At 37.2% G+C, this 72,089-nt stretch overlaps 2 protein-coding genes and 1 pseudogene across 2 annotated transcripts; 2 read left to right on the top strand and 1 right to left on the bottom strand.

Annotated features, from left to right (window-relative positions):
- The first annotated feature begins 24,144 nt into the window (after positions 1 to 24,144).
- LOC149252783 (peroxidase 57-like) lies at positions 24,145 to 26,820 on the top strand. Its single transcript, XM_089456720.1, has 4 exons — positions 24,145 to 24,414; positions 24,540 to 24,728; positions 25,824 to 25,983; positions 26,246 to 26,820. Exons 1-4 carry the CDS (start codon positions 24,184 to 24,186, stop codon positions 26,659 to 26,661), a joined length of 996 nt encoding a protein of 331 aa, XP_089312846.1. The 5' UTR covers positions 24,145 to 24,183; the 3' UTR covers positions 26,662 to 26,820.
- Positions 26,821 to 30,789: 3,969 nt separating this feature from the next.
- On the top strand, positions 30,790 to 35,869 carry LOC149252784 (potassium transporter 26-like; annotated as a pseudogene).
- Positions 35,870 to 37,605: 1,736 nt separating this feature from the next.
- LOC149252785 (putative protein phosphatase 2C 44) lies at positions 37,606 to 39,788 on the bottom strand. Its single transcript, XM_089454273.1, has 2 exons — positions 39,509 to 39,788; positions 37,606 to 37,808 (listed from the first exon to the last, which is right to left on the bottom strand). Exons 1-2 carry the CDS (start codon positions 39,786 to 39,788, stop codon positions 37,606 to 37,608), a joined length of 483 nt encoding a protein of 160 aa, XP_089310399.1.
- Between the last annotated feature and the right edge of the window lie 32,301 nt (positions 39,789 to 72,089).

Below are 72,089 nucleotides of genomic sequence, written 5' to 3' on the forward strand. Positions count from 1 at the left end.
AAAGCCACTCTAGAGGCTAAATTGGCACATCCACATGATCCTTCTCCAACCTTATGGCCAGCTCAGCAGAATGCCCATCCTGCTCTCTACTTGGTTGCCCATATGTCAATGGAGAGACATGTAACATCATTACTACCTGATACAAAGAAAAATCTTGTGAACTTCGCTGAGGGGGACCTTCCAATTGTCTCACATGAAAAACTCCCTCAATTTGTGAAACACCATGACTCCACTAGCACTCCTAAGACCAGATATCGATGTCACGTGATCGAGACATCTCCTCATATGCAATTGTTGATATTTGGATATAATGATCTCCTTGACTGGGTGATCAGCCTACAAAAAAGAGCACTTGTGGGACAATGGTACTACTCAGACTTACAGGAAGAAGAGATGCGTACATGGATTTCAACACAGTGGAAAGCACTCCTTGGTTACACTCCTACAGTCAGCATACTCATGAACTCTTGGTTCAATTTCCACTTCTCAAATTGTTGTGGGTTCAAGGATGTGGTTTTTTGTCACTTCACCCTTGGTATGTTGGTTTTAATCCACTCAAAGACACCTCTCGCAGTAATCTTATTTGGGTGAAGCTTTCGGGACTTCCCATTGAATTCTAGACCAGAAGGGTGTTTACAAACATTTGAAATGCAATTGGTAAATTCATATATGTGGATATGAAGTGCTTGGGGGCCACAGACAAAAGGGTAGCCTGGATTTTGATAGAATGCAACTTCACTAGAGGCCTTCATGCACACATATATATGGTTTGGTACAAAATCCGCATTCATTAGAGGTTGGATTTTTGGCGTATACCATTCCGGTGTTTGATATGCCACCACATAGGTCATCTTATGGCATAATACCCTTAGAGACATAGGAGTAAGGGCGTTGTGGGTGGTGGGGCTTGGGTTTTCAGTGGCACTGGACATGACACTATAAAACATCGTGGTTGAGGTATTAATGGACCTAGTCAAATATTTCACACAAATTGACAACATTTTTCAGGTAACTCACCTTGTACCCTCCCCTCATCTCCTGGTTTGATGTCTAAGGAACATCCATCATCCATTTACCCCAATGATGGACCGTCCCCTCCTCGCACCTCCCCTATTATTTCAACAGATTCGGGTACTGTGAATTTGGTTACCTCACCTCTACTGCCTGAACATCCCCACATACCCCATCACACTTCTCCTCCTTCGATTCTCAAGAATTCACCTCCACCGCCCTCTGCCTCCTTGATTACTGTTGAGAATTTTGCATTCCTACCTCATCCTTACCTATTGAGGAATCCTAAGAATCCCTCACATCCTACCACCTCGCCTCTCCGCAACTCCCACCATCCCCCCGGTTTCCTGTATCATCCCCCAGGAACTCGGTGGACAACGACATAGAATTTCTTCTTGTGAACCCAACACTTGACCTAAAAACCTTGTCTATACATCGAGAACTTCCTCAGACCTCATCAACCATAAGCCCTAACTTGGCTCTTAATATCACTATTCGACATCAACAAAAGAGGGTTAGAGGATATTTTCTAGGGCTTCCCAAATTTAAATCGATCTCTTTTGATGATTCCTCCTCCCTCATTGATATCCCTATTGGTACCTCCTATGAACCTCAGGCCCTTAGAGCAATGTCGCCCGACCTCCATGCATCATGACCCTCTTCCTTTCCCTCAATATGCAGGGTCTAGGGGACTCGCAAAAATTCCTCTCCCTTGCACAACACTTTTCATCTGTCAACCCCCATATTATCCTTCTACAAGAATCCATGAAAATTTCTCACCGAGTACTTGAATACTTCAGAAAAATGTTTCTAGATTGGCACATGGTGGTTGTTGACTCCCTGGGTCTTTTTCGAGGATTAGTGGCAATGTGGAATCCGTGATGGGTGGATTTCCAAGTTTACAAATGTTTTGTTAGTATTTTACTCACTGGATGACTTATGGGGTTGGCTGGTCATTTGCACATTCGAAATCTATATGCTCCATATAAGGATCGAGCAACTTTCTAGGACAAATTGGAGTCATCAGATATACTAAAAATTTGATCTCTCATTGTGGCAGGAGATTTTAATGCCACTGTAACACTGGATGAATGTTGGGGTTTTGTTCGAAGGATGGATCCACTTGCGGACAAACTTAAAGTGATTTTCAACGATAACAATCTGATATAGACATTTGACCTCATACAACTGTGCCCACCCTGGCACAATGACAGAGTAAGCACACAACATATTTCCAAGCATCTGGATCAATACTTGGTCCATGAAGATTTGATTGAGAGAATGGGTTTCCTACAAACTGAGGTCCTGAAATCATATATATCTGATCACCTGCCCATCACACTGCTATGGAGAAGAGAAGAGATGCAACTCGACATGCCTTTCAAGTTCAATCGTATTTGTCTTGAGGATCTAGATTTTAATACTCTGATTAGGGATTTCTGGATACATTACAAGTTAGCATATTATTCCCCCATGTAGGCCATACATGGGAAACTACATGCCTTAAAATCAGAAGTAAGAAAATGGGAGCGCAAGAAGAAAATGAACATGATAAAGGATTTAGCTGACATCAAAAAGGAGTTGGAAAAACTTGGTATGATCTTGGATGTTGGGAATCCTTCCCCAGAACTCATAAAGAACATTAAGGAGATGGAGGAAAAGAAACAAAGGATCCTACATATTCAGGAGGTCACATGGTGATTAAAAAGTAGGGCATTATGGCTGAAAGAGGGGGATAGGGAATACTAAATTTTTCCACATGTACACAAATTATAGGAGGAATGTCAACACCATCTGGAGTACAAAATATTCAAGTGGTAACATGGTGCATACCTTCTCATAGATTTAGAAGGTGACAATTAATTTTTTTGAAGAGGCATACAGGGCACAGGGGGGATCACGTCTTGAGGACCAGATTTGGGGGGTGAAATCCTATCCTACTATGTTCGACTAGGCAAAAAATGAGGAATTATACAAGCTAGAAAATCTGGAGGAAGTACACTCTGTCCTAAAATAATTTGCGAAAGATAAATGCCCTAGACCAGATGGATGGATGATCGAATTCTTCTTGCATTTTATTGATCTAATCGGATCGGAATTGGTGCATATGGTTGAAGAATCTAGGATTGGAGGACATATTACGGGAGCTATCAATTCCACATTCATAGCTCTTATCCCATAACACAGTGAAGTTGGATCCTTCACAGACTATAGATCTATTTCACTTTGTAATCTAGTATACAAACTTATTTCTAAGATCATTGCACTTATAATTAAGTCTACCCTATCCACCTACATTACTCCAGAGCAATATGGTTTTTTACAGGACAGACTGATCCATGATGTGATTGCCACAGTGCAGGAATGCCTACATTCTATTCACACTAAGAAATTGGAAGTTGTTGTCATGAAGGTGGATCTACAAAAGGCATATTATTGTGTAGGCTAGACTTTTCTACGCATCATTCTACATAGGATTGGATTGAAAATGCAAAACATTGAATGGATAATGACATGCTATTCATTTGTTCAATATGCAATTATTATAAATAGTTATCCCACAAAGTTTTTTGGTGTTGGAAGGGGACTTTGCCAGGGATGCTCACTATCACATTTGCTTTTTATTCTAATCATGGATGGCCTCAGCCATAAAATCAACATTGCATGTTTAGAGGATAGTTTCCATGGACTCATAGTGGGCTGCGACATTCAGGTCTCACACAGTTTTTTTGTGGACAACATTTTGTTATTTGGTATGCTATCCAAGATGAAGTGGGATACACTCCAACACATCTTCTGTAGGATTGACAATGCATCAGGTCTCATTACTAATAAAGCTAAATCCTTGTTATTATTTGCAGAGGGGCAACAAGAAGACATAGAATATATTGCAAAACTTTTTGGAGTGGAAACATGACCAATCTTCTCTGGTTTAAAATACTTGGGGTTCAACATTAAGCTGAATGATTATAAAGTCAATGATTGGATGTGGATTGCTGACATATTTCACAAAAATATTACTGGGTGGGAACATCGGTGTCTCACTCTTGGTGGCAGAGCTAATCTCACACAGTCGGTCCTGCAACAATTAGCAGTATATTGGGCACATCTTTTCTATCTACCTACAACAATTATTAGGAAAATAAATGGTATTATAGAAAAGTTTATATGGGTTGGCTCTGGTAAAAATTTCAAATTCCACCTCATTAAATTAGATAAGCTCAAAATACCAAAGCGATTAGGAGGATGGGGGATTCTGAACGTGAAGTTCTTTGGTTGGGCTCTCCTAACTAAATCTTTATGGAGGGGTTTATTTGGCAAGTTCCTGTGGGGAGACATCATCATATCAAAATATTTAAGTGACTTAAAGGTTGGACACTGGATGAGGGACAACTTAATTGAGAAATCAAAAGGATCCACCATTTGGAACCACTTTAACAAGATTAAGATTTGGCTCACGAAGACAACATGTTGGACCTTTGGCTCGATGAAGGAGATCATTATTGGCAGAGATTGTATCCTAAACGCCATGATTGATTTACATTACTCAGAAGATTTAATTGACAGTCTAAATTCTAGGGGAATTTTCTACGTTGCACAAGTGATCAAAACATGGGATGTAATCACCCCAATATGGAAAAGGGAAAGGAAGATTGGATTAAATGGGGAAGCTGCTTGGATTTGGGATAGATTGATCGATGTGCTATGCAGATCAGGGATTTGCAAAGTTGAAGAAGGGTATCATATCACATGGGACGTGCTTATACATCAGGGATCTATATTTCTGGCTGACACATACCTATACATTTGTAGCAACGAACACAACATCTAGAGTACATGCTAATTCAATAGATTCTGAAAGGTGCATGTCCCATATTATATTATACTATATATTGGTTAACATGGAGAAATAAGACTCTGACTTGGGAAAAATTGAGGAAAATAGGCATAAATGGACCTAGGCAATGTGTCCTATGCAGAATTATGGAGGAGAACAATCTACACATCCTATTGACCTACCCAATTGCTGAACATGTATGGTCTAGGATCTCTTACCTATTTTTTTTATACATATGGCACATGAATCTATTGATGCTTACTTGTTATGGTGGAGCCAGAGACCCAAAAGAAAGATGGTTATTCTCCTAGTGATTTTTTGGGAAATATGGAAGGCTAGGAACTCCATTATATTTGAAGGTAGCACACTCAATTTTGAACATATTATCAACAATATTGTTTCCTATTTGAGGCCCTTGATGCAGATTAATGCAATGGATAATGAAATCATACATAAAAGATCTGCCTCGCATATATCCTTCCCTATTGGGTATTTCGATGGTGCAGAACAGGGTGGATCATGTGGATGTGGTGTTTGGATTCGCATCAATCAAGATCAAAAATATAATATCCATTGGTCTGTAGGGATGGGCACTAATATGAGAGCTGAAACCATTGCACTCTGGGGGTTATTATGGTTCGCCAGACTCCTGGACATACCAAGCCTTCAGATCTTTGGGGACTCACAAGCACTAATCAATCATGTGTTGGGATTATCCTTTATCTCCCATCCTCATTTACAAAGTTGGCTTAGGAACATTGATTACCTTAAAAGATCTTTTCAAAATATATATTTTCAGTGCATTCACCGAGAATTTAACACTACTGCAGATGACATGTCAAAGTTAGGCATATCAGATTTGGCTAGTAGCTTGCATATCTCTCTGGGGATGGCCAATTCCACTATGGATGTTGGGCCTACGCCACTTCCTAGTTGATGTCTACTGAACGTACATACATAGTCCAGGCACAATGGACACCGTGCTTGGCTTATGATTTTTTTTCTACATGTTTTTCAATTCTCCTGTCCTTAATGAAGACTTAATGGCTTCAAATTTTGGCTTGGCTTATATTCGCTGAAAGTTATTGCGTTTACTTGATTGAGGTTAATCTCCACCCATGCCACATCCTGATTCATGCCTGCTTTTAGTATTTTCTCATAAATGCATATGGTCTTTATCCTATGGACTATTTTGATGATTATATCTTGATATGCATTTGGTATTTTCATATACAAATGGACTGTTTGGATAATTATATCTTAATATAATGTACTAATTCTTATACATACTAATAATAACCAACCTTTTTTCCTTCTATATTTTTTATTATTATAACATATATCCCTCTACCATAATTTATTACCCTCATGTACAGAGTATAAAAAGCTGAGCATATTAAACGCTTAGTATTAGAACATTCAAACCGTCACATCTTAGCATATAAAAATCAGAATAAACATTTAATCATGTTAAAGTTTTAAATCATTAAATTTGAGCATATATACGTATGAGTAAACATTCTCGAGTAGTAAAATCAGAGTATATGATCAAAATCTATTATTAAAATATAAATATCTACATTATCAAAGTCGACCCATTACCGTACTGAATCAAGCATAAAAATCTGAGCATAATAGACGCTGATTATTAACCATAATCTATAACCATAATGCATAATGTATTAAATCTCAGTAGATTATATGTTCATTATATTAAAAAAATTAACTTTTTCAGCGATTAAATGCGCGCCTATAAAAATCCGACGATATTAAACATTTAGTTCCATGGCCGCATGTGAACATAAAAATCTGATCATATTAAAATCTAACCATATTAATATCTGAGTATTAAAATATGACTATATTAAAATCTAAATTCCATGGTCTCATATTAATCGTACTCGAGCATAATCTGAGCATCTTAAACACCAAGTATAAAATTTGGCGTTGCGCACCGAGGTCACAATTTTGGGTTAAACAAGTATAAAGTTTGGGGTTGCTCACTGAGGTGACAATTTTTGCAGGTTCGCAATTTTTTTTTGTATAATTCAGTGAAATTTAAAAAAAATAAAATAAGATTTAATAATTTTTTTATAGGGGAAATAGATTTAATATTATCAAAGACTTTTCAAGTCCTCAAAATTTGAGAATTATAATTAAGATTTTTAAAATGTAAAAGTTTTTATTCTTTTTTTATCTAAATTGTAATCTCTTTAATTTCTAAAATTTGAACATTCTTTTTTTATCTAAATTGTAATCTCTTTAATTTCTAAAATTTGAACATAAGTAGAGTTTCACTAAATGACAAAAGAATTACATAGTTGGATATATTTATTTTTTTTATTTTTTTAGAGGTGGTTTATGGGCAGATCAATCCATCCAATATTATCAAAAAAAATTTGCCCTCAAAATCTTAAAATTTGACAATTATAATTAGGATTTCCAAAATTTAAAAATTTCCACTCTTTTCTTAGCTAAATTGTAATCTCCTTAATCTCTAAAATTTGAACATAAAAGAAGAGTTTCACTAAATGACAAAAGAATTACATGGTTGGATACATTCAATTTTTTTATTTTTTTTTAGAGATGGTTCAGGCGCAGACCAACCTTGAAGGGAATCTTTGGCTAGACTAGCAAGGCCTAACCCCAAACCCCGAAGGAATCTTTGGCCAAACTAGCAAGGCCTAACCAGATTAACCAGATCAACCTGAATCTTTGGCCAGATTAGCAAGGCCTAACCCCAAACCTCGAAGGGAATCTTTGGCCAGACTAGCAAGGCCTAACCAGATTAACCATATCAACCTGAATCTTTGGCCATACTAGCAAGGCCTAACCAGATCAAAGGGAATCTTTGGCCAGACTAGCAATTGGCCATACTAGCAAGGCCTAACCAGATCAAAGGGAATCTTTGGCCAGACTAGCAAGGCCTAACCCCAAACCCCAAAGGGAATCTTTGGCTAGACTAGCAAGGCCTAACCAGAGGAACCAAATCAACCAGAATCTTTGGCCACACTAGCAAAGGCCTAACCCCAAACCCCGAAGGGAATCTTTGGCCAGACTAGCAAGGCCTAACCAAATTAACCTGATCAACCTGAATCTTTGTCCAGACTAGCAAGGCCTAACCAGATCAACCCTTTGGCTAGATAGCAAGGCCTAACCCCAAGGGTGTCAAGGAGAATTGACCCTATGACCTCCCGATCGGTGAGATACTTAACAAGGGGGACTTGACCAGTTGAGCTAACCCTTGGGGCTGGTTGGATACATTCACTCATACACAAGTATAGCCATTTTTATTAACAAAACTTATATTTTTTGGTGACATCTTGAGTGAGCCTAATGGTCTAAGAGGTCATAGGTTCAAAACCAAAGGTGGTAGAGTATGTATGCGTTCGTAGACTTAGCAGTCAAACTGCGGAGGTGGGTGGGCCCCTTGCCCCACAAACAAGGGGTCAAATCGTAGAGATGAATCCCTTGTCGCACAAATAAGAAAACCTAATACACCAATAAGTCAAATCACGGAAGTGGGTCCCTTCTCTCGCAAACAAAAAAATCTCATATACCATTGACCTTGACCTTCATTATTCCAATATGGTTATCCATCAAATTTGAAAGGTATGTTTATTGAAATGGTCAGGTCCGGAATGTCGTAATCCTCTGAACCGAATAAAAGTTGTTATACATACCGTAAAGAGTATTGCATATGAAAATGATATTAAATTTGGAAGCTGGAGACCGTATCAAACACTGTTTATATTTAAAAATGACAACCATACCAGCAGATCACGGCCAGCACAATGTGTATGACAGTTGAATTTTGTTGTTCACTGAATCATTAAAATACTAACAATGGCAGCCACAATAATATTATCAATGCATTTCCACCGCTGGCAGATTGAGGCCACAAGGAACACAATAATGAATTCATCATCCTATGCATTGTCGATAGCGAATAAATCGTATGAATTTTACGGAAAACGTTGAACTCTTAATTTTGCTTCGATATAAAATTTCTTAGACCTCACATTAACACGGTAGTTCCATTAATAACGAAGAGAGTGGACCTACGGGGCAATGGTGGATTCTTAACATGTCCTTATGCAGCCCGCATATATATAGCTGCTCATGTTCTAATCTTATTTTATAAATAAATATTATAATTTTAATAGGTTTAATTATAAGAATATATTTTTCTTGAAAGGCTCTATATAAAAATTTCAATGACCGAGTCACTATTTTTTAATAATATTGACTCTCACTAGCTACACACTTTAAAGAGAGTGGAAGCATCAAGAATCTATTGACTTTCTTGCTGTAAATACTAGCTACAAACTTTAAAGAAAGTGGAAGCATAAAAAATATATATACACAATGATTTGAAACATCGAGAATATATACACAAAGATATCACTTTCTTGCTGTAAATACTAGCTACAAACTTTAAAGAGAGTGGACGCATCAGGAATGTATACATAATGATTTGAAGCATCAAGAATATATACACAAAGAGATTTTCTTGCTGTAAATACTAGCTACAAACTTTAAAGAGAGTGGTAGTATCAAGTATATATACACAATGATTTGAAGCATCAAGAATATATACATAAAGATTTGAACTAATGATGAGATAGGCAAAACTCCGTTTTAAACAAATGTCCTACGAGTATCAATGTGCCCATTAACTCCCGCTTCGCTGTAATAACAGGTGTCTTAATCTCAAACTACAGCAATGCAATGACCTTTAAAAATTTCTTTGCAATGTTACTCAGAATCTTTATTCTTCCCTATTTTGGGAGGAGTGTTTTACCTTCATAATCTTAAAATTTATTTATAGGAGTATTTTTTTAATATGAAGTTTTTTTGGAATTCACTTTCAGAATAATCACAATATTCACTAGTAGAAGTTTCGAACCTTTTAATGTGGTTCCGAACATCAACTTGTGAATATTGATAATGTGATTATTTGGAAAGTCAATTTCAAAGAAATATTTTTGTTGGTTGGTTAAAACCTAGATATTTTGCATCAAGTGAATTATTTTTCATATATATATATTTTATAGTGGTTATAAATATACTAGTTATTTTTAACTTATTTCTGAAGGATATATACCATATTGAAATAATGTTAAATATTAACATGGTCTTGAGAATTTTTATGATGAGAAAATTATATTATTAATAAAAAGATTCCAAAGCTTAAATTTAGATATTTTATTAAACATATGGATGTATTCAAGAAAGTATTTCTTTTATTGTTTAGTATCACAAATAATTGACCAAATCTCAAGAATGTGACAATACTATTATCAATACCGATCATAAAAGCCTAAGATATAAAATTAAAATGTTGTTTTTGTTTTCAAAATGAGTTTATTATTTCAAGTTGAGTGTAGAAATATTCTAAATCTAGAGTTCATTGAAAAATATGCTTTATTTCAAAAATATTTGTAGATTTTAAAGTAAATTTATAAATCTATTGCAAATCTACAAAATTTTACTTCTATACACACAACTTCATGAAGTGTAGATTTGGTTGGATTTTATGGGGCTTAGTCCCTGTTTCGAATCTCATAGGGAGGGGTTGATAGTAGGAGCCATCTCTGTGGGTTAAAATCATCTCATGTAGCATTTAGGCTGGACTTGACAACAACATCCTAGTGGACAACATCTAGTTGATGTATCATTCCTCCATTCAAAAATGGGTTTGGCCCCAAAATATGCTAAGCTAGCTAAGAATCACATATGTGTATAAATTTTTCAAAGTGTTCATATAAAATAAACAATTCTTTTGAGCCATAAATTCAAAATTTTTGGATAATTGTTATTCAGTAGTAGCAATATGTTAGGTTATTTAAACACTTGGGAATTAGTTAATATCAACATGGTCTAATGTGACTTTAGATAAACTTGTGTTTCTTAGTGCTCTTTTTAGTATGCATTAGTTTCATCATAAAAACACTTGGGAATTAGTTAATATCAACATGGTCTAATGTGACTTTAGATAAAATTGTGTTTCTTAGTGCTCTTTTCACTATGCATTAGTTTTATTATAATCCTATGATCTTGATACATTATAGACATAGAGTGACCCAACAACTCAATTTGTTTTGGATACTAATGATAATTTATTGATAGTTGAATGCTTGATGGGTCCATGATCTTTATTTAAGGGGCATGAAGGTAATTAATGGTGATAAAATGTGAGAAAATCTCTTTATGTACAATTTTTCTTTTCCATTAATACAATTTCCTCAAATGGCCACATTGGCCACGGTAGTGGAGTATTTCCCTCTTACATGGTTTTTACCATAAAAATACTAGTGGTATGCTCTTTGATCTAGTTGTGTTAGTGGTTAATAAATGTATTCACATAATATAAAAATAATATATCTTCCCAAACATCTTATTACAACTCATTTGAAGAGATACTCTCATTATTGATTGAGATCATGAACCCATGTTGTTTTATTTCTTAGATTTTCTATTTTCATACATTTCTAGTTTGAGTAGATCACCTGTTACATCATCTAGAATGATACCTTTAGTTAATAATTCCTTTTTATTCATCTAAAAAGGTGTTCACTTTTCCAAAATAAGACTTATTTTATTAGATATGAAGATACATAATCCAAATAGGCCCTTTTCAATTTTTCTCTTCTACAAATCTAATATTTTGCTTTTCTATTATTTTTTTGTATTTTGATTCTCTTTTTAGTATTCATATGCCCTTTTGCAAGCACTTAGTGTAAGTGGAAATTTTTTATTTTCTACGTATTCTCTTTTTTTTTTTATGTTCTTTTTGTGATGTCAGCAAATTAGAAACAAAGAGAAAACTTGCATTTTCAAGGCAATCTAACTGAAACCTAACCTCACTATTGTTGAGTTTGGTGATTTTTTTCTCAAGTTATTGTTTGTTTATGGATGATCAAGATTGTTTTCATAAGCATGTACTACTTAGAGATCAAACTACTATACTTTCTTTATTAAGAAGTTATAAGTTCAAGAAATCTTTTCTTTTTTTAAGTTACTTTTTGAAAATGTCATAAAAAATTCAATTATTTCATAACCTTATTGTAAAGTGTATTTCACTTGCATTATAAAAGTGAATCACTATATAGAACTGTTAATATTCATTTTCTCAATTACTCTTTTCATGTAACTCTCACTTACAAAGTAAGTCGATTGTAAAAATCATTATCAATTGTTTAATAGATGTGAGTCATTTCATAAACTAATTTATTTGTAAAAGTATGCTTATAGACAAAGCTAATGTAGGAATATAAACTTTTAGCTTATTGACAACATCCTTTCCCACATGGATCAACATCTACTTGTCACATGGCTATTTGTTACCATCTATATATTTTCTTAAAATTGTATAACTATCATAACTATAGTATGTTTTCAAAACCCTTTATTTTAAATAGACTACTTTTTTATAGCTTTCTATCTAGATAGTCATTTTCAACTTTTGAATACATCATATCTACATATTTTAATATTTTCACTCTAAGTGAACTTTTCTTACTAATACCAACTACTTCTCATGGAAATACATGGTCGGTGTACTAAGAAATACAAAAATTGTATTGAATTACCTTGGGAAAAGAAAAAAACCCCACTGGTGATGGTAAGAAAGACAAATTGAATAATAGAAATGATGAAGCATGTAAAGGAATCAATAAACCAAATTAATCTTGAGTAAAGCTGAAAAATATTTTGGCGAACCTGACATAATTAGATCACATCATCTTGAAAATTAGATTATGACTATAACTCTTAATAATTTATCTTGCACTAAACATTATTTATCTAAGTTAAAAACAATTAGAATTTTACTTACATATTGTTAATTCGATCTAAATAATGATTCATGCATATATGTTATTCTTTACAAGCTCAATCCTACATATTACATTTTCTACCTTTTGTGTCACTAGAGGAGTTATAGGGTTTGTATATAAAGTTCCAAATCTTAATTTTTTTTACTCTTTGATTAGAAAGAAAGATTAGTTCTTGCATATTGGAGTGAATAGAACTGTAGGTAAATCTAGAAATCCCTTAGTGCTCCAATTGAAAGATAAAACCAAGAATCCAAGAAAGCAACATCCTCACAACAAAAAGAAAAGAAAGGTTCCCAAACCTTCTCAATTGCCTTGTACTTGTGATGGTGACAAAGGAACAAAATCCAAGAGCACTAACACTAATAGGCATTGCAATTTTTGTGGGAAATGTGGTCATCTAGGGTATAAATGTTTTGAAAATATAGAGGCCTTAGAAGCAACAATGAAGAAACAAAATATCAATCTTGATTCTTCTTCTTATAACACTTCTTCCCATAGGCATGCACCTTTTGCATTTGCTTTCTCATTTACTACAATATATACTTCTTCTTCTTATGAGTGGCCTATTGATTCTAGAACATATTATAATATGGGAAAGGAAAACGACATTTTCTATAGTCAATGATTTTAATACCAAATAAATATTTGTTGTTGATGATAGGTCTCTTAGTGTTTTAAGGGCTAGAAGAATTCAAGTATATAATGGAAATTTCCATGATGTATTGCATGTTTCAACTCTTTCTTGCAACTTTTTGTCAGTGCATCATTTATGTGAAGGAAAAACAATAGAGCTTTCACATCACCAAGTTGTAATCAAGCATTTGGAAGATCCTTAGCATGTTCTACCTATATGAATAGTTGACAATATTATCAGGTTGTTCAAATATGACAACAATGTGTCATCATCTTTTCTATTCATTTTTATTTCTCACAATAATTACTTGATTAAACTTTGGAATGAGATGTTTTTTCATATTAATTATTCCTCATTACAAAAAATATGTAATCATAATGTTGTGACTAATCTCATTTCTTATGGGGAAACCAGACCATCTGCAGTGAAATATAGTCTTGAACATGATTGAAGGAGGCGCGAAGACGAACAACAAGTGTTTCAGCGAGTTGCAGGTGGGTTTCGCATGGAGGGTCGCAGAGGAGGGAGTGCCACTCCCTCCTACAAGGAGGCCGTTGCTAGTAGAGGGAAAAAACCTCTAGAAAATGCAAAAGAGACTTCAGAGGAAGGGAAACGAAATAGGGAAGAGGAGACAACAGGAGACAAAATTAAGGAAAATAATGGCACAGAGAACAAGGAGGAAGAAGACAAAAAACAGGGGACTAAAGACAAAAAGCAAAAGGGACCCTGCAAACCCAAAGCTGAGATCACACCCAGAGTTATTTTAAATGATCCTGCCCTACAAGTGCACAGGGATCACATGCGGACATATGCTATTATCTGTAAGTTCATGGGACTATGGCCCACTAAAAAAGAATTACAGACATGGATCAAATATCACTAGAAACCTAAAGGGAGCATTGACCTACATCTTGGGTCAAAGGGATTTTTCACTGTGGTGTTCACGAACATTGAAGACAAGGACAGAGTATTTGAAGGAGGACCCTACTTCTATGCAGCAGCTGGACTCTACATGAGACCATGGATGATGAATTTTGTCTCGGAATGGGAGACTTTTACTTCGGTACTGGTATGGGTAAGACTCTATTCTTTACCTCTGGACTACTGGCAAAATGAATCGTTAACAACCATAGGCAATAAATTAGGTCATTTTGTCAAAGCTTTTGAAGCCACCAGAAGAGGGAAATACACTTCCTTTGCTAGGATATGTGTGGAAATGGATCTTTCAGGAGCTCTACCAGATGAAGTGATCTTGGAGGTTTTTGATGAAGAATGGGTGCAAACAGTAGACTATGAGCATATTCCATTCAGATGCCGCAGATGTCATGAACATGGACATCTATTTAGAGACTGTCCACTCGGTAAAGTGGTAAATAACAACAAAACAAACACAATGAAGGAAACAGACAGCTTCTAGAAAGTGGGAAAGCGAGGAAAAGGCGGCAAAGTAGGACCAAAGCATTATCAAGATGAAGGGCTACAAGTCAGCCAAAATAAATTCCGAGTTCTTGAGGAAAACGAAGAGATTCCTAAAGAAGATCAAGCTAGGGAAGAAAATTCTGAGGAAAAGAAAAAAGAAAAAGACAGTGAACAAACACAGGAAACTGATTATCAGAAAGAAACTATGATGAGTGACACAAAACTTGAGATGGATCAGGAAATGACCCAGAGTGAAATGGACCTTGAGGAAAATGAGCTGCAGGAGATTCTGGACAAAGAAAACCTGGATCTGGAAGGGTTCTTGATTCAGGGAAATACAGAAGGAGTAGATTCTGTACCTCAAGAAGAGCTAAACAGAATACAACAACTGTTCTTATGGAAAACGCAAGCAAATACGTTGGAGAAAGGAAAAAACATAAACAAGCAGGACAACAGAGGGGTAAAGACGATGAAAATGACTCCGGGACTAGCAACAAGAAACCCAGGTAAGAAAAGAGGTAGGAAAAAGCAAAATGAACTCTTGATGGAGTGTGGAAAGCTTATGATAGATTCAGGTAAGATGAAAGATCTAGCTAGCTACTCCTTCACAAATATTTAATTATGAAGTTTACATCTTGGAATATCAGAGGTCTAGGGAGTAGGAGAAAGCAGAGAATGCTTAGTAATAGAATGAAACAAGAAATGTTGGATATAATATTTATCCAAGAAACGAAATGTTCCATTCAAAAATTAAGACAAATTCATAGCAAATGGCTCAGTAGATTTGAATTTCTAGAAGTCAAAGCAGAGAATACAGCAGGGGGAATTCTCACTCTTTGGAACCCTAAAAAAATAAGCATACTAGATGCTGAGGCAACCAAGAACTACTTATCAGTAGTGGTTCAACCTGTAGGAGACAGGTTCACCTATCTGGTCACAAATGTATATGGCCCTCAAAGAATAGATGACAAACAAAGGTTTCTAGATTCCCTGGTGGAGCTCAGAAACAGACAGGCAGGAATACCTTGGATCTTGGATGGGGACTTCAACATGATTAAATCTCTTTCAGAGAAAAAAGGAGGAATCAGAACTCTTAGTAAAGACTCTTTATAATTTCAAACTTTCATAGACAATATGAACCTTATAGATACTGAAACGAAGTCTTGTCTCTTTACTTGGAATAACAAAAGAGGAGGCGAGTTTTAGGTAGCCTCAAAGCTAGATAGATTCATTATCTCAGAGGATCTTATGCTGACAAATAAGGAAGTAATAGCAAGAGTTCTCCCCTTTGGAGGCTTAGATCACTGGCCGGTTCAGCTGGAGATCAAAGGAATAGGTACTTTCAATAATGGACCTTTCAGATTTGAAAATATCTGGCTTTCTCACCCAGATTTTGTCAACAATATTAAAAAATGGTGGTTAGAAGATCTAAAGATTCAGGGAACAAGAATGTTTCTTCTCCACAAAAGATTAAAGCATATCAAACTCAAACTAAAGGATTGGAACAGAAATGAGTTCGACAATATTTTTGTGGAAAAAAAGCTATTGAAAACAAAATGAAGGTTCTCAACCAAACTCTGATCATGGATGGATTTGATAGAGATAAAAGTAACCAAGTGGATAAATATCATCAAGAATGGGATAATATGTGCAAACAAGAGGAAATTTTTTGGAGACAAAAGTCTCGAGTTCAATGGCTAAAAGAGGGAGAGCGAAACACGAAATTTTTTCACAGATCCACTATGGCAAACAGAACTCACAACAGAATATCTTCAATCAAGAACGAAGATGGGATTCTTCTCACCACCCATGAGAATATTGAAGCTGAGTTTGTTCAGCATTTCCGAAGAATCACTCAGGAAAATATTTCAGACAGGGAGCAGTCTATCAGTGAGGTAACTAGAAACATACCAAAGCTGGTAACCAAAGAGGACAATTTCAATCTAAACAGGCCAGTTTCTGAAGAGGAGGTAGGGGATGTCCTCAAAGAAATGTAGAATGGAAAAGCACCAGGCCCGGATGGTTTCAATGTGGACTTTTTTAAAGCATGCTGGAATATTGTCAAACATGATGTTTTGAATGTAGTGGAGGATTCCACGCTGAACAAAACTATTTTGAAAGTGCTCAATACCTCCCTCATCTCCCTTATCCCAAAGTAGGATATGGTGCAAACTTTGGATAAGTTGAGACCCATAGCTCTCTGTAATGTGGTCTATAAGATAATATCCAAAGTAGTGGCCAATAGACTTAAACCTCTCCTTCCTACCCTAGTTTGAGGGGAAGAATCAGGTTATGTGGAAGGCAGACAAATTTTAGACAACATCATTCAAGCCCAAGAGGTGGTGCACTCGTTAAGCAACAAAAGGTAGGCTGGAATGATCATGCAATTAGATATAGCCAAAGCTTATGATAAGGTCAACTGGACCTATATGAAGAGGGTCCTTATTGCTTTTGGATTTGATCATAATTGGGTCAGGTGGGTTATGGCCTTAGTGACCTCCTCCAGCTTTTCAATTTTGGTGAATGGCTCTCCCTCAGAGATCTTTTGTCCTTCCAGAGGCCTCAGACAGGGAGACCCACTCTCTCCTTTTCTTTTCATTCTCATGATGGAAGGACTTGGTAGATCTATCAAGCATGCTAAAGTTACAGGTAAGATTAAAGGTCTTCAACTATCTAAGAATGGGCAAGCTCTAACTCATCAACAATTTGTAGATGATACCATGCTATAGGGAATCCCTACAGTCAAAGAAGCTACAGCCTATAAACAGTTATTGAACGTCTTTGCCATGGCCACAGGTATGGAAGTCAATCTGTCAAAATCAAAAATCTTTTTCTTTAATACCAATATTGTGATTCAGAGAAATATCTCCAGAATTCTAGGCTTTCAAAGGGACTCCCTTCCCTCAAAATATTTAGGTATCCCTCTTACTTCTAAACCATTTCTCAAAAGCATCTAGGAACCATTAATCAATAAGCTACAAGATAAAGTTAAAATATGGACCATCAGATCTTAAAACCTAGCTAGTAGGTTGGTTCTCACTAAGGCAGTTCTGCAAGCTATTCTAGTTTTCATGCTATCAACCCTCCCAGCTCCTAAAGGGGTCCTACAGCAGTTTAGAAACATCCAAAGAGATTTCCTGTGGGGTAAGGAGGAAACAAGGAAAAAGTGGGCCTTAGTTTCTTGGGATAAAATCTGCGGGCCCAAGAACTATGGAGGCCTAGGATTGGATGATCAAGAAATCCTTAAAAATGTTCTAGGGGCCAAACTTTGGTGGCATTGGGTACAAAATCCAAAGGCCCAATGGGAAAATATCTGGAAGGAAAAATATGCTAGCTCATGGCACACTAGTGATCTCATAAGAATGTCTAGAAACATAAAAGGCTCACACATCTGGAACAAAGCCTGGGAGAACAGGAGCCTCGTACAAGAAAATAGTTTCTGGGAGATCAGAGAGGGAAACTTAGCTCTTTTCTGGGAGGACAAGTGGCAACAAGAACCAATACTGCTAAATGAGGAATTTTTAGACCTTAAGCACGAGACAGATATGCAAGGACTAATTAAGGTAAAGGACTTCTGGGAGCATACACAGCATACAGAAAAGTGGAGAATCTGGAAGAACATCATTGGCAGAGAGGGGAGCCCCTTGAATAGAAAAGCAGAGATACTAAGGAAAATGCTGGAGCAAAGGAAAATCTTAGTAACAGGAGGGCAAGATCAGCTAAGATGGGGCAATAATAATGAGGGCACCTTCAATCTTAAGGAAGCAAAAGGAATTCTACTTAAGTTGAATTCTCTTATACTAGACAAGACTTGGCCAAACCTATGGAGGCACCATGGGTGGATGAAGATCAAACTCTTCATGTGGTTAGTTCATCACAAAAAAATCTTGACTTGGGATAATATTAGGAGGAGGGGGGTTCTGGGGCCTTCTAGATGCCAGCTCTGTGAGGCTCAAGAGGAATCAATGGAACATTTACTAAATAGCTGCAGCTTTACCTCCTGGCTATGGGATTCTTTTGCCATCATTTTTCGTCAATCAGATAGAGACAAAGGGAGTATAATTAACACCCTCAATAATTGGAGAAGGAACTTTTCTGATTATGAATGGCTTAACTCGGCCTGGGCCCTAACACCAAGTTTTATTATATGGAATGTTTGGAAAGAAAGGAACAAGAGAATATTTAAAGAAGAAAAGAAACCCTCTCATCTCCTGTTTGACATGATTTTAAAACAGCTGAAGGAAACAGTAGGATCCACAGTGAAGAATTATCCTAAAAATCCTCCTTTAGAGGCAGATTTGAAAATTCTCAGGCAGTTGGGTATTCAGGGAATCATTCCTCAAAGCCTGGATAGGCAAGTGATTTCTTCAAATATGGAGAAAAATGACTGGTATACCCCCCTGACAGGGTATTTGAAATACAATATTGACGGAGCTTCTAAAGGCAACCCAGGGACAACTGGCTATGGAGGGGTTTTAAGGGATGAAAGAGGAAGTATTATCTCCATTTTCCATGGTCATTTAGGTAAAGCTACCAATAACATGACAGAACTAATGGCTATGGAGCAATGCTTAGAGTTTTTGAAGCAGGACAACCGCTCGAATGTGATTATAGAAGCGGACTCAGATTTAATTATTAACTTGGTTAAAAGAATCAACTGTGGAACAGGGCCGGAGAAAGTTTCAAAACACTGGAGGCTTATCCGGGTTTTCCAGAGAATTCAGGGTCATCTCCAAGGTCTTCCTACTATCAGTTTCAACCATGTGTGCAGAACTGCCAGCAAGCTGGCAAATCTACTGGCCAACGAAGGGGTGAATTGTCCTGACAATAGGGTTACAATGAATTGGCAGGATCGGCCCCAGTGCAGAGTGAAAATTTTGTGTCATGAGCAAGCAAAAGAGGACAGGGACTTAGCAGCTAGGTCTTAATCTCGGTGTTTTGCATGGGTAGCCTTTTTCGGCATGGCTCGTCCGGGTATGGGTGGCAAACCTTGTTCGATCCCCGCAGACAAGGAAAGAATTTGCTCAGAGAGCCAGGGGAAACAAAAGGGGAGAGCCAGTTTTTTAGCAGAAAGGTTAAATGGTGGTGATAGTTTCGGTTACGGGTTTAGGCATAGACGAGGAGAGAAAGGGATGATCCATCCGTCTCGGGTATTGATTTTGGGCCGTAATACTCCCTGTTTTCCACTGGTGATCGTCTTACCATGTTAGGGAAGGTTTTCTGGCGATCGCATGTGGTGTAAGTGGGAAGCGGTTTTGAGAATTTGGAAGCGAACCCACTCATCGGATAACACGTGGCAGTGGGGCCTGAGGCATTACTGCCCTTCTCGCACAGTAATGTTTGGTAGGGTTGCACCGCACGATATGATCCTTAGCCATCGGATCAGGGATAGCAGATCGACGGTCAGCATGGAGCGAGCAAGTCAGTGGGACCTCATGGTTAACAGTCGGGCTTCTTCACAGTGCGAAATCCTATACAATTGTTGGATTGAGCAGGAGGATCCAACAGTGGAGATTAAGAAAGCGAGGTGGGTGACACAAGACAAGGAACTATTGACGACTTTCCGGGTTAAGGATCTTTATGGCTTCTGATGCTCTTAGCTTTGAAGGTTTCCTGGCTACCTGGAAAGTTAGCGGTTAATGTTTTAGTTGTTTGGAGGCCTGACATTCCTTTTAAGAGGTAGTAGTGTGGTGTGTAAGGGGCAGGACTTCAGCCTTGGGCTGGGTTTTGGGAGTCTTGGGTTTTTTCCACTTTGTTCACAAGTTCCTAGTGAACAGTTGTACATTATGTAATGGAATTTACACTTTAATGAATTAGAAGGTTGGACTGTTGCTTAAGAAAAAAAAAATTCTCTTTTCTTATGGAGATGGTGTTATTTTCATTTGTGTTATTGGTAATAAAATCAAAACATTTTTGAAAAACATGCCTCCTAGCATGCCTCATCTCCTTTATAGCTTGTTCAATGATTTATGTGGTCCACTTATGTTTCCAAAATCAATTCCATCCACTCCATTCTAGCCCTTACTACCTCACTTAAATGGGAGGTTCATTAAATGGATGTCAAATATGCCTTCTTATATGGGGTCTACAAGATTTAATATACATGTTAAAACCTCCTAAATATTTCTAGAGTGACTCCATCCTTACATGTAAGAAATATCTCAATGATTGTAAATAAGCTCATTACACTTAGTATGCAAAAATTGATATCTTTATTCTTGACACTAGCTTCTCCAAATGTTGTTATCAATCTAATGTCAACATTAAGAACATAGGAAGTCATGTCATAATACATTTTATTTATGTTTATTACCTTATCCTCACTTGTACTAACCCTAAACATTTAACCAAAGTGAAATCAATCCTTAAGAAGAAGTTTGAAATGATAAACTTAAGTTATTTGTATTATTTCCTTGGCCTCCAAGTAGCGAAAACCAAGGAATGAATGGATGTATATGATCCTATTGAAATTCCTATGGTGTTTATATACATGCATGAAATGGGAATCCTTGGCCTATGCCTAGTATATGGCACTACATGATGTAACCTATAACATAGTATCTCACTTTGAACATATGTATTTTATTGTTTGGTGTGTGATGTGAGTGTTTTTTATTTTTGTGAGTGGGTTGATTAGGTTCACCACCTATAATTCTTGGTGCTTGAATTGCATTTTTCAATAGGATCCTATACCTCCATTCATTCCATTCATATATATACATGCATGAGTAGTGATATTCCCCATATAGAATGAATGGATATTATAGGTTTAAAGGTGGAAATACCCAACCCACTAAATAGTAGCAAAGAGGTGGCCATTATGACTCCTCCTATCACAACAAAAACGTTAAATTACTATATATCTATCTCAATTCTAGATTTATCAAGAGTTTATATTAATTGATTTCCCAGAATTACAAATATTTTTAAAAGTTTTACATTTTTTTTTAAATTGCATTTTAAAAATTTGATTTATTAAGTTGAGTGATGACAATTTTACTGTAATTAAAATATTTTACAAATTTTGTAATTTATAATCAATTTAAATTATTCTCGATGATTATAAAGTTATCAAATTTCTAAAAATGCATTTTTTTAAATTTAAATGTGAAGGAATACTTGTATTTGATCCATCTCTATGTAACATGTATACGATTTTATCCATCTCCATGTATAAAGGATATGTGCTGATTTGTTATTATTAACCCTTAAAAGACATGCAAGAATGTAATTTTCATTTCCAAAATGTTGTTAAATTGCTCTGCTGGTTGTTTTCTGTCTGTTAACTGAATATTAATCTATTACGCAATTCTCAAAAACTTATGCAGCAGCTCTAGCTGAGTTAAATTACTTCTTTTAGCTTCCACGGCTATGCATTATCCACTTATGAACTATACATTAATCAGTTATCCCGTTTTGTACAACCCAACTCATGCACTAGTTATTATGCGAAGAAACCCTATTTAAAAAAAAAAAAAAACATTTCCACTAAACAACAGCGTCCAATTTATAGTAAATAGAGCATGGAGAATCACTGTGTAAATGTCTGTGAAGATACCACTGGTCAACTTAATGATAAGTCATCTACGCGGAGCCTTTTCACGAGGTGCGATTGCGATGTTTCCGTTTAGATAACTCTCAGCTTGCTTTTAGATCTTGGATAAGCAACAGCGATATGGTTATGGTCAAAATACTTTTTGCAGTTATCTGCTCTATCTTATTTACTCTCTGTTATCCATGGACCGAGTGATCGAGTGACCGGCAAGTGACCAAGTGACTCACAATGTTCTACACCTTTAAAATCAAATGGCTGATTAGAAATTTTTGGCCCTTTTAATATTCCAAAGATAAAGCGTTCTTAGCATTAGCAGAGTTGTCAGGGCCCATATTATGCACTTCGTATAATTTCAGACCGTAAATATTCAAATGCGTAACCCGTAAAACATAGGTTTTCGTTGGTTTGACTGGTGCACTGTGCCATGTGCATGTCCTGATATCATGTATGGAACATTAGACTTTTTTTTAAAGAAAACCCTAAAAGAAGTAACACGGGTTCCAAAAAATTAGGGTTAGGAAATTTCCACGACAATGTGGAGGGCACGCCATTCGATTCAGTGCCATCTACTTGCACATGTCCCAAGGAATATTGATGATTTAGTGCAACACCATCAGGGATATTTTAAATCAATCAAACGTCAACTGCCGAGATCCATCGGGGAATAATCTGAGATCGTGGCAAACAATGTGGTGTTATCAACATACATCGTGGAACAATGCGAGATCGTGGCAAACATCGTGGTGTGAGTTGATATTTTCCGATAGTACTATGACAAATAACAACATAATTTTAAGAGATTTGAGATTTTTACAGTTATTTATATGGTTAGAAATTTTAGGATGAGCACTGTTTAATGGACTTATAATCAGTCTAACGTTTCTCATAGTTATTTTATCTTTGATGAGGGACAAGAGATTAACTCTCCATAATTTTGGAAGGATTATAAGATTTATAATAATATTTTTATTTTTTTAATCTTCTAGATTTAACATTAATTTTGTGGTTATACAACTTGAATGAGCTTAATGGTTAAGAGCATGTGTTTTTATTAAGAAATTACAAGTTGAAAACAAGAAGGAGCAAAGTTTGTATGCCTTACTAAACTTAATAGTCAAATCCCAAAAAAGAAATAGTCTTATACACCAATTTAATATATAACTTGACTATGACTTTAAAATTAAATAATAATAATAAAACATTTACTAATCAAATATATTAAAAATATATAACATAACCTAATAATGAGGTAGCCTACCATTGAATAAAAGAGAACATGGTATTGTGTCATCCATATAACAAACAAATATCAAATCGCATTGCAGCTGGCACATTGAAGCGGCTAGACCGAACACAATGAATAGGGAATCGAATACATTTGCTCTCAATAGGTAATGAAATTTAGAATTTCAGTTTTAAAAATCAAGCTGTGTTTAGGTTTAGACTAGTTACTAAAATTTAGAATTTCAGTTTTAAAAATTAATCTGTGTTTAGGTTTAGACTAGTTACTGGTTTTAATGTTGGATGAAAAATAATTTATAATGAGAGGCTATCATCAAAATCGTGCCTAGCTCAAACACGTCCTAGATAATCATAAAAGTATAAAGTTTAAGAAAAGCTTATCTCTTGGTATTGAAGCAACATCAAGTTTCTTACGATCTGACCTCGTCACAATCACGGCGGACCCCAATACAGCCGTGCAAAAGAATCTGGGAGTTGTTATATGTTCGTATGCACAGGTCTGGTATAGATAAACAACACATGCTCGAATCCCAAGTCACCTCCATTGTCTCGATTGCTATAAAAGGCGTTGTAAGCGTTCTCATCTCACAGCAGTGAGCTTTTCCCCTATTAGTATTCGCTCAGGGATATTTTTACCACGGCAATGACGTCGAAACATTTGATTATAATGGCACTCAGACTCGTAAAATCCCTTGTCCTCTTCGCTTTTCTGCAACCCATAATGGCAAAATCCGGGCTTCAGGTGGGATTTTACAACACCAAGTGTCCGCAAGCAGAATCCATCGTGCGGGGAGTAGTCACAAGTTTCTTTAATGCAGACAAGTCTATTCCTGCTGGACTCCTGCGCATGCATTTTCATGACTGTTTTGTAAGGGTAAGATGATAATTATGGTCTGCGTCTTTCATTTAAACATATTAAGTTACCCGTTAAAATAGAATTCTTACAAAGGTTCACTGGTTTTGCTAATGAATAACGTTGATTTACGCTGTCAATTAAAGGGCTGCGACGCATCAGTTCTGATTGATCCTGTAGGCAATATGGTACCAGAGAAAGCGGCATTCCCAAATCTATCGCTGAGAGGATTTAATATAATCGATGCAGCAAAAACGGCTGTCGAAAAAAAATGCCCGGGTGTTGTCTCTTGTGCTGATATAATTGCGCTTGCTACCAGAGACGGTGTTGCCCTGGTATAAATTTCCTTCAAATTTGCCATCTAAAACAGCTAATCTTATTTACAGTTTGAACTTTCATAAATCTAACGATTAGATATATAGAATAGAAAAGTGTTTGTCTTCAACTCACAGAGAGTATAAAAGCAGATAAGTGTATAGTATAACTAAGCAGATAAAAAATTTATGCATAGTTTAAACACTGTTTTCTTTGCCTGAAAAATTATGGAAATTTTGGTGAAATTTTAATAAAATTTGGAATGGAATTTTGTAAATCTAAGTTATAGTTGTCAAACTTTAAGGTTTTGTCAAAAACATGATCCAAACACTGTTCAAGAATATATATATTTTTTTTCCTGTGCCATTTTTTACTGTCCCTGCGATTCCTCTACTAGGTAAACACTTCCAAAAATGATGAATGATTTAAATTTACTAATTTGAAATATGTTTTTAATATAGATAATGTGGAAATCTTTAATTTCCTAAATATTTTCATTATAAATATTTTGATTAACATCATTATTTATTAATTATTTAATTTATATAACAATATAATGGATATAAATAATGAATATATTAATATTATTTTTCAATAAATATTTTTTTTATGGTAAGGTCATAGGTCTAAATATTTGATTAACATCATTATTTATTAATTATTTAATTTATATAACAATCCTCACTATAATGGATTAATAAATATATTAATATGGGTAAGGTCATACGTTTATTTATGAAGAAGAGTTGAAGAATAGAAACTACTTTTAGGAAAATAAACTATGCCAAAAAAATGTCCAAACTCCATCATCTTAGTGATAATATCCAAAGAGTTGAAGAATAGAAACTATTTTTAGGAAAATAAACTATGCCAAAAAATGTCCAAACTCCATCATCTTAGTGTTAATATCCAGCTCCAGTTCCTAATGATAACTTCCTATTATAAAAAGATTATTATTCGATCCAAGATTAAACCCTTATTTATTTCCAATTACTATAATAAATGCACATACAAATAAATCACATACATATAAAACGCTAAATAATTATAACTATAAACTTAGCTTTATTGGATGCAATAACATAAGCATTCTAACTTGGTTGAAGCTTTTACAGGCAGGAGGGCCACAATACAGTCTACCAACGGGAAGAAGAGATGGAACCATATCTTCAATAAACGATGTGAATTTACCCGGTCCTAGTTCACTCGTTTCTGATGCAGCTGCAGCATTCTCTGCCAAGGGTTTGAGCATCTCAGAAATGGTCACTCTACTAGGTAAGTAGTATTAATTATACTAGATATATATCTTTTAAGCGTTTTGAAGCATTTTTCATGATTAGCTTATATCTTACCCACCCAATTAATTTAGGTAAAACTGAATTAATTTTCAATAGAGTAATGTAAATATGTCACAAATTCCTTTAGAAAATAGTGGAAATTTTTGTATGTGTTTTTTTTTCCTAAATTCTTACTGGAAATCTGGGTTACCATTTTCAAACTTCAAATTTTTTAATAAGTGAATTTTGTGTAACTCCAGGCGCTCATACCGTTGGGAACTCGCTCTGCAGTTTCTTTAGCGATCGACTCTACAGTTTCCAAGGAAGCGGGACTGCGGATCCTTCTATGGATCCAACCTTAGTGGTGAAGTTGAAGAAAGTCTGCCCATCTCCGACGTCGTCTTCAACACAGGACCCCAACGTATTTCTGGACCAGAACACTTCGTTTATCTTCGACAACAGCTACTATAAACAACTGCAATTAAAGCGTGGAATTCTTCAAATTGATCAGGAACTCGCCTCTGACAAAACAACCAAAAACACTGTGACGAGCTTTGCCACCAATGGAAATGTGTTTAGTAAGAGCTTCGTCGCCGCCATCATAAAAATGGGAAACATCCAAGTATTAACTGGCAACAACGGACAAATTCGAAAGAATTGCAGAGCCGTGAATTGAGCATCGTTTTCCTACTTAACGAGCTCGAGAAAAAAAAATCAGGTCCCCAATATACATTGGAGACACGAATAAGGGATATCCGCCATTTAGTTTCATCTCACAATGCAAAATAACTGGAAACACATAATTGTAATGCCATGAACGCTTATTCTTACCGAATATTGCATAATTACTTTCACAATGCAAAATAACTGGAAACACATAATTGTAATGCCATGAACGCTTATTCTTACCGAATATTGCATAATTACTTTCAATTAATCTGTTTCTCGGTGTCCTGGTTATGCATATAGCCACATTTGGAGAAATTGAGTTCAACATTGAAGTTTCGTTTACTTTATCCATGGATAAAGGTTCTCCCTCCCTTCGTTTATAAATAAAAAACAGACATTCAACATAACTATAGCTTTTGAGAAATAAGTAGCATTTTCACTATTTTATTTAATACTTTTTAATGGAAGAAAGTATACACTGAGTAGGTCTCCCTCAGGTATACATAGCTTGATTTTTGGATTGGAAAGCAAGATCTGTGAAACCAAATACATAGCTCGATTTTGGATTGGAAGGCCAGATTTGTGAAACCAAAATTTTCCACTTAACTATTAGACCACATCCTCCCTACTAAATATCATTTTGACTATAAATGAAAATAAAATGGACAAACATTTTGTACAAAATCAACCATGGAAATATGGTTGACAGCTCACTTAACTCATTTTCTTGGTGGAATTCATTTTTATTTCATTCTCAATTGTGTAACTATTCTAGATTAAGAGGGTATATTCTTGAGTTTATTATCATTTGATGTTGTCCAAAAAGACACAATATTGATTGTACGGACAATTTCCAGTTTCCAAAAGTGAAATTTTTAAATCTTATTTATCCAAAATTCTGAAACTTGATAACTATAATAGTTGAATTTTTTTTAGATTTCAGAAATCTTATTAAAATTTGTATCATTTTTAAACCAAATTACTAAATTATAACATGTTTAAATTAAGCTTTATCATAATAATTTATATTTATTTTAAATTTAAATTTATTAAATATTTTAAAAATATATCTTAAATAAAATATTTTTAATACATTATCTAATATTATTAATTAGAATTTAAAATTTAAAATTAAAATTACATATTTTAATAATATATATTTATAATAAAAAATTATAAATAATTCGCAAAATAAATCCATCTCAACTTACTCACCACATTATTTACAACATTTCCTCTCTTACCGGTACCATTTCCATAATGAAATATCATTCTACAATCATGCTTTCTAATATCAGTCTTTTGTTCATAATTTTGCATTACTATATCAATTAATCCACGAGTAACCTCATGCTAATAAACAAATCAAAATTGTTCGCAAAAATCTTCATCGATTATGTATGTATATATAATTCTTTTCAATGTTAATATTTTTATAATTTCCATGTAAATTACTAAATCTTTATTTTTATCATTCTAACAATGTTGAAAGTTTTAGCCTTATAAATTTTATTCTATTCATCAAGCCAATACGCATTTTTATATTGCAAACGAGAGTTCAAGTTAAACTTGTCTTTTGACTAGAAAAACCTAATGTGCGGAAGGCTGAGAGTTATGTTCGTAATGCCCTTGCTTTTATTAATCAAATTATTTTCATTGTTGTGGCATATACAAGTACACATTGCATTCCTCTTCAAAATACAAGGGTGTTTGCCACCTTTGCACCACATGTTAGTTAGCGTTTCCTCCGAGTTATCCTAATGTTTCAAATGCAATATTGGACAATGGTGTTACAAATTACACTATGAATAATTGTACTTTCTTGATCAGTGAGAAAACAAGCCCAAAAAACCTGTTCCAAAAATCTTCCTACAGCTACCTAACCTGTTGAAAAATCGCATGAGCTGAAGGGTTCTCAGCTGAATCGTAAGCCTGTAGAAGCTAGAATTTGGACACTCCCCATGGGCACCCTTCTGTGAAAGCTTGATAGGAGTCAGACGCACATTGTGTTGGACATCTAGGGAAGCAATTTTGCCAGCTGATTCCAGAAGGTCTTTACATTGGATGACGTATCATATCTAATAATGGATTCGTAGAGATACACATTAGGCAATCGCTCTCTACCCAACCTTGGTTAATAGATATGAACCGGTGCCCACGAGGTTAAGAGATCATCGCCATCTCGACATTTACTGTTAGAGTAATCTCAAGCCCATTTCCATCTCTGCCGTTATAGTTTGCACTGCATTTGGTGGCAAGATCCTCCGCTATTAGTGGTCACTTCCATTTCTGCCGTTATAGTTTGCACTGCATTTGGTGGCAAGATCTTGCGCTATTAGTGGCCACTTCACCCTCTTGCTGTCATCAGCATTAGTTAGCCATAAGTTAAATGGTTGCGTTAAAAATAATAACTTCAAAAATAATCATAGATCCTCTGACAGAAAATCACCATGCTATTAAAATAATACCCGCAAATTCTATAACTCATATAGTATTGATGATAGTAGCCCAAAGTACATGTATATTCCATTTCCAATAACTACCATATTGTGTGTTTTGGGCATCTCTATATCGATGGTTCATTCTCCGAATATTCATTTATATTCCATTTCTAATAACTACTATATTGTGTGTTTTGGGTATTTTTATATCCATGGTTGATTCTCCGAATATTTCTTAATTACGCCGTAAAGTGTTTTTCTTTAAAATCAATTTTCCTCTGGGATTACGTGTACAATTCTGAGCCTTTAATTTAATTGTTAGACGATTAAAATAATCTTACCCATCCAATTGATTAGACCGGTATAGTATTAAAAAAAATGAGATGCGACCCAGCAGATCGACCTCACCCTTACCCTCGCTGGACGCTACGCTACTTCCAGGTGCTTCTCCGAATGGAGACCTCGCACTTGCCCTCGCTCGGCAATACTTCTAAGTGATTCTCGCACTGGAATGGAATTGATCATCTAAGATTAAATGACTAGCTCATTAAAATTCCGAGTGGAAGCTCATGAAATTGTTTGGCTGTCTGATGCGTGTGCCTGTTCATTGTAATTCCGAGTGGAAGCTCATGAAATTGTTTGGCTGTCTGATGCGTGTGCCTGTTCATTGTTTGGCTGCCTGATTTGATTTTTGTTGCAGAACACATTTCTGCCCTGTGTGTTTTCATTGTTTGGCTGTCTGATTTTATTTTTGGTGCAGAACGTGGTGAAGAACATAGATGTGACTATTTTTATATTTCAGATTTCTATGAACAATCAGGTATGCATACTACCGCCTGGCCTGGAGTGGACAATCAGGTATGCATAGAGCCCTAGGAGTTTATTCATGGTTTAATGGATTTTCTTTATTAATTGTTTCAGATTCATCTTGTGGAAGATTGCAAGGATTTTAATTATTGGCATTGTAATAGATAGAATCTAGTTTGCTTCTAATTTCTATGATAGATGTAGCCCTAATTTGAAATCAGCTTATATCTGCAGGTTGTAAAAAGAGGATTAACCATGAGTAAGGGAAGACGAGGGTTATTATGTGTTTGTTTTAACCGAAGCGCATGATGAATGGAGAGGTTTGTTTCTTCGGATTGTCTACTACTATATCATACATTGCCTGGTTTTACTCTGTTCTAGATACATGCTCTGTGAACTTATTTTTTGTTCTCTTGGAGGCAGAGGAGCTGTTTCCAGACAAATGGAGATGAGGTGACATTCGATGCCCAAGAAGGAGAGAGGATGAAAGAATCGGACCAGTCTTAAAGGTACAACGTTTTGGCCCTTTGCGGACGACCCCACCTTTCCCGCCGGCGACCTCTCGTCGTCGATAAGGCTTCCCACTATCCTCGTCTCGGGGACCTCTCTCCCAGCAACGGCGACCAATATCCACAATGGCAATGCAGCGTTTAATGATGTGAAATATGGTTCGACGACCTGTATACCACACGCCGAAGCATTAAATGCTGCGTAACGAGGGTAGATAAGGCTCGGCACTAGCAACCATACTCTCTCCGACCTCTTGTACTGAAAACGTCGTCTCCGCTCCCATGACACTAGTCTCATCTAGGGTTTTAATAATCTAGGGCTTTAATATGAAAGACTTCCATTTTTGGAGGATTTTGCAAGGAAATACATTGGTGGAAATGGATCCTACAGAGAAGATAAGGATGGAAGACACCCCTGGTTTAACGTTTAAGACTTTCAGTGACAAGATGAGTGGTTTCGTTGGGGGTATGTCTGAGGAGGTATGGTGGCCAGATGGTATGATGTGCCGAAGGTTGAAAGGAGCATTTCCCTTTCAGGTTTGATCAAGACTATGCAACTTATGGGGAGTTATGGTCTCACATTTGCTGCAATCTGAGGGGTCTTTGCATTGACCAATCACGTGGTTGAGAAATTTCGAGAGAAGGACTTGTGGAACGGAGCCATGGGTGGCTTTGTTGCTAGCACCTCCATCTTGGGTTTGAGAGGTAGAGATTCTACCTATTCAAAAGCTCTATTTTTTCTAGGCAAAATTCTTCTAAATTCAATTATAGCGCTGATAATTAATTATTTATATTAGACAAAATGCTTACATCACTGTGTGGAAATTGAACCCATGGCTAATATGAATATATTACTATTTAATGTAGCCTTCTTACGAGATACAGTTCTAAAGATCCCTTTTCTTAGAAACTGAGGGTGGGTATCTTTTCTATTATAATGTCTCCCCAGACTTGTATATGGCCCTGGTTGCTTGTCATGTTTTGCTTCGCAAGATGTACCCTGACCTCGAGGGGCGAAACGTGTCTATAAGATTCGAACGTTGGTAGGAGCATGTAACACACCTCTTTCCTAACCAAACACCCTTGTTGACATGTAATTTTTTAATTCGATGTCTCAATACAATCGACTTTTTGAAGCACATGATGGGAACAATAATTTTATTTTCCTGTCGATCCTCTGTGGGTGTGGGTTGTGTTTTAAATCGAGTCTGACGAAACACATCTTCAATTCAATTTTCTTTAGTTAAGTACTCCTGCCAACTCGGAAATTTCATAAGGTGTTTCTCCAGCAACACCTTGAATTGGCAAAGAATACAGGGGTTGTCAACCTTGAAAAAAGCACTGGCAAGCAATTCACGCTCCTTGCATCATATACTAGATTGAATTTTTTCAGTATGCAAAATGGTGGAAATGCTATAAACTCGAAGACAAAGGAATTGCTTGAGAAGAGTGCAACGACTCAGAAAATTTTTCTGATTGTTGTTATGATGGTGGCTTTGTTGCCGACACCTCCATCTTGGGTTTGAGAGGTAGAGATTCTACCCGTTCGAAAGCTCTGTTTTTCTGGGCAAAATTCTTCTGTTCCTTTTTGAAAAACTCAGTACAAGTAAAGTTAGCTTCATGTTCTCACCCATAATGATTGCCTGGTTTGTGACCAATGTCATGACAGGACTGTATAATATTGTGAAATATTATCCTGGAGCATTCAAGGAATTCAACCCATATTATATATACTATTACTTTCATGAATATCACAAACAAGGATGGGTGATGCTTGGAGGTGTAGTCTTGTGTATAACAGGTATTGATTATTCTCATGATGATATGTGCCTCATTTTATCATATAGTATACTTGGAACTGTTTTCTAACTCAATTGATAAATCCATACCAATGATTTTCTCAAAAAAAATTCATAACTTCATCCCAATTATTTATGCTAAAGCTACACAAATAGAAACACTAACATCAGTTCTTTGCTCTGACTGGATCCAGCTGTCGAGGCCATGTTTGCAGAATTGGGCCATTTCAACAGGAAATCAATCCAATTCCAAGCTATATGTCACGAATATTGAATATGGAAAAACACCTATAAAAGTATGCATCTTTCTTCTTATCTTTTCTACTTAACTGATGATGCTAATTTTGTTTTATCTTGCAGAATTGGCCCATTTCAATAGGAAATCAATCCAATTCCAAGCTATATGTCATGAATATTGAATATGGAAAAACACCTATAAAAGTATGCATCTTTCTTCTTATCTTTTCTACTTAACTAATGATGCTGATGTTGTTTTATCTTGTGGTTAGGTCTAACATTTGGCGTCCATCATCTACATTCTCACATTTTCTATACCTGCCAGCAAGGGTGATTCCAACAACAAAATCTACCTCAAATCCACTCTTAATAATGTTAGCATGGATCTTCTTCCCCTATTCTGGAGTTGTACTACTAGTGCAGGCCTTGACAATGGTGCTAAAGGTGAAGTTATTTGGCTTAAAAACAGTCTCCTTCATTTGACCAAAAAAATTTAGGGCCTCATGGCATTACCCATTCTGTGCATATCCTGAAATTACAAAATTCCATGTAACTTCATCTAGCTTAGGCGTTGCATTAAATAGTTTCAGTGTTTGGTCATTACACCCATGTTTACCATAGCCACCTATCATTGCATTCTATGCAATTGCACAACATCTCTCCACCATTATTCATAACCTCGTTTTCTCTAGAAACAACAATACTCATGCAAAACCCAAATTCCACAATACAAATTTGCCCAATACAGAACCCACAACTTAGTTCTGTTGTTGCTACTGCCTAATGCCATAAAAAATGTATACATTATTTGGCATTAACTACATTTTGCAATTTAGTATTTAAACATTAGCCGCTGATGAATCATGATAGTAATTGTTACTAAGCTTGAATAAATCTCTGATGGGCACTTGTATGGTGATTGGTTGGAGCGCTGACTCCTACAATCAGGTCTGCCCATAAATGTATCTCAAAAAATCCTTTCATGTCAAACTGGTATCAACGTGGCACCTCAACTCAATGCTCCATCACACATGTTGATTTTGTTCCAAATTATGATGCCTTTTTTATTCCTACAGTGATGTCAGCTATGCAAGGAATTTAGTCAAGGAATAGTAACATGAGCCAAGGTAAGATGATACAAGAATGCGAAGTAGACACTATTAGCTTGCCTTCCATGAGTATATTGGGATGCAATCAAGTTTTCCAGTATGGTTTAGTTTATTTGAAGGAGGGATGCAGCTCCCTATCATAAACATGATATCATCTGTGAGTATAATGTGAATTATGGCATCCCACTTCCTGACATAATTTATGTTTTCGTATGTTAACTCATGCAGGCGTTGTTGTACTCGTCATTTTTTATCCTGTTACTACTGTTCCTTTTTCAAAATCTCAGTACAAGTAAAGTTAGCTTCATGTCTCAACCATAATGATTGCCTGGTTCGTGACCAACATCGTGATCGGACTGTATAATATTGTGAAATATTATTTTGGAGCATTGAAGGCATTCAACCCATATTATATATATTATTACTTTCATGAATATCACAAACAAGGATGGGTGATGCTTGGAGGTGTAGTCTTATGTATAACAGGTATTGATTATTCTCATGATGATATGTGTCTCATTTTATCATATAGTATACTTGGAATTGTTTTCTAACTCAATTGATAAACCCATACCAATGATTTTCTCAAACAAACATCATAACTTCATCCCAATTATTTATTTTAAAGCTATACAAATAGAAACACTAACATCAGTTCTTTGTTCTGACTAGATCCAGGTGCCGAGGCCATGTTTGCAGACTTGGGCCATTTCAAAAGAAAATCAATCCAGGTCCAAGCTATGTCAAGGACAGAATTATTATTATTTCATCATACCTGTGTGCTTCATCCTCCTTAAGTTTTAGTACCATAATGAGAAATTTGGGTTTTTTGGTGCAACTTGCTTTTTTGTGTGTTGGTTTACCCATCTCTGCTTATCACATATACGGGACAAGCGACTTATTTGATAAAAAACCTAGGGGACATAGGCTGTACATTCTACAAAGAAATACCACAACCTATGTATTGGCCAATGTTCATTGTTGCCACTTTAGCAGCCATTGTAGCCAGTCAAGCATTGATTACAGCAACAATCTCAATCATAAGACAGTCCATGGCTCTTAGTTGCTTCCCTTGAGTAAATATTGTTCATACCTCACAAAATTATGAGGGTTAGATCTATTCACCTTGCAATTGTCGTAGGATTCCAGGATGGAACACAGTTTGGCAATGCATATGGTAAGAATATACAAATTTATATCTGACAACTGAATTTGGTAGTTTTTATGAATTCTTTTGAGTTTCCAAGGATAATTTTAGGTGTTTGGTGGTGCAGGGGTTGCAGTGGTTGGTGTCATGTTCATTACGACGTGCGTAGTAACCTTGGTCATGCTTGTGGTTTGGAACATGCATGTTTTTCTTATACTACCCTTCACTCTGTTTTTTGCTATCTTTGAAGGAGTTTATCTATCATCTATATTGAAAAAGGTGCCACAGGGAGGTTGGTGTCCCTTCCTAATTGCAACAATTTTGGTCATGCTTGTGGTTTGGAACATGCATGTTTTTCTTATACCACCCTTCACTCTGTTTTTTGCTATCTTTGAAGGAGTTTATCTATCATCTGTATTGAATAAGGTGCCACAGGGTGGTTGGTGTCCCTTCGTCATTGCAACAATTTTTCTGACCATAATGTTCTCTTGGAAATAAGGAAGGTAGAAAAAGTATAAATATTTAGCACAGAGAAAACTCAGCATAGAAGGTTTGAATGGATTGGTTGTCGGGGTGAATTCACTTGTACCAGGAATTCATTTCTTTTGCAGTGACCTTATTTCTGACTTACCACCGATTATTGAGCATTATGTAAAGAATGTGGGGTCTCTGCATGAAGTTCTTGTCATTGTCACCATAAGAATGGTTCCAGTCAAGACAATACTTTTGTCGGAGAGATTTATGGTTGGAAAACTAGAGCCAAAAGGTGTATATAAATGTGTAGCCCAATATGGTTACAAAGATGCCCCAAACATTGAAGGATCTGAATTTATCAACCAGGTTTTTGAAAGCGTAAAAGACTATCTCAAGCTTAGAGGAACTCATTCCTCCTCACATGACAGAAGTTATGCAAGCAGAAATACAGTGGAAGAAAGTAACTACTCTTAGATGAGGAATTGTAGTAGATTGAATTGGCAAAGAATACAAGGTTTGTGTATGTTCTAGGAAAAATCACATTGAAGACTAATAAGAGCACTGGGCCTTTTGAAGGATTACTGATTGACAAGCTCTACAGGTTTCTCCAAAACAATTGCAGGTTGACTTTGTCTCCCTACAATATACCACCTGTGCATTTACTTCAAGTCAGAATGGTGCAAGAAATTTAGAGTTCGTTCACACAAAACTATTAGAAGACAATGAAATTATAAGCTTTTACTCATAATAAAGCTTTTAGGGCCTTAAAGTTCCTGATCACTCGAAAATAAGATATAATTTTGTACTATTGTTACTATTTTAATAGATTTATAAGATTTCAAAATGCAAATTTTTGTTGAGATCAGAAGAAATAAGCATTGAGTTTTTTACCATTTCTGCAATAAATCATGAATCATGTAGAGTGAACTGGTACATACATGTTTAATGTTTTGTGACTGGCGGAATGGAAAAAAATGATAACAGCTCATTACTTTTCAGTTTCAATCCTTCTTTTACAGTAAGGCTCTTATCTTTTGATGAAATGCAGAGGCTGGTAAATTAAAATTTTCAAGAAATCCCAGGTAGAGTTTGTTAAGAGGGAATTTTAAATTTTAATAGTAACTCCTTTTTATCCTTTGTCCTCGGAAATTTGTACTGTTGCCACTTTAGCAGCCATTGTAGCCAGTCAAGCATTGATTACAGCAACATTCTCAATCATAAGACAGTCCATGGCTCTTAGTTGCTTCCCTCGAGTGAATATTGTGCATACCTCACAAAATTACGAGGGTTAGATCTATTCACCTGAAGTTAACTATGTTCTCATGGTTATCTGCCTTGCAATTGTCATAGGATTCCATACAATCCTGAATATTGAATAGTGAAATATGACAGAATGAAATTAGATGTCCAAATAATAATAAATATGACTTGGAACTCAATCCTTGAAAATATTTTTTCCTCTCGTTGGCCCATTATCAGCTCAGCATTGGCACGTTTGTGGTGGTTTACAGTGATGATGGCTCCTCTTCTGACTCTCACTCTGACCTCGTTATTGCTCTTCCTCAAACTTCCCAAGTCCTAGCTACTTCCACGAAACATTTTCTGGTGCAACACTACTACTGGAATGCTTTCCTCTAACTTACTTCATTGTCTAGGGTTTACGCTTCTGGATTCGCCCCTCTTTTGAGTCCACCTGGATCCCTTTTCCATCTTATTCTCTACTCTTCCTTTCTTTCCTTAACATAGATTTTAGACTGTTTCAGAGATGCTCTAGGCAGTCAATCGTTGTTCTTCCCAGTCCTGTTGACCTATTTTGGTCATTTGAGCTCATTACAGATTTTAGACTGTTTTAGAGATGCTCTATGCACCTCCTTATTGTTGTTGTCAATCGTTGTTCTACTTCTTCCCAATCGGTAGGTTTAATTTAGTTTGACATTACTGAACTTGCTGTCAATCTGTTTTTTCTTCTGGAGAAACTGTGATCTCGATTGAAACTTCAGAATATTTGATCTATATTATTTGATGTTTTAAAAGTATTTATGTTAATAATTACATATCATTTCCATAGAAGATTTTATTTTCCCAACATGCATTGATTCAACTAGTGAGGTCGACGGAATGTTAAGCCAACTACCTTACCTCCATTCTCGCTATAGTTTTCCGCATTCCTATAGCATAAGTTAAGGGGTGACACTACGTGCAATTCCAGGGACTGGGCAGATAAATACCCCTCGGATCTGGCACCTAGGGAAAGGAAATCCTCTCTTTGCAGTGCAGTTACTTGGGGCATCTTTCTTTAAGCACTTCAAAAAAAAACCTCTCTGGTATTCAGATGAAGTATTCGAGTAAAATTAATGACAATACAGTAATCAAAAAATTTCCTAGATGCTTTCTCCCATGAGATGAGTTTGCAAAAAAAAATATGCATCTAACAGTAACTATGCAAATAAGTCAATGATTGGAAAAAATGCCTTGCCTTCCACAATCCATCACTAGCCAAAATGAGAAATTCTGTGGTTGCATCTATGGTCGTGTCTCTCACATCTGGTTCTGAACTTAAATGTTGCTTCAGACTCCTGTCACCAAACGCACGAGCTACAGCAAGCTGACCATTAACTCGAGGTACATCTCCTAATATATCAAAAAAGAATGCCATTAAGTATCCTTTGTCCTCGGAAATTTGTACTGTTGCCACTTTAGCAGCCATTGTATCAATTCAAGCATTGATTAAAGCAACATTCTCAATCATAAGACAGTCTGTTGCTCTTAGTTGCTTCCCTCGAGTGAATATTGTGCATACCTCACAAAATTACGAGGGTTAGATCTATTCACCTGAAGTTAACTATTTTCTCATGGTTATCTGCCTTGCAATTGTCGTAGGATTCCATACAATCCTAAATATTGAATAGTGAAATATGACAGAATGAAATTAGATGTCCAAATAATAATAAATATGACTTGGAACTCAATCCTTGAAAATATTTTTTCCTCTCATTGGCCCATTATCAGCTCAGCGTTGGAACGTTTGTGGCGCTTTATAGTGATGATGGCTCCTCTTCTGACTCTCACTCTGACCTCGTTATTGCTCTTCCTCAAACTTCCCAAGTCCTAGCTACTTCCACGAAAAATTTTCTAGTGCAACACTACTACTGGAATGCTTTCCTCTAACTTACTTCATTGTCTAGGGTTTATGCTTCTGGATTTTCCCCCCTTTTGAGTCCACCCGGACCCCTTTTCCATCTTATTCTCTACTCTTCCTTTCTTTCCTTAACATAGATTTTAGACTGTTTCAGAGATGCTCTAGGCAGTCAATCATTGTTCTTCCCAGTCTTGTTGACCTGTTTTGGTCATTTGAGCTCATTACAGATTTTAGACTGTTTCAGAGATGCTCTATGCACCTCCTTATTGCTGTTGTCAATCGTTGTTCTACTTCTTCCCAATCGGTAGGTTTAATTTAGTTTGACATAACTGAACTTGCTATCAATCTGTTTTTTCTTCTGGAGAAACTGTGATCTCGATTGAAACTTCAGAATATTTGATCTATATTCTTTGATGTTTTAAAAGTATTTATGTTAATAATTACGTATCATTTCCATAGAAGATTTTATTTTCCCAACAGGCATTGATTCAACTGGTGAGGTCGACGGAATGTTAAGCCAACTACCTTACCTCCATTCTCGCTACAGTTTTCCACATTCCTGTAGCATAAGTTAAGGGGTGACACTACGTGAAATTCCAGGGACTGGGCAGATAAATACCCCTCAGATCTGGCACCTAGGGAAAGGAAATCCTCTCTTTGCAGTGCAGTTACTTGGGGCATCTTTATTTAAGCACTTCAAAAAAAAAACCTCTCTGGCATTTAGATGAAGTATTTGAGTAAAATTAATGATAATACAGTAATCAAAAAATTTCCTAGATGCTTCCTCCCATGGGATGAGTTTGCGAAAAAAATATATGCATCTAACAGTAACTATGCAAATAAGTCAATGATTGGAAAAAATGCCTTGCCTTCCACAATCCATCACTAGCCAAAATGAGAAAGTATGTGGTTGCATCTATGGTCGTGTCTCTCACATCTGGTTCTGAACTTAGATGTTGCTTCAGACTCGTGTCACCAAACGTGCGAGCTACAGCAAGCTGACCATTAACTCGAGGTACATCTCCTAATATATCAAAAAAGAACGCCATTAAGTATACAATTTCTCCCTATGACCATTCAAATGTTACTCTTGAGCTAGAACATTAAGACAGAATTATAAAGTTACAAATCAAAAAATTATTCAAGCATGTTCTCATTAAAATTAATCTCCGCACAACATTTGTAGTGGCACCTGGCAGGAGTGTCACAAATCCACCCTTCTCAATGTTTTGGCGTTCAATACTTGGCTCATGATCAACAGTGAGCTGAATAGCAGTGCTGTTTTTACATATAATAGCCCTGTAATCCCCTATATTTGCCAAAAAGAGTTTTTTCCCATCAACTAAAACAGTAGTGACTGTTGTAGAGCCACCGGGCCCTAAATCAGTTGCCTTTGCTAAAATTTTCCCATCAGTCCGGTTGTATGCATTCTTGATGACACTTTCTGGGTCTGTCCAGAACTTCGGCTCCATTATTATCAGAGATACTTGTCAACATTTAAATACTTAATTAGCATTGTACACCATACGAAACTTTGAAAATAACAAGTGACAATCAATACAACAAATGGCAGATCACCTGTAAAAGCATTTTACTGGATGTGCATCAGAGTCAGAAATCTCATCTGATATACAATTTTTTTTCTAAAGAGTCATTTGAGAACCATCATATTTATATAAATGAAGGAAATGATCAAAAATGATAACGATTTGTCGCAAATGCAATTTTTTCAATAAGGAAGCACTATTGCTTTATGCCATGACATAATGCTACTACTGGACGTTTTTTCTTTGGATAGGTGCAAGAGACACATGAACATATAAGTATAGGAAATATATGAATAGTTTAAGCTATTTGAAAAATAGTGGATTTTCGCATGAAACATATTCAACTAGAAATATGATGGGGAAAAACAAGAAATTCATTATATGTGAGAAGTAAAATGTTGGAGAATCTTCACCTTTGAGGTTTGAGAAATGGACATGGCGATATATCACAACTAGAAAAAATTTGTTCGTAGATGCAGATCATTGTTACAATTAACAATATATATCATATGCCAAAGATAAAACACAGGAAATTAACCCATGAAGTCAATGCAAGTAGAAACACCATAATAGAACCAATAGAGGAGAAAACGAAATTGTTTCACAAGTTACAATCAAGTTAGGCAATTGAGATAAACATATGCAATTTGGAAAATGGAAACAAACTTTGAACTTGCTCCAATTTAATGTATAATTTTAATTTTTGATTGACTAGCGATAGCAAAACAATACATGTCACAATACAATCAACTATAAAATTTAAATAGATGTTGAATTTAAATAAATGTTGTTAAATTCACAGAAACCTTCCAAGTATTCCCTATGATTCATAGATGCTAAACTAGGTAGACCATTAGCATTGATTACAAGTATTCCCCATGATTCATAGATGGTAAACAAGGTAGACCATCAGCATTGATTACAAGTATTCCCCATGATTCATAGATGGTAAACTAGGTATACCATCAGCATTGATTACAGTGCATAACCCCAAAGGAATCGTAAGAGTTGAACTTGTGACATCCCATTTCTGAGAAGTTCAATTTCTAACTCCAAGGCCAATCAAGCCAACCCCAGGGCTCAAAAATAAGATAATAAAAAATATATGCATTTGGTAATGAGGCGTGATACCTATCATCCAGCTCAGAAAGGATATAGGTTGGTAACAATTGAAATAGACTTACAAATTAGATAATTTAGAGAGTTTCATTGTGGGCAAAACCAAGAATCTCATTCTAGATTACGATTTAAGTTGGGAATCAAACCCTACTCAACTAATGAAAGGACTGAAATTTTCTAAACCCCTTTCCAGCACTAATTTAAATATGTAGACTATAGATTGGTACTACCCAGGTTCTCCCTAGGCGACATTATCAAGCAACACATCGGTAGCTACAAAGTGATTGATACAGATGTGGATGCTTCTTCTCCCTCTACTTTTTACATCTATACCTAATGACAAGTAATGGGCACTTCCACAGTATGTTGTAACTGGTGTACTTTTGAGCCCCGTTGACCTCTCTTTTGGTCACCCACTGCCATTAATAAAACTAGTCTTATCTTATCTTCTGTCATCCGTTAATAGGAAATGGTACTGTAATATAAAAACAATACTAAATAGCCAGGACTAACTCTCACCAATTTAGATCCTCATCTAGGAGTGAGCGCTTAGTGCCTATACTTTCTTTTCTATATTTGAGGCCAATGTACATCGAGAAATTACACTGTACAATACAAATATTCAAGAGACATCTGCTATCAATTCCATCTGAGCAACGACAATCTCAGTTACATACCATGAACCACGTAATCCAAATGTACATCAAGAAATTAAATTGTACAAAACAACTATTCGAGCGACACCTCCCATCAGTTCCGTTTCAGCAAAAGAAATCTTGGTTATTTACCCTGAACCTCAAAATTTTGACGACATGGTTCATGGTATACAACTGAGATTGCTGTTTGCTGAAATGGAATTAATGGAAGGTGTCACTTGAATAATTGTTTTGTACAGTGTAATTTTTTGAGGTACAATGGCCTCAATAGCCATTGGGTTCTAGGCTTATTCTACATTACATCTTTAATATCGGAAGCAGGATCGAATTTTTCCCATCTTTAATATCGGAAGCAGGATCCAATTTTACCATAAGAATGGTTCCAGTCAAGACAATACTTTTGTCAGAGAGATTTATGGTTGGAAAAATAAAGCCAAAAGATGTATATAAATGTGTAGCCCAATATGGTTATAAAGATGCCCCAAACATTGAAGGCTCTGAATTTATCAACCAAGTTTTTGAAAGCATAAAAGACTATCTCAAGCTTAGAGGAACTCATTCCTCCTCACATGACAGAAGCTATGCAAGCAGAAATACAGTGGAAGAAAGTAACTACTCTTAGATGAGGAATTGTAGTATATTGAATTGGCAAAGAATACAATGTTTTTGTATCTTCTAGGAAAAATCGAGCACTAGGACTTTTGAAGGATTATTGATTGACAAGCTCTACAGGTTTCTCCAAAAAAATTGCAGGTTGACTCTGTCTCCCTACAATATACCACCTGTGCATTTAATTCAAGTCAGAATGGTGCAAGAAATTTAGAGTTCGTTCACACAAAACTGTTAGAAGACAATGAAATTATAAGCTTTTACTCATAATAAAACTTTTAGGGCCGTAAAGTTCCTCATCAATAAAAAATAAGATATAATTTTGTACTATTGTTACTATTTTAATAGATTTATAAGATTTCAAAATGAAAATTTCTATTGAGATCAGAAGAAATAAGAATTGAGTTTTTTACCATTTCTGCAATAAATCATGAATCATGTAGAGTGAACTGGTACATACATGTTTAATGTTTTGTGACTGGGGGAATGGAAAAAAATGATAACATATCATTACTTTTCAGTTTCAATCCTTATTTTACAGTAAGGCTCTTATCTTTTGATGAAATGCAGAGGCTAGTAAATTAAAATTTTCAAGAAATCCCAGGTAGAGTTTGTTAAGCGGGAATTTTAAATTTTAATAGTAACTCCTTTTTATCCTTTGTCCTCAGAAATTTGTACACTCTCAAGTTGTTTGGGGCTAAGTACCAGTTCATGTGTTACAGGCCCAAGCCACCAAACAACACTTTTACGATGTTGGGTCCCTTCAAATTCTGAATCTAAGAAGCCCCATAGGAGCAACAAAATGAAAATGATAACTAGAAAATCAATCTTCTTGCCTAAGCCACGAAAAGGCACCAATCCTAGTAAGGCTTAAGGAGGACCAGCGATAATTATAAGGATCCCATGCTTCCACTATACTCTCTATTGCTTTATGATCCAATATGTTTCTCATCCTACCTTTCCATTTTGTTTTGAATGTCGAGTCTTTACAGCCTAAGACCTGTAGCATATTCAAACTGTGGCTAGAGTTGCTTTACAGTATCTGTAGATGACAGTATGCAAAATTGTTTTACTATTATTATTTTGATTTAATGTTTCATTATGCATACTAAACATTTTTTTCATATAAAACCAAATTTTAAATGTTTACTCATTTACAAATACAACACATACCCCTTTTTCGGATTGATGTTTATGAGTAGTAGGCCAAAACTTGCCAAACACTTCAATTTCTTTTCCAAAATTTCAAAGATGCCCATTTGAAAAACCTTAAAATAATGTACAAAAACACGTTCACATAAACAACAACTACTACATGGATAATGGATAACCTCTACCTGACATTAACTATAACTCATTATCATCCACCCATGCTTTCAAGAATGTCCATTCACATGTTGCTATTCTTGCACAAACTACTATTACTTACAAAATATCCATATTCAAAACACACATAACTAGTAGTTTCAAGTGTAACTCAATATCATCCACCCTTGCTTTCAACAATTTCCATTCACATGTCACTATTCTTATACACACTATTATTTACAAAATATCCATATTCAGTGTACACATAACTAACAATTTCAATTTCTACTCATTATCATCCACCCTTGCTTTCGACAATGCCCATTCACATGTTGCTATTCTTCCACACTCTATGCCTTACGACTTTTCCTTTGCAACATCAGGTGCAAATGATAGTTAGATAAACATGGGCCTGATTACGAAATATTTATTCTTTGAATATTCCTTAATCAAATAGACATGGACATGTGCCTGATTGCGAAATATTCATTCTACAAATATTCCTTAATCAGATAGACATGGCCTATTGCGAAATATTAAGAGAATCCATAATCCACATAAGCTCAAGAGTGTGTTTCAGTAAACCCTTTATTTCCCTGTAATCCTTACCCTTTTTATTATTAGTGTTTATAGTCATTTAAAACTTATGGGATATGTAACTATAATCTCTATGCCTTAGTAATAACGTCTAGGATTATTATTTATTTTATTCTTATAGTTTATTAGTAAAGTTCCATCATAACTCTATATACATCTAGTATTAAAGGAATCAAATATCCAAAAGTGTAATTTTTAGTATTATTTAAGATAAGTTTATTTTGGGTATACTCTCTCAACTTATAACTTATGTACATGTTAAATTAACTATTTTACATTTTAATTATTATTAAGAGATTTATATTTGGAATATTATGCATTCTTTTTATAGTCATATATTTTACTTTGATGTGACAATATAAAAGAAATGGTTATTGAGAAAAATTTACCTAAAGAAATAATTTTTTGATATGATTAGAGAACTCATTCCAATTTAATTACACTCATTCTAAGGTGGTCAATGCCATAACGATGTCACCACTAGAGAATAAGGGTTCATAACATTACAAATACTTATACCAAATAATGTTTTATCATCTCAAGGATTTTATTCTCATAAAAAAAATCGTAAGGAATAGTTCATTGACCTTTTTCTACCTTAGGTTTCCATTTGACCCAAATTTAGTGATAGGTCAATCAACTCTGCCTTTAGCATAATATTCACATCAATGGAAATCTCTAGGGAAATATTACTAAAAATTCTTGAGTAATAATATTCTTGTTGAGGTGGATCCTTTAGAAGGGTTAACCTACTCTCCCATTGATAAGTTTTTCCTATCAAGGAGAGTCTAGGGAAGGGTCAACCTAACCTCTCACTCAACAACTTTTCCTATCAAGGAGAGCCAAAGGAAAGCTTATTCAAAATTTTATTGAGTATAGTATTCATATGAATGAGGATCCCATCGATGGGTTAGTTAAACCTTCCTCATGTTTAATATTACGATTTCCAAGGATCTTAGGGAAGGGTATACTAACCCTTCCTCTAACTTGGTATTATCAATGATGGAGATTCTAGGGAAGTTTGTTTGGAAAAGCCTTCCTTAAGCATAGTATTATGACTAAGGTAGACCTAGCGCACAATATTCTCATTAAGTGGGAGCTCAATAAAGAGTTGAAAATCCCTTCCCTAACAATTCTATTCTTATCGAGGGGACCTAAACGTTAGTCAAAACTTCCTCATGCATAGTATTCTCAACAAGGGAAAGACCAGAAAAGTGTTGGATGACCCTTCCTTCAACATAGACATGTGATAATTGAGGGGGAGACCAAGAAAGGGTCAATTAATTCTTTCTCAAGCGTAGCATTATTTCTAAGCATATTCCTAAAGATGGTCTAATTGACCTAAGCTCCATCTCAATATTCTCCTCGAGGGAAAGACTAGTAAAGGTTTAGTCAATCCTTCCGTAAGCTTAGTATTCTTGTTGAGGGTGATCATAAGGAAGGGTCAATAATCCTTCCTTAAGGATAGTTTTCCCATCAAAGAGGAGACTAGGGAAGGGTCAATCAACCCTTCCTCAAGCATAATATTCTCATCAAGGAAAATCCTTGGGAATAATCAAGTAACCCTTCCTTCAAATCATAGTATTTTAATTAATGAGGGACTTCCTAGGGAAAGGTCATTTAACATTTCCTTCAACTTAGTGTTCTTGTCAAGTTCCATCCAATGAATGAGTTGAATGACCCTTCATCTAGCTTATTATTCTTGTTGAGGGTCAACCTAGAGAAGGTTCAACCAACTCTTTATCTAGATTAGTGTTCATGTTTAGAGCGAGCTTGGAGATTGATTGACTAACCCCTCCTTGGGAATAATATTCTCATTGAGGTGCAAGCCAATGAAGGGTTATTTAAACCTTTTTCTAGTTTAATATTCTTGTTAAGGGTAATATAAAGAAAGTGTCAATAAACACTTCCTCAAGCATAGTATTCTCGACAAGATAGGGCCTTGGGAAGGTTACACTAACCATTTTAGAAGCATATATTCACATCAATGGGTAGTGTAATTAAAATTCAATTGACCCTTCCTCAAGATTAGTATCCTCATTAAGGGGGATCTCAAGAGAGGGTAGACTAACCCTTCCTCTAGCTTAATATTCTTATCATGAAGGTTATTGGGAAATTACATATTGATCCTTACTTAAGGATAAAATTCATTTCATGGGGTATTCAAGCGAAGGGTCAACTAATATGTTCTCAAGATTAGTATTTGTGTAGGGGCTAGCATTGTGAAGTGTTTGATTATCCTTTCTCTAGAATAGTATTCACATTATGGGAGATCAATGGGAAGGGTCTTTTAACACTTATTGAAGCATAATATTCTCCTATAGATGGAGTCTTTACAATGTACTATTTACCCTTCCTAAAACATAGTATCCATGTTCAAGGAGACTTCAGAGAAGGCATGGATAACTCTTTTTGAAGTATAGTATTTGCATGGAATTTAACATCATAGATGTCATACTAACCATTCCTAGAGCACATTATATATGTATAAGGGAGGGAAATAGTGGGTGATCCTTTCTCTAGTATAATATTCTCATTAGCTTATAGCCTAGGTAATGAATGATCATTCCTATAACACCTGATTTATTGTGAAAATATTTGATTTTATGGATGGTATATGTAACTATTAATTTATTGTGAAATGATTTGATTCTATGGATGGTATATGTTAATATTAATTATGGATGGTTACCTCTTTACTTGTAATTACTTTTTGATTCTAATAATATCAAATCTCCATAGATCATGGTTGATCTTCTTTGGTGATTAGTTGTTGATGAATTACACTTTGGTAACATGTGATGAGGTTGACCTCACTAACTATTATTAAACATGTGGTTCCTCTTATTGGTCTTAACTATATACAATTAATTATTTCAAATATATTATTGATAAAAACAAAGAATATTAAATCACACACTACTACAAATTAACTCAATTTTTTCACAGCCATTGGTCACTCCTTTGATCCCTTGTCATTGCTCTCATGATAAATTAGGGTTCTAGTAAAAGTCACATGGTGTACAATTGAAATTTTGGCATTCCAAAATTTTGTCAGAAAATTTTAATGATGTTTTGTGTCATCGGAACCTTTGTCACAACAACAATGCCTATGTCAATATTTTTCGGATGAAGTTTCCATAATGGTGATGTCCTATGCCATCAAAACCTCCATCGCAACACTGACGCCTAGTCTAGTATTCTTCTGACATATTTTCCATATTGACGATGTCTTGTGCCGTAAGAAACTTCGTCGCAAGAAAGACACATATAATTATATTTTCTCTACAATTTTCTATAATGGAGACATCTTGTGCCACCAAAACTTGCATCAGAATACCAATACTGACTAAAATTAAAATAAATAAATATATGTTTCAAGTTTCCTTACAATTAATGAGAATATTTGTAATAGAAATAATCATTGGGCTACGTCAAGAAATAATAGTTCTTTAGATTGTAAGGTGGATGGCCATATAGATAACATAGGAATTGCACAAAAACTTGATATTATGATGGAGACCACTCCATGAACACCTAGTGTGCAAGTTCAATGTTATATGCTATAGATGAACTAGATGGATCTACATTACGAGTTGAGGTGGTAGTCTTCACTAGTTTATTTTATGTAATAATTAATTTTGTAGATTGTTATCAACCTATGTTGTGGTGATAAAACATATGTTTTTGAATGTATGAGAAATCCCAAAATGTTTAGCTTCATCTTCAAAAAAATTGCAAATTTTATGTCGATAGCCTCATAATATATGTTTTTCAAAGTTCATTAGTTTTTTCCAATAGATTGAACATGAGTCAGTGATGAACAACATAGAAGGGATTTTTTTTATAATTAGACCTCACCTTAAACGAGAAGGGAATATGATAGGCTAAGAATGGTTATGAAGTACATGTGAAAAGGATTAGCAGGATGGACCCTTATTTACAACCTTCAAATAGAATTACCCGTGACAATGCAACATCTATTGTATGGCTTGAATGGATAAGAAGGGGAGAGAAAAAAATTAATGGTAAAAAAAAGAAGCAACATCTTCTCAGCATGAAATATAGTGATGATAGTGACATTGAGGATGAATTCACGCCTAGGAGAATAGAAATAATGATATCACATACAACCACTCAACCATCAACTAGTTTTTCTGATTTAGTAGACTAAACTGGAGTGTTGAGGAGATCAAATTAAAAGATGTTGAATATAGTAGATATGTGGTTAATGAAACTAAGTTTGATGACTTTCTCCATAGGAAAACTTTATATAGTTAAGGGATTCCATGATAGAATGAGAATGCTTATATCATGAAGTCAAGTTCATTTGAAGAACATAACTAGTTATATTAAAACGTTCCACTATCTCAACCTCCCAAGTGCATACCTCTAGTTGTTTCTAAGGTGTGTGACACCCACTTTCCATCTATCCTTTTGAATGAAAAGATCCTTCTAGGAAAGGTTTCAACATTAGGAAACACAATGTCTAAATCAACCTCCAATGAGGATGAGCATAGCAGTCTAAGGATGATAGGGAAACTAAGTTCAAATTCAAATGATTCTAAAATGAATTTTATTGAAGTCCATATGAAAAATTGAAAATATCAAAGGAACCTATATTTTTCTAAGGAAAGAAGTAGTAGGCAATAGAGGTCAAGAGTTGATGTGATTTCCATAATTGTTTTGGGGTTTGGAATTGATTGAAAAGGTAGATTGCATGATAGGGCCTTCTATAGAGGAAAGCAGTATTGTGACAAGGATTCAAAGTTTTATAAATATGGTAATTGAGTGTCTACTACTAGTATTTAGGGCAATTTATTTTCTTATGTTGTTTGCACCATCCATATTAATTGGGACATTTGTAGAAGAAGCAAACATATAGATTCAATCTCATTTGTTTGGTCTCATTTTTTGAACAGTTGAGCATGGAAACTTTATTAAGTGGGGACCATGGATAGGAAATAACCCACATATATTTCTACCATACATATGCAGTAAACCTTCTAAGCTACATTTCAAGGCCATGGTGCATAATTATTTGGAGACAAGGAGCATTGTGAGTAATGCTTTCAATTTTCCAATTGCAGAAATATTTGAAATATTTTTAGATAAAACAGTGACATTTGGTAACATTGTACATGTCCATTAATAAGTATTAAAGAAGAAATATCTCTATACGAAAATCATATCGCTATAGCGTTTAAGGTGTTCCATCCTCAAGTAAGTGAAATAATCAAAATGGATTTCACAATAATAAAATATTTTGCAAAGGCTTCAAAATTGTCTATGCCTAGTATGAAGCATTTGCAAATTGACAAGAATGTGCATCACTTTGCAAGTTTCATAACTAAGCAAGGTAATTTTGTTGGATTATGAAAAAATGATAGGAGACATCAGTATATTAAGGCTTTGTGGAGTAGTTGAGATTGGGTTCTAGATGTTATATAGTAAAATGGCCTCCTCATCAGCTCAGAGGGGAAAGACATGATGACTGAATCAATGACCAAGTTCAGAAGCCTTATTTCCAAGATAACGTTGCCTATACACTGACAACCTTCTTTATAAAGCTTCTCAGCAAGCCTAAGGGTGCGTTAGTGACCTAAGTAACTCTACTTGTTACCTTGGGGACAATGTTAGTGAACCCTAATGAGGATCTAAGGGTCAAAGGAGCAGATTGACTAAGAAATATCCCTATATTCTCTCCTAAATCAACTCAGAAAAGCAAGGAAACATCAAAGTTTGACCTATTTGGGGGATTTCTAATCCTAATGAAGTAGGCAAATGGGAAAGAGCTCAAAATAATGGCAACATCATTGCTTTTACCTAAGGAAACTCATGGAGAAACTTGGCAACCCTAACCTTGCATGCTACATAAGCAGAGCTAGGGCTATTGTGAAAGAGGTCAGATCATTTGAAAGGATAGCTTACTTGATTGTCGAGTAGAGTCTCAGACTTAAGCATAAGAAGTTGGTAAGAAGGGAGAGAGAGAGAGGAGCTAGAGGGGTAAGGGAAGGCTGATGCAACCAATGGTTGTAATCACTCTTTCGACATTAATATAGAACTGCAGTTGTACTATCTACTCCATGGTGTTGGTACTATAATTCATTTATATGTTTATTCAATGTCTTTTAGCATGAGTAGCTTAGTTATGTGCAACTAGATGTCTTTTGTATATTCATGCATTGATTATCAAGGTTTTATGCTGTGATTACGCTTGTCTCTCCTATGTGCAGGACTTGGCTCAGGGGACTTCCGCCTAGTTGCATTACACTCTCCAACAACTCTACACAGAGACTTGAGGTAATGAATCGGTCTTGCTTTGATAGTTAGTTATTGAATATGGACATGCATGTACCTTTGTGACAACTGTAGATAATCTTACAGTCTGCTAAGGGTCCCAGGAATACCCTTGAGGGTTCCTTCATTCTCCATACGCCGTGCATTAATCCCTATAGCAGAATTGGTGACTCCACTGGGGACTACACTTTAGTTCCTAGTTTTCCCAAAAAGTTCCTAGTTTCCTCCTCCTTCTATACCTTCTTGTACTTCTTCATTCCTTTTATGACCACTCAGGACCTTGCAACACTCTTTTTTCATTGCTCAGCCCTAGATCTGATCCCCACAACCCTTTTTTGAAGTGTTTTCCCTCACTAATGCAGGTTAACAGTGTAAACAGAGCTTTATAAAGCTTTGTGGCTTCACAAACAAAGCGTTAGTGCCACCAGTAACTCTCTGTGGCCTTTAGCACAAAGTGTTAGTCACCCATTTTTTGATAAAAAACTGTGTCTGTGACATCAAGGGGTTGGGAAACTTGCTTTTGGACTGATAAGGGATATGTTGCTGTGTTTTGTTTGACTGATTTGTGTCCTGAAATATTTTTTTTTTTTAAGAAAATAGCTTTTCTTCTTAAATTTTTTATTTTCATAAAAGAAAAAAGAAATTTTTTTTATTGTTAGCTGGTTAAGTTCTGCATTATTTGATTTTAGTAGTTGTTAGTTAGCATTGAAAATTCATGTCAGTTATGCTAGTGTTGTACTGAATAGGATGCACGGAATGAATATTGATGTATGAATGACTCTCCCTTTGTAAAAGCATCTTATTCATCGAAATTGAAAATTTACAAGCATTGTCTTTGCATGATTTGAGTCAGAGTCCCATAAAATCTCATATGTCAACACCCCTACCAAAGACTCTAACAAAGTACACTTAAAATCTACCTAATAAAATCAATCAGTAACTCTTTCTAGAGTAAACACACATTAGTTTAGGCTAGGATTTTGGGTTAGGCAGTGTGAGTAAACTACCCAAGATCGTACACAAGAACTATTGTCATTAAAGAGAGAAATCCTTCTACACTCATACTACCGGGACCGCTCCAGTAAAAGCAGAGTTAAATATGAGACAACATCGGACTGTAAGTGAAGGTAGCCCGCCTTTTCTTACGTCTCATTTGGGTATTATGTGTATCGAGGATCCCTTAAGGGATATTAGAGCTGAGTCAGGGACTCAGGTATCCTGCCCACATAGTGTACTGTTTGCGACTGTGTCCCCACAAGTAGTGTTTGTGATCTAAGGGTATCCTTAGCGGTCGTACTTTTAGGGACTAACACAAGGTGACTGGGGTGGGTTACCTTGGTACCTAGCACAGATGTACCTACTTTTTCTTGAGTTTTTGGGAGGGTGATTGTCTTCACAAGAGTACTTGGCCCCTCAATCTGAGGTTCGGGTGAAGCTCTAGAGTAACCGTAACTATACATTTCGCCAGCTCTCTCTGTTATTCATTGTTATATTGGTTTTCATATCCAGTGATCAGTGATTATTAGACAGGGTCATTTCCCTCTGCTTGCTGATTGATTTACTTAGTGTATTTCTTATTTTTTAGGTGCCAGAGTGTTCTCATTAAGACTTTAATAAACATCACTGTAAAATTTACTAATAAAAATTATCGGCCATCGTGGCTACATCCAACCCTCATCGTTAATCTATACGATTGTTAGGATTTCCCCCACTCACTATGGAGGATCCGCTGAGCTCCAATGAACCAGATTCCCCGTCTTCGGGAAATCAGTCTCTGAGATCTCACACAGAATCAGTTTTGACATCCGACGATTCAAGCTTACCAGAGGATTTCTTTACTGAAGAATTTCTTCCTCCATACAATCCTTCGATCATGAATCTGTTGGGCCCACTCTTGGTTCTCGTTGTATCTATACCTCCTTTGTCTTTAGTTGGAAAACTTCCACTCATCCCGTTGACGACTAATGGGTCGTGGGACTTTTTGGACACTTTTTGTCCCCCACAACTTCCCCAGTCGATAGTTAATACCACACCTTTGATGGAGAACACTGTTATCCCGTTTGTCCCAGGTTCAACCCCTAACATGATACCCTCCATGAGTGGAACCCAATCTATTATGGGTTCTTCCCCTTTAGTGTCAAACCCTATACCTTCAACAAGTGCTACATACAATGCTCCTTATAACGCTCAATATAGCATAGTTAGCATGGGTCCCTTCAACCAATAATATGGTTGGCATCCATTGTATAGTTCTAACCCCCAGATTCAAGTATTTGGGGGCACTCCCAATATGCATATATCAGTTGTGAATGTAACAATTCCCCCTTCGTTTTCAGGCATGCATGGTTAGTCACTGATTGAAATGAACACTCCTTATACTAGTCAAGGAATTATGGTTAATTATGTGGCGAGTGGGAATCCTTGAGGAGGTCCCAATCAATCCATGGGGGCACCCTACCCACAACCTCAAATGATTGAAGGGGGCACTACTTATCCTGGGGGCAACTCTATCCCCCAACCTAACAATCCCTATGGAAATCCACATTACAATACCATACCCCAAGGAACCTACTATACCATGCAACCTATGGATAATATTGGGAACCACATGATGGGAGGACCACAAGAATATTCAAGTCATACGTCATCACCTTGGTCCGATTCGAGGGCATCACACACTCTACCTTTCTTGGAAATGCTTGATATCCCCAACTTGTACAAACTTACAAATGACCCCATCTATCATAATTTACTCTAACCGCCAATCCCACATAAAATACCGATAAACATCCCTAAGTTCAAAGGGAAACAAGGGGAGGATCCGGGTACACACATCACCACCTATCATCTATGGTGTGTTTCTAACTCCATGGTGGATGATAGTATTCGGGTCTTTTTGCCCACACCTTTACTAGAAACATAGCCAAGTGGTACATCGAGTTACCACGTGCTACCCATCTGGTATCCTAACGTAATGTAGTTAGGAGTTTCATCCCAATTTCATATCAGATGGTTAGCAAACCAACCCAAACCCCCGCAAGGGGGTAATGGTGGTTTGCAACATCCTTCAGTAGGTGAAGGACCCTCTACTGTTTACACCTTTGAAACGGTAGATCTACAAACCAGAGCCAAACCTTATGGAGCTCCTATCGCTCATGTAGAGGAACCCTCCTCAAGTAAAAGCCCACCGCCACCTAACGATCTTCATATCGAAAAGTCGGTTGCTAACCTTGTGATTCGCCCCCCTAAAGGGGAACTTCAACGCACAACACACAATACATATGCATGTGCTGCCCAAAACTACAGCGTTGTAGAAGACTTGGCACAAGTGCCGTTGGCTATGTTGGCCCTCGAAGTATTACAAACATTTCCAGCACAAAGGAAAGCTTTGCTTTTGGCCAATGGTGGTATCGACCCATAGGATTCCATGCTTGCAATTTTTAACATGGAAAAGTGTAAACCTCCCCTTTCTCACCATCTTGCATTTCAGGTGCAAATATTTTCGAAAGGTAAAGGTATACATAGAACTGTAATTGACGAAGGTGCTTCTACATGTCGGCTTCATGTTGGCTCACTTTGGGTTCTTCAACCCTATCCTCGCCATTGAATTCCCTTAAAGCTTTCAACAGTCACACTTTCATCCCAAAAGGTTACCTAGCTAGCTATCTCATCACCTTGTATGGGAAAAAGGTAATGGTGGACATCGAAGTCGTAGATAAAAATATCGACTATAATCTCTTGTTGGGTCGCAGTTCGACTTATGCAATGACAACCATTGTGTCTACTATCTTTCACATCATCCTATTTCCATTGGATGGAAAGGTAGTCACAATGGGCCAACTATCCTTTTGCACCCCTGATTATTCCCCGTTACTAAGCAGCTATGTACCCTTAGTGGGTGGTGTACTTGACTCTTACGTCAGTGTCGGTACCGGTCTACTGAAGGGCTCTTCCCTGATGCGTTGTTTCCCTCATCTGCCACTAGTGGTTCCACAGTTGGTCAATATATGGTTTCATCTATTCCTCACGAACCGACCGATCCTTGGATCCTACTGGCCCCTTCAGACATTGACGCTTAAGGAGAACAAATGCTGCTATCACCAACTGAATTGGCCTACCAAGCCATTCAATTTGCATCCGAATCTCCAGTCACTTTAGTCATGACCAACGGTACCACTGCCCCTCCCATAACTGCTCCTTCTTCCAATCCCCTCAATCAAGTCCTACCTTCGAATGAAGCTATTAGAGAGATCATGAATTTAGAAGAGAGACCTTGGGAGGACTCGCACCATTGTGTTTCGATATCTGATTCAGACATGATGCCTCTTCAAATATTGTCACCTAATGCACCTAAAATCATTTCCTCACCATATACGACTATCTAAACTTTGGACTCGGAAGGAAACATGGGCAATATTTCAAAGAAATTGCTCATCAATATTTCTGTCACGACAGGCATCGTGGAAAACATCCAGATTGGAGCAGATTTCAATCCTGAGGAAATTTCAAGCTTCACTTGCCTTTTTAGGGAATTCTGCAATGTATTCATTTAGTCTTATGAGGAAATACCCGGCATAGATCCGTCTATTGTCGAACATGACATCAAGATATATGACAATGCTAAACCTGTCCATGAAAGGCCTCGACTAGTCCACCCCCCGCAAAATAAAATCCATTAAAATTGAGGTGGAAAATTTGTTACATGTTGGTTTCATCTATCCCATTCCCTTAATAGAATGGGTTTCCAATCTAGTTCTTGTCGATAAGAAACAAGGAACCATCCACAAATGTGTCGACTATCGAGACTTGAATGCCGCGTGTACAAAGGATAATTATTCGACACCGTTCATCGACCAAATCATCAACAATTGCATTGGTTGTGAATCATTTTCGTTCATGGATGGATTCTCAGGTTACCACCAGATTGCTATAAAACCCAAAGCCTAGCACAAAACTGCCTTCATTTTCCCATGGGGAATCTTTGCCTATCGAAAACTCCCATTCGGTTTAAAGAATGTTGGAGCAACATTTCAAAGGGCCATGGACTACACATTTCACAATATCAGGCATATCATTCAAGCTTACTTGGACAACCTTCCAACCCATTCCAAGCAGTGAACACAACACTTAGATAATTTAAGAGCCATCTTTCTTAGGTGTCGGTTTTATAACATACGTCTGAATCTGCATAAATGTGTTTTATTTGTCAAGTCTGGATGCTTACTTGGATTCATTGTCTCCAAGTATGGGATTAGGGTTGATCCCGATAACGTAAAGGCAATTGCTCAATTGCCTGAACCACAATCCATATTGCAGCTCCAACGTTTGTAAGGGAAAGCAAAATTTTTACGAAGGTTCATCGTAAACTATGCTGAGTTGACAAAAGGAATTATGTGCCTACTTAAGAAGGGAGTGTCGTATCTATGGGATGATATAGCTCAATGATCATTTGATGCCTTGAAAAAGGCACTTATATGAGCCCCACTCCTTAGCACTCCCAATTATGCACGTGAATTTCTTCTATACTTGGCAGCCTTTCCATCCTCTTTAGGAATGGTCTTTGTTCAAACTCATGATGACCGTAGTGAACATGTGATATATTATTTGTCAAGGAGCCTAGCTAGGCCTGAACTCAGATATTCACATGTGGAAAGGCTGTCATTGGAAGTTGTCTTTATTGTCAACTGCTTTCGACGTTACATACTAGTGCGACAAACTACTATCATCGCCTTGGAGAATCCCATGAGACACATTTTGTCTTGACAAGTAATTGGAGGAAAATATTCAAAATGGATCGTGATCATCCGACAATTTGATTTGGTTTTCACTGCTGCCAAGGCAAAAAATTCTGTATTTTTTGTCGAATTTTTGTCGGATCTTCCCATTGTCGATCCTAATAAGATAGCCCACGATCCTCTTTTGGATGAAGCTGTCTATCTTATCGACACTACTGACCCTTGGTATGGTGACATTCTTGTCTACCTCCACGCGTAATGGTTCCGCCCCAAGCTATCGTCAAGTGATGGTCTTCGCATCTGCCACCAAGCACGACACTATTTAATGATTAATAGTACGTTATATTTTCATGGTGCGGATACAGTTCTTTGACATTGCCTCATACATGAAGAGAAGGAACATGTTTTAAATGATTTCCATGCTAGGGCATGTGGAGGTCATATTTCTGGCATATCTACTGCACATAAAATTTTGCACGCAGGCTACTACTAGCTGATGTTGTTCAAAGAATGTATCAAGGAAATACATCAATGTCATCCTTGCCAAGTGTTTACAAAGAAAATGTGCACTCCTCTAGCCTTACTACACCTGGTTATCTCCGTCGGCCCCTTTTCCAAACGGGGGATAGACTCCATAACTTGCAATCCTATTTTGTCTACTAGACACAACTATATTATTGTAGATGTGGACTATTTCATGAAATGGGTTGAAGCCCTTCCCACCTTCTAGGCTGATGGGGAAACCGCGACACTGTTCCTATTTAATGAGGTCATCTGTCACTTCTGTGTACCACGCACGATCGTTACAGACCATGGGTCTCATTTTCAGAATCACATGATGTCTGACTTAACATCGCTGCTAAGTTTTCACCAGGATCAATCATCCTCCTACTACCCCTAAGCTAATGGTCAAGTAGAGGCCGTCAATGGCATGTTAAAAACCATGATCCGTAGGTTAGTAGGGAATCATAAAACCCACTAGCTTCACACCTTTTCAACTCGCTTACGGTCTGGAAGCAATTTTACCAATTGAGTGTCAGATTCCTTCCTTACAAATCACCGTTGAACTCTTGCCCGACACTACTGCCGAAGAAGAGCACCTGCTATACCTAAATCAATTGGATGAAACCCATCGAGATGCTGAATTGGCACTCGAGGCCCACAAGCGTCGGGTGAAAGCCCAGTACGACAAAAAGGTCAAGCCTCATTCTTACCAAGAGGGAGATCTTGTTTTTCTCTACGATAAAAAACATGACCTCTTGGGGGCAGGAACGCTTCAACCCTTATGTCTCAATCCATATGTCGTCAAAAAAGCCCTCCCAAAAGGGGCATATGAACTTCATGACTAGGAAGGACTCTCGCTCGCTGAGCCCCGAAATGCGCTCTATTTTAAAAAGTATTATGCCTAGTATTACACTACGCATGTGCTTTGTAATTTTATGTATTTATAAGTTTTTCTTCTTTTCGATGTGATTGGATTGTTTTGGTATTTATTGAAGTATTTGTCTCATACATCTTTCTCGTAATGCATATGCCTTCATTACCCTTAGAATATGTAGGATACATGGATGGTGCCAGTTGTCACACACGACAGGTCACATCAGCTGCTTGGGTCATTTACACACCTAAGTCGGAACTGTTTTGTTCCGGGGGAGTCTTTCTTGGTACTACCACCAACAACATTACTGAGTACATGTCTGTAATTTCACTTCTCACTGAAGCGCCATCAAGGGACATCTCCAATCTGGTGGTCAGGTTAGACTCTCAGATTGTTGTGATGCAATTTACAAATCATTATCACATTCGTAATCCAACCTTGTTATGTCATTATTTAAGAGTACAACTCTTGGAATGTCAATTTGAAGTTATCACATATGAGTACATTCCTAGAGAATTTAATACAGTTGCTGATTCATTGGAAAACAATGTGTTAGATTGACATCTGTCTCATTCAATATAGATACATGTATGAAAAGTAAAAATTTGCAGATTTAAAAATTTACAAAAAACACTTAAAAAACATTTACATCATAAAATACCAAAATATTTGTAGATATATATATATATATATATATATCAAATCCATTCTTTTACATCAAAATATTCCAAAACTTGGGTGTTTTAAGTACAAAATGGCTATTAAACCTAGTAATAAATACCTGCTTGCTAAATAGAGCCTACTGCTCCTCAAATGATAACATTGCTCTAGCAATCCTCCGAAGAGGAACTAGAAACCGCTCAGGCACACTAACTGTGTGCCACTGCATATGAGCAGGGATCTCCCTCATAGGAAGGGGGCGCACACCCATGCTCAAGCCCTCCAGGTTCCTCAGAACCTCGTGAAGACTTTCAACCTCACCACCCTAGCAGGTATTTGGCCTCCCCACCTCATGTGGCGAGATTTGCCTACAGGTCGTAATGAAGTCATTTCTATGTCAAGCAAAAGGCTTCATTTCAGTACTTATTCGCCCATAAAATCGCCAAAAACATAACATAAATATTCAAAATCTTAAAAATACTTTAAGTACTCTCAAAAATCATTCTCACCTTGAGGACCCTAATTGGTCCCGGGAGGCAACATCAAGTCGGAGTCATCGGTGAAGTCCATGCCCTCATAGGCATAGTCGTTAATCATCATAATCTCGCCACGAAGCCACTCAAAGAACTATTCCTCGAAGAAGTGTAAGATAGGTCCTCCTCCTGTGCAATGATCAAGTGATGCCCATCGCCCTTGTCTCGACTCCCTCAGATCAAAGGGACCTAAGCTCATCCTCGGGCGCATAACAGTAACCCTATCAAGTATGAATGAGATAAGGAGAGTGCCATACCCAAAACTTTGTTGGGTTCGAGCCTTGCATGCAGTCAATTCTATCTTCAACTGGCGAAGCACTGCTACATACCAGTTGAACCTCTGAGGCTAAACACAGTCAACTGCAAGAAATATTTGGGCCTTTGTTGCAATGTGGAGACTCTTTGACTCCGCCAAATGCATAATTAACCATAAAATGGCCCTCCTAGATCTGGACCTAATTCTTTCTATGGGGACTCTAATGTTGACGAGTCCACTCTTAGGGATACAGTAAGATTGAACCAGCTCTAGGGTGGATCGAGGATCAGGCCTACCCTTGGTCAGGTTTTCTTGTGCTCCTTGGCATGACAAACCAGTCAAAAATTAAATATCATTGCGGTCAATGGCCAACTCATGATCTACAATCTTAAACACCTGCTCATGTTCATACCAGTGCAGGATAATCTATCTCAACAAGTCCTCCTTCCCTTTCATCAAGTCCAAATTTGCATAATTTATTAAACCACAGCGGCACAATGCAAGTATGCACGCTAGATCATTTTGTATCAGCAATTCCTGGTTATCATGGACCCGTTCTCTCCATATGCTAGTCATCATGGCTCGAAACATGTGAAAAACAACCCAAAAATCAGCCAAAATGGGGCAAAAAAGCTTCTAGAATCACTGCCTGGGGTTTTAAAATGTGCTCTAAGGCTTTAACGCTCCCCCTAATGGTACACAGGGAGGATTAACGCCCTCCAACAGGTTTTAAAGGGCATTTAATTCTCCCTGCAGGCTTGCCAGAGGGCATTAGTGCACAAATGCTGAGTTAGGGCTCCCCAAATCTGCAAAATCCACCCTAGAAACTAATAAGAAAGGTTAAGTAAAGCAAAGATTAAGGTTTTGGCATCTACCTGGGACTAACGGCATGTCAAATGGTCGTCCGGATCACCCATAATTGTCCTTGGAAAATCTGCTCCTCTTTGGCTCCAAAACACTCTCATAGTTCTCAAATAGTGAAAATGGTGAATGTGAAAGCTCAAGAACTTTCTTATATTTATTTTTGGAGACATGATTTATTGAAATCATTAAAGAGGAAGTATTCCATTCCCTATGATTATTATCATGCATGGCTCCATATTGACAGGAATTGCTGCTTTTTCTGCTTTTTTGATGAAAGTAGTTTCAAAAATGAATGGCAGCAATCACTACATGCAATTCTCAATGAGCGCTTTCTTTTACGGGATATTTTATTGCTCTTAAATTGAAAAATCCCTGAGTTTTTCATCGTTGGGCTCATTAAACACATACGACAACAGTCCGAGCAACTCTTTTTCGCTCTTTTTCTAGCTCATTAAACTGAAAAAGATCGTTTGAGCATTCTTTTTAGGCGTTTTCTTTCTCACTCATAAAATCGAAAAAATCCCGAGTTTTTTCTTTAGGCTTGTTAAAAATTTATGAAGATGACCCCAACATTCTTTTAGGTACTTTTATCACTCGTTAAACTGAAAAATCCCAAGTTTTTGTCACTGGGCTCGTTAAAAATCTACGGCAACAAAATGAGCACTTGCTTTTTTGGGACCATTTCTCGTTCTTAAATCGAAAAATCCCTGAGTTTTTAAATTCTTCAGGCTCGTTGAATCTACGAAGAAGGAATGAGCAGCTCTTTTACCTCTTTTCCCTTAATCACTAAACTGAAAAAGATACTTTGAGTTTTCTTCACTTGACTCGTTAAAATTCGATGAAGGTATTGAGTTTGTTGTCGTGTGACTCATTAAAAATTCACGATGAATATCGAGTTTAGTCTCTATCCTCATACTCGTAACAAAATGAGGTCAACATCTATTGAGCATATGTTTCTCTTTATTCGGACTTAGTAGATTAACTCATGGAAAAGTAACTGATCTGGGTATACTATTAAACTTTTGTCGCACCCGGTTAAAAGCTATGACAAAGGGACCACCCTAGAGTCATTCTTTACGATCTTTTCAGACTCTCTAAATATGAAAAGACCATCGAGTTGTCTCATCTGGTGTTAGGGTCCCACCCTAACCCCCTTATTTATGTAATGGGATCACGTCATAGTCAAGAGTCAATAAAGCCCATATTAATAATTGTAAGTGGTTAATCCACAATTAATGACGGAACCACAGTTAGTTGCAAATGGGGCCATGGGCCGTAGTATTAGATAGATGGTATTAATAAAACCCACAGTATTGGCCCGTGGTATTGCATGTAAGAGTCATATATAAAGGATAGAGACTCCCTGCGAGGAGCATCATGTCTTATTTTGTAATCGAGCTCTGCTCTATTGGAGGTTGCCCCCTCGAAGAGGCAAGTGAACATTACACTCTGAATAATAAAATCATTGCTATTCTGTGTTCTGGGTATCTTTTCTTCGCATATTCTGTATTTGGGTATCATTTTGTAGGTTAAGAGCATAACAAGTGGTATCAGAGCACTTTCCAGGGCTGGTGGGATCTCCATTTCTTAGCAATTTTTTTTTTTGGCTAGAGACGTGTTCCGGCGTCTTTAAACCATGGGATCTGTCGTTGAGCGCATAAACCTGCGGATTTGGGGAGGCATACACGCAGGAAATACAAGAGGTGGTCACGTCTGTTGGACTCCCTTGTAACCCCTGTGGGCACCCCTTCGAGTAGTAGCGCATTAGACAGAACCACGCATGGACTGTCTTCCACGTACCCTCTGGGTATATCAGAAGCCCCCTAGGCTCCCTTGAAACCTCGCCATAGATAAACCGTCGGCTGCCTTGTGGCTACAGTACACCGAGAACAACACTAAGGGTACGGTCGATCCTCCTTAGTTAGAGCCCTGAAACATTGGGCTGAGTACTACTTCCAGACCCTTATGTATATTGCGATCTGTAGCACTTGACACTCCTCAAGACCATAGTTCCCTTTTCTCTCGGGGGATCACACATCATCTCACAAGTCTGAGATCTTTCGGGGCGCTTATTGGTGATCTAGCCCATCTGAATCAAGACAACGAGTTGAGCACGATGGTACCATTCACTTCTTAGTGAAATTTTTTTAGGCGGTCCCAATTTTAAAAAAATCAGGTTGGTGTATGGTAGAAACTAGAGCTCAAGCGATGGCCAATGAAAGGATGGACAAACTTGAAGAATCAGTGCAAAACCTCCACATTCAGCTTACCGGACTATGTAGCATGGTCGAGAAAATAGTCCCGAAGGGCAAGGAGCAAGCCCACAAGGAGGCGTATAATGGTAATGAACACAATGAGGGTGAGCCTAGTCACTCTCCTCATGTCTGGCACACCCACCAACAACCCAGTCAGCGACCTCCCAAGTTGGATATGCATAAATTTGACGGTTCTCACCCGTCGGCATGGATAGCACAAATGGAGCAGTATTTCAAACTGAATCACATCTTCAATGATGAGACTCAGCTTATGTTGGGGAGCATGTACTTGGACAATGAAAGGTGGCAATGGTGGGAATGGCATCAATGTTGCACTGGACCTTTTAGGACTTGGACCAAATTCACCAAAGCTCTTCAAGACCGCTTTGACCATGAATCATATTTTTTGGGTCATCTTACTAAGCTCCGATAGACTCGTACAGTGGATGAATATATTACAGCTTTTGAAGCCTTAGCCTTCCGCACTTGGGGTTTCTCATATGTTTTTTACACAGAATGTTTTATCAACGGTCTTAAAGAAGCTATCAAAGCCCAAGTCCTACTGCACCACCCTCCCACATGGACGGAGGCTTGCAAGGTAGCTCGTAACGTGGAACGTGCATTAGCAGCCCAATACAGTCGCCCAAATTTCTCCGCTAAAGGTCGCCCCCGACAAGCTCACAACACGACTCAAACACTTAAGGTCCAAAAGGTGTCACCTGCGGAAATGGCCGAAAGAAGAAAGAAAGGCCTATGTTACTACTATGATGAAAAATACTCCCCAGGTCATAAATGCAAGGAGCCCAAATTTTTTCAAATTGATGCCAATGACTACAGCTCAACAGAGGAAGATCCACCACTGGCGGAACATGAGCCGCTAGAAGAAGACAACCAAAAGGACAATGTCTCTGACGAACCAGTTATTTTGTTGCATGCTTTGGCAGGAATTTCTTCCCCTCAAACTCTCAAAATTAGAGGTTTTATTAAACATCGCCCAGTAGTAGTCTTGATTGATAGTGGAAGTACACATAATTTCATCCATCAAAAAGTCGCAGAAGCAGTGCATTGTTTTGTACGAGCAGTTTCTAACTTCCAAGTTCAAATTGCAGATGGAGGCACAATGAAATGTGAAGGCTGCTGTGAAAATGTCAAACTTCAAATGGGGGATTATCAGTTGAAAACCCACATGTTTGCCATACACATGAGGGGTTGCGACATTGTCCTCGGCGCCGAATGGCTCCACACTCTTGGGCCAATCACAATGGATTTCCAGGAGTTATATATGAGTTTTAAGTAGAACAACTACACACATACCCTCCGTGGACTCCAGGCGGGAGCCCCCTCTATCATCAGCTTGCATAGGATGGAAAAATTGTTAAAAAAGGGCAATCATGGAGTTGTAGCTCAATTTAATGCCATCCAGGCAGTCGAAACCAAGCCTCTGCCAATTCATCCTGAGATGCAACAGATTTTAAATAACCATCTGCCTCATGAACTTCATGAGCTTCCACCCTCGCGAGGGGAACATGATCATAGCATCACCTTGGTTCCAGGGTCTCAACCCCCAAATGTGCGCCCATAAAGATATCCGTTCACCCAAAAGAATGAAATAGAAAAAATCATCAAGGAACTTTTGGAAGGAGGTCTCATTCGTCCCAGCATTAGTCCTTATTCATCCCCAGTGGTCAGGGTGCTCAAGAAATATGGGGAGTAGCGGATGTGTCCCGACTTCAGGGCCCTCAATAAGTTGACAGTCAAAGATAAATTTCCCATCCCGGTGGTTGATGATTTGCTGGATGAACTCAATGGGGCTCAATTCTTCACTAAGCTGGATCTTTGCTCAGGCTACCACCAAATTCGCATGAAGGAAGTCGACATTCCCAAGACTGCTTTCAGAACTCATGAAGGCCATTATGAATTCCTGGTCATGCCATTTGGTCTTTGTAATTCCCCCTCTACTTTTTAGAGCGTTATGAACCACATTCTCAAACCATATCTCAGGAAATTTGTCCTTGTCTTCTTCGATGACATCCTCATCTATAGTTGCACTTGGGCCACACATCTTCAGCATGTAGATCTACTCTTGCAACTGCTCTGCAAGCATAAATTATTTGTCAAGATGTCCAAGTGTTCATTTGGCATGGCAGAAGTAGAGTATTTGGGCCACATTGTGGGGCGTGAAGGTGTCAAGGTGGACCCCAAAAAGATCCAGGCAATGCAGGAATGGCCTCAACCTAAGACCTTGAAGAGCTTGTGAGGATTTTTGGGTCTCACAGGCTATTATCGTAAATTTATCCGCAACTATGGTCGCATAGCGAAGCCCCTCACCCAACTCCTAAAGAAAAACTCATTCTTCTGGAATGAGGAAGCACAACAGGCCTTTACAGCTCTAAAAAATGCCATGTGTTCCACTCCAGTCTACTACCTGACTTCACCAAATCTTTTGTCATTGAATGTGATGCTTCGGGTACAGGTATTGGGGCGGTCTTAATGCAGGAAGGGCGACCATTGGCCTTCACAAGCCAACAACTAAGTGGGATGAATCTGGGCCAATCTACCTACGAGAAGGAAATGATGGCCATCTTACATGCAGTCGAGACCTGGCGACCTTACTTATTGGGGTGACGTTTCCAGATCCGCACAGATCATCACAGTATTAAATATTTTTTGGAGCAACGCCTATCCTCCCCACAACAAAATAAATGGCTCGCAAAAATGTTGGGATATGATTATGAGATCATTTACAAGAAAGGGAAAGACAATAGTGTAGTAGATGCATTATCTCGCCAATTTGAGGAGGAAAGTACTCTGCTAGCAATTTCCCTCCCCATTCCAGAATGGATTGAAGAGGCTCGTAGGGAATGGTTTTCACACCCCGGGCTCTCCCAACTCATTTCTCAATTGTAGGTAGATCCAAATTCTGCCAAGGGATACTGTGGCAGGATGATATTCTTCGCTACAAGGACAGAGTCATAATATCACCAACATCCACCCTCAAAAGTCGCATTTTGGCAGAATTGCACTCATCTCCCATTGCAGGACATTCGGGCTTTCAGAAGACGTATGCTCGCACCAGAAGATCATTTTTTTGGACAGGCATGAAAAAGGACATCCTTACTTTCGTAGCAGAATGCGATGTCTGTCAATGCCACAAAGGGGAAACCGTTAACACACCAGGCACATTACAACCATTGCCCATTCTAGCATCAATTTGGACGGAGGTTTCTATGGATTTCATTACAGGTCTTCCAAAGTCAGGGAACAAGTCAGTCATCATGGTGGTTGTGGACCGATTGTCGAAGTATGCTCATTTCTGCGCCCTACCCCACCCGTTTACACCAACTTTGGTCGCTCGATCTTTCATGGATCAGATCTTCAAATTGCATGGCATGCCCACTTCTATTGTGTCCGACCGCGACCCAATATTCACCAGTAATTTTTGGTAGGAACTCTTCAGAATACAAGGCACTCAACTAAAACTCAGTACTTCCTATCATCCGCAAACAGATGGTCAAACCGAAGCCATCAACAAATGTCTAGAAACCTACCCTAGGTGTTTCACTTCAGAAAAGCAACACCTTTGGGTACAGTGGTTACCTCTAGCTGAATGGTGGTATAACACCAACTATCATGCCACCACCAAAATGACTCCCTATGAAGCAGTATATGGCCAAATCCCGCCTTCACCTACTTCGTATCTCAAGGGGTGCTCAAAAGTACAAGCAGTGGATCAACTCCTACAACACCGCGCAACCATGCTCTCCCATCTTTGAGAGAATCTTCATCAAGCTCAGAACCGCATGAAGCAACAGGTAGACTATCATCGCTTAGAGCGCCAATTTCAAGAAGGGGATCAGGTCTTTCTACGGCTACAACCATATAAGCAAACATCACTCAAAGATAAGGGGTGTCAAAAACTATCTCCCAAATTCTACGGACCATATCAAGTACTTCAGCGCATTGGAGAAGTGGCTTACAAGTTGGCCTTGCCACCTACTGCAAAAATCCATCCAGTTTTCCATGTCTCATGCCTCAAGAAAGTGATTGGGAACAATTGCAGAATTCAGACCAGTCTACCTGAATTGGACGAAGAAGGGTCCATCTGGCTTCAACCTGAACAGGTCCTAGACAAACGCGACAAGCAACTGCGCGGCCGCATGATTAAGGAAGTCCTCGTCAAATGGAAAGACACCTCTCCGGAAGATGCAACTTGGGAACCAGCCACTATTCTTCAGCAGTTTCCGCAGCTTCAACCTTGAGGACAAGGCTAGTCTTAAGGGGGAGGGCATGTTAGGGTCCCACCCTAACCCCCTTATTTATGTAATGGGATCACGTCATAGTCAAGAGTCAATAAAGCCCATATTAATAATTGTAAGTGGTTAATCCGCAATTAATGACGGAACCACAGTTAGTTGCAAATGGGCCATAGTATTAGATAGATGGTATTAATAAAACCCACAGTATTGGCCCGTGGTATTGCATGTATGAGTCATATATAAAGGATAGAGACTCCCTGCGAGGAGCATCGTGTCTTATTTTGTAATCGAGCTCTGCTCTATTGGAGGTTGCCCCCTCGAAGAGGCAAGTGAACATTACTCTCTGAATAATAAAATCATTGCTATTCTGTGTAATGGGTATCTTTTCTTCGCATATTCTGTATTTGGGTATCATTTTACAGGTTAAGAGCATAACATCTGGACTCATTAAATTACACAATGAGGTGTAGATTCACTCTTTTTACGATCCTTTTTAGACTCTTAAAACATGAAAAGATCGACGAGTTTGCCTATTTGGACTCATTAAACTAATCAGATAGGGCATAAAGTCACTCTTTTTGTGGTCTTTTTCAAACTCTTAAAATATGAAAAGATTGATGAGTTTACCCGTCTGGACTCACTAAACTAATCAGATGGGAAAAGTGGAAAATACAATTGTGTTCAGTATTTGAAAGTGTGGTTTGGCAACAGTCGTTCCCTTGAACATAACACTTCCTCAGATAAACCTTCCTTGTGATGACCTCTCAATATGAATCTTACCATCCTATGAGTTTAGCCTAAATACCCCAATGTTCTTGCATCTTTGTATCCTAACACTCTTTGGTGTTCATGAGTCTAGTGCTGCATGGTTAAAACCATTGTCGTGCCTTCTATTGTTCAAAGGAAAACCTTTTTTCTTTTGTTTCCTCCATCAAACCATCAAGCATATATGCCCTCTATCGTTTTGACACAATGCTGAAAGATTCCTTAAAAAAAATCATTTTTGTCCTGTTTTGTGTCGATTGATGTGGGACACATTATTGCCTACCTTTCGATAGGTCTCCTCCTATCGACTTCAAAACTCTATTTAGGAAGATGACCAAGAAACACTTCAGTGCCTTGGTACTTGCAGACATCAGTGGCAGGTCACCTTGTGTTTGATCAAGGGTTCTCATTATTGGCTCCTGGATAGATGATTCTACGAGTGCTTGACGACAAAAACATTTTTCACACTCATTAGATTGTACTGTGCATCTTGGAGACCATCACCATTATTGGTGGCCTTCCGTGCATTTTTTAACAATCTCCATTATTGATTGGTAATCAGACGATTTCGTGCATGTTCGACATCAATGTTGTCATAGATCTTACCTGCAAATATATGAAATGATACCAATATACCCAATAACTGTAAATAAACACCAAACGTAACATGATTTGAATATAGATAGAAATGATTCTTTATTGATCAAAACGCTTAAGGTAGGGAAATACCATACATTCAATCCTTAAGGAAAGAGAACACTCCACAAGCCATATGCTTGTTCATAAAATATTCCTTGACCTCTCTCAGTGGGAAGTCTCTAGCCTCTATATAGGCCTCATACATACAATACCATGGGTCATTACCATGGTTCCCTCAATCCCATCTATCTAATACAATGGGCTTATTAAATTATTGCTAACTACTTGTGGTCCCTTACATGATACAGGTTAACAACTTTATTTATTACTATGGCCCATCCCATTATTGCATTATTCCCTTGGGTACCTCCCTCTGTATCCCATACTATTCCCCCCTAGGTATACTACATTCCACCCCTTTTAAACATGTTTTGTCCCCGAAACATAAGGAGAACACAAATAATAACATCTACTCAAAAGAGTAGTCCACTAGTACCATGCACGTGCATCTATCCATCCCATAGAAAGGTGAACCCTCGATCTAGCTGGTGCCTCGCTCGCTTGAGATGGAAGTTGACCCTGGTGGCTCTTCTGTGTTGATGTGTAGCAGGTGGATCGTCGCCCCTCTCTATCTATAATGCGGGGGTTGTTTTCCTTGTGGCTAATTTGTTGCCATTGTGTTGGTTGTTTTCTTGTGGGGTGATGTGGGTGGTGATATGCTGAAGTTTTAACCAATAGCATATCTTTCTTTATTTCACGAGCTAATGGAGCTTGATTGGTATCTAGTACATGTTATGGCATTTGTTGTTGTTTCTTATCTTTCAATATTACTTCAACCACAGATTCCGTACCTGTAATATTTTATGCTTGAGCCTCCTTGGACTCTACCTATTTTTCTCATACCTGCTTTGATGTTTGTGTTTGGTTGTCGACCATCAAGGGCTCATCATCTGATGTGTCAATCTCTGGAACATCTTCTGCTTCAGCCTCCTTGGACTACCTATTTATTGATGGAAATATCCTATAATGTAATTTTCTTCTTTTTATACCAGAGCTTCAGGAATTTCTTCTACACATTAATATTGATAGTACCCATAGATTCCATCTAAGGGTATCCCAAAACAACATCCATATTAAGCATATATGAAGCATAAAAATCAGAATGCAATACATACTTGTCCATAGGAATCTTCAAACCTTTATAAACTTGCACCTCCTCATTATTAACCTCTGTGTGCTCCATTTGCTTAGCTGTAATTTGCAATCTTTTTGTCAAATTAACATTTATAAAATTTTTCTTGCAACTAGGATTTATAGACACAATGATCTTCTCCTTTTGAATATATCCATGAACCTATAATAAGGAGATACTAGTAGAAAATAACCCCTTATATCTCTCATTCCCCTGTTTTCTAGTATGAGACCATTTTTCCAAAAAGACGTTTTCAAATTCTTCATTTGAAAATTTGAACACCTAGGTGCCAAGTGAGTAATACCATATGGAAACCTCTTCTTTCAAAGTAAGCCATATGAAACTTGTCCAATTTTTCGGATGGTTTTTCTTAAGACCTTTTATGAATTCTTAAATAGTAGAAACATTATCTTTCCCTGTAAAAACAAGATCTTTGCTAGGTTTTTTGGTTTTCTTCTTTCTAGCACGAGACCATTTGTCCAACAATAGTTTTTCAATTTCATCAGCACTGCATAACTTCAGAATCTCACTGTCAAGTGATTTCCATCATATAGCAGCCTCATCTTTCAAATAATACCTTATGTAGTCCTTCCAAAAGAATGGTCTATCACACTTCTGATATTGTATAAATTTTTCAATAGTCAGCCCATCATTTTTTCCTGAAAACATATTGCTAGAAGCCATGAAGAGGGTTTTGAAAAAAAATCACTTACTTGGCGAAAATTTAAAATGGCCACAGTTTAGTCAATATTGCTCAGAATCTCTATTATGACCTGTTTTCGGAGATGGAAAAGCCATTCTGCAGCTTCCCATGTGATAGAAATTCCAATCTAGGCACTGGAATTTTAGATTTGTACTGTAGCTGTCCCGCCGTCACAAAAATTTCTGAAAAATGAGCTGATTTTAAATCAGTGCTTTCTCCCTCATCAGGACTCCGATTCGATAGATTTTTTTTTTGAAATTGGGTATTTTTTCACAAATAAGCCAGATATGCAATTATATTCTACAAATGTTTCCCTAGAACGTACATATCTGATCTGCAAACTCGTCACCCCCAAAAATGTCTACAACACAACTTATTTTTAATTAAGCGATATCTCCCTCATCCGGACTCCGATTCACCCGATTTTTTTTTTTAAATTCAGTATTTTTTCGTAAAGAACCCAAATATACAATTAAATTCTGACAATTTTGGACCAGAATTTACAGATTTGATCTACAATCTCACCGCCCAAAACATTCCTACAAAAAAAAATCCGTTTTGCCCAAGAAAGTGCTCTGATACCACTTGTTATAGATCTTACCTACAAATATATGAAATAATACCAATATACCAAATAAATGTAAATAATCACCAAACATATTTATTGATAAAAACCCTTAAGGTAAGGCAACACCATACATTCAGTCCTTAAGGAAGGAGAACACTCCACAAGCCATATGCTTGTCCATACAATATTCCTTGACCTCTCTCAATGGGGAGTCTCTAGCCTCTTTATAGGCCTCATACATATAATACCATGGGTCATTACCATGGTTCCCTCAATACCAACTATCTAATACAATGGGCTTATTACATTATTGCTAACTACTTGTGGTCCCTTACATGATACGAGTTAACCACTTTATTTATTACTATGTCCCATCCCATTATTACATTATTCCCTTGGGTACCTCCCTCTATACCCCATACTATCCCCCCTAGGTATACTACAAATGCATATATTCACATGTATCGATCTATGTTGTTCGGTGAAGCAGAAATCAAGACCTTGGGTAGAGGCTTGCAACACTCAGCCTTGTTTCCTCTCCTAAGTTGCGTATATTGTTTTTTGGAGACAACTCATCAGAATGATCCTATTATGACACTAGATCCGCATTGTGCTTATTGGCAGCGAGACTTGTCATATCTCTTCATTGAGAATATCACTTTGACATAGCTACTGAGTGTGGGAATGCCTGACTCAGGACATGATTTCAGTTGTTTTATATATGTGTTGTATTAGGTTTCTCGTACTGCCCAAAGCTATAATCCTCTCTCTCTTTTTGTCAAGAAGGAACATAACAATTAAGTAAAGTATTTTGACCATCATTGCAGCCTCTGATATCACACTTTAGGGGCATCTGTTATACAATAAAATGACCTCCCCATCAACTTAAAGGGGGAAGACATGATTACTGAAGTAATGACCAAGTTCACAAGCCTTATTTCCAAGCTAACACTGCCTATACATTGACAACCTTCTTTATAAAGCTTCTTGTCAGGCCTAACGGTGCGTTAGTGACCTAAGTAACTGTACTTGTTACCTTGGGGATAGTGTTAGTGAACCCTAATGAGGATCTAAGGGTCAAAGGAGTGGATTGACTAAGAAATATCCCTATATTCTCTCCTAAATCAACTCATAAAAGTAAGGAAACATCAAAGTTCGACCTATTTGGGGGATTTCTAATCCTAATGAAGTAGGAAAATGGGAAAGAGCTCAAAATAATGGCAACATCATTGCTTTTACCTAAGGAAACTCATGGAGAAACTTGGCAACCCTAACCTTGCATGCTACATAAGTAGAGCTAGGGCCATTGTGAAAGAGGTTAGATCATTTGAAAGGATAACTTACTTGATTGTCGAGCAGAGTCTCAGACTTAAGCATAAGAAGTTGGTAAGAAGGGAGAGAGAGAGAGAGGAGCTGGAGGGGTAAGGGAAGGTTGATGCAACCGATGGTTGTAATCACTCTTTCGACATTAATATAGAACTGTAGTTGTACTATCTACTCCGTGGTGTTGGTACTATAATTCATTTATATGTTTATTCAATGTCTTTTAGCATGAGTAGCTTAGTTATGTGCAACTAGATGTCTTTTGTATATTCATGCATTGATTATGAAGGTTTTATGTTGTGATTACGCTTGTCTCTTCTATGTGCAGGACTTGATTTGGAGCTGGCTCAGGGGACTTCTGCCTAGCTGCATTGCGCTCTCCAGCAACTCTACACGGAGACTCGAGGTAATGAATCCGTCTTGCTTTGATAGTTAGTTATTGAATATGGACATGCATGTATCTTTGTGACAGCTACAGATAATCTTACAGTCTGCCAAGGGTCCCAGGAA

Source organism: Pinus tabuliformis, chromosome 7, assembly GCF_031772625.1.
Source record: "Pinus tabuliformis cultivar Carrire ecotype Pingquan chromosome 7, CPIR1, whole genome shotgun sequence".
Lineage (NCBI taxonomy): Eukaryota > Viridiplantae > Streptophyta > Pinopsida > Pinales > Pinaceae > Pinus > Pinus tabuliformis.

What these genes read in the sequence shown, in the direction of transcription:
- LOC149252783 (XM_089456720.1), top strand. Translation starts at nt 24,184, where the DNA reads ATGACGTCGAAACATTTGATTATAATGGCACTCAGACTCGTAAAATCC. An exon ending in TTCATGACTGTTTTGTAAGG is followed by an intron (nt 24,415 to 24,539) that starts GTAAGATGATAA and finishes TGTCAATTAAAG; the next exon opens with GGCTGCGACGCATCAGTTCT. An exon ending in AGAAATGGTCACTCTACTAG is followed by an intron (nt 25,984 to 26,245) that starts GTAAGTAGTATT and finishes GTGTAACTCCAG; the next exon opens with GCGCTCATACCGTTGGGAAC.
- LOC149252785 (XM_089454273.1), bottom strand. Translation starts at nt 39,788, where the DNA reads ATGGAGCCGAAGTTCTGGACAGACCCAGAAAGTGTCATCAAGAATGCA. An exon ending in ATTTGTGACACTCCTGCCAG is followed by an intron (nt 37,809 to 39,508) that starts GTGCCACTACAA and finishes TTGATATATTAG; the next exon opens with GAGATGTACCTCGAGTTAAT.